Raw genomic sequence first — 69629 nt, 5'->3', positions numbered from 1 at the left:
CCTGAAAGCTGTTGCTGGTCTTCACCGTCCCCCTGCAGCCTATTCACAGGCACAACAGGATCTGGGACCCGGGCTTGCCCAGAGGAGGAACATCTCATGGCTCTCGTCCTCGGCAGGGCCTGTTTCCGAAAAGGCACACGTCCGGCTCCTTGTCCCACACGGAAGGTGGCAGCCCTGAAAGCTGTTGCTGGTCTTCACCGTCCCCCTGCAGCTTATTCACAGGTACAACAGGATCTGGGACCCGGGCTTGCCCAGAGGAGGAACATCTCATGTCTCTCGTCCTCGGCAGAGCCTGATTCCGGAAAGGCAGACGTCCGGCTCCTTGTCCCACACGGAAGGTGGCAGCCCTGAAAGCTGTTGCTGGTCTTCACCATCCCCCTGCAGCCTATTCACAGGCACAACAGGATCTGGGACCCGGGTTGCCCAGAGGAGGAAAATCTCATGGCTCTCGTCCTCAGCAGAACCTGTTTCGGAAACGACACACATCCTGCAACTTGTCAGAAGAGGTTTACAGGTAGGGGTTAGGGTTAGGGTTAGGGTTGGGGTTAGGGTTAGGGTTAGGGGGTTAGGGTTAGGCTTAGGGTTAGGGTTAGGGTCAGGGTTAGGGTTAGGTTTAGGGCCATTAGGGTTAGGGTCCATTAGGGTTAGGGTTAGGGTTAGGGGTTAGGGTTAGGGGTTAGGATTAGGGTTAGGGTTAGGTGTTAGGGTGAGTGTTAGCGTTAGGTGGTTAGGGTTATGGTTAGGGTTTGGGAATAGGGTTAGGGTTAGAGTTAGGAGATAGGGTCCGGGTTAGGGTTACAGTTAGGGTCAGGGTTAGGGTTTAGGGTTAGGGTTAATGTTAAGGGCTTAGGGTTAGGGTTAGGGTTAGGGTCGTTAGGGATGGGCTTAGGGTTAGGGTTAGGGGTTAGGGTTAGGGTTAGGGTCAGGGTTAGTCTCTCGTCCTCGGCAGTGCCTGTTTCCGAAAAGGCACACGTCCGGCTCCTTGTCCCACACGGAAGGTGGCAGCCCTGAAAGATGTTGCTGGTCTTCACCGTCCCCCTGCAGCCTATTCACAGGCACAACAGGATTCAGGACCCGGGCTTGCCCAGAGGAGGAACATCTCATGGCTCTCTTCCTCGGCAGAGCCCGATTCCGAAAAGGCACACGTCCGGCTCCTTGTCCCACACGGAAGGTGGCAGCCCTGAAAGCTGTTGCTGGTCTTCACCGTCCCCCTGCAGCCTATTCACAGGCACAACAGGATCTGGGACCCGGGCTTGCCCAGAGGAGGAACATCTCATGTCTCTCGTCCTCGGCAGAGCCTCTTCCCGAAAAGGCACACGTCCGGCTCCTTGTCCCACACGGAAGGTGGCAGCCCTGAAAGATGTTGCTGGTCTTCACCATCCCCCTGCAGCCTATTCACAGGCACAACAGGATCTGGGACCCGGGCTTGCCCAGAGGAGGAACATCTCATGTCTCTCGTCCTCGGCAGAGCCTGATTCCGGAAAGGCACACGTCCGGCTCCTTGTCCCACACGGAAGGTGGCAGCCCTGAAAGCTGTTGCTGGTCTTCACCGTCCCCCTGCAGCCTATTCACAGGCACAACAGGATCTGGGACCCGGGCACGCCCAGAGGAGGAACATATCATGGCTCTTGTCCTCGGCAGAGCCTCTTCCCGAAAAGGCACACGTCCGGCTCCTTGTCCCACACGGAAGGTGGCAGCCCTGAAAGATGTTGCTGGTCTTCACCGTCCCCCTGCAGCCTATTCACAGGCACAACAGGATCTGGGACCCGGGCTTGCCCAGAGGAGGAACATCTCATGGCTCTCGTCCTCGGCAGGGCCTCTTTTCGAAAAGGCACACGTCCGGCTCCTTGTCCCACACGGAAGGTGGCAGCCCTGAAAGCTGTTGCTGGTCTTCACCGTCCCCCTGCAGCCTATTCACAGGCACAACATGATCTGGGACCCGGGCTTGCCCAGAGGAGGAACATCTCATGGCTCTCGTCCTCGGCAGGGCGTCTTTCCGAAAAGGCACACGTCCGGCTCCTTGTCCCACAGTGAAGGTGGCAGCCCTGAAAGCTGTTGCTGGTCTTCACCGTCCCCCTGCAGCCTATTCACAGGCACAACAGGATCTGGGACCCGGGCTTGCCCAGAGGAGGAACATCTCATGGCTCTCGTCCTCGGCAGAGCCTGATTCCGGAAAGGCACACGTCCGGCTCCTTGTCCCACACGGAAGGTGGCAGGCCGGAAAGATGTTGCTGGTCTTCACCGTCCCCCTGCAGCCTATTCACAGGCACAACAGGATCTGGGACCGGGGCTTGCCCAGAGGAGGAACATCTCATGGCTCTCGTCCTCGGCAGAGCCTGATTCCGGAAAGGCACACGTCCGGCTCCTTGTCCCACACGGAAGGTGGCAGGCCGGAGAGATGTTGCTGGTCTTCACCGTCCCCCTGCAGCCTATTCACAGGCACAACAGGATCTGGGACCGGGGCTTGCCCAGAGGAGGAACATCTCATGGCTCTCGTCCTCGGCAGAGCCTGATTCTGGAAAGGCACACGTCCGGCTCCGTGTCCCACACGGAAGGTGGCAGCCCTGAAAGCTGTTGCTGGTCTTCACCGTCCCCCTGCAGCCTATTCACAGGCACAACAGGATCTGGGACCCGGGCTTGCCCAGAGGAGGAACATCTCATGGCTCTCGTCCTCGGCAGAGCCTGATTCCGGAAAGGCACACGTCCGGCTCCTTGTCCCACACGGAAGTTGGCACCCCTGAAGGATGTTGCTGGTCTTCACCGTCCCCCTGCAGCCTATTCAAAGGCACAACAGTATTCAGGACCCGGGCACGCCCAGAGGAGGAACATATCATGGCTCTTGTCCTCGGCAGAGCCTCTTCCCGAAAAGGCACACGTCCGGCTCCTTGTCCCACACGGAAGGTGGCAGGCTGGAAAGATGTTGCTGGTCTTCACCGTCCCCCTGCAGCCTATTCACAGGCACAACAGGATCTGGGACCGGGGCTTGCCCAGAGGAGGAACATCTCATGGCTCTCGTCCTCGGCAGGGCCTCTTTTCTAAAAGGCACACGTCCGGCTCCGTGTCCCACACGGAAGGTGGCAGGCTGGAAAGATGTTGCTGGTCTTCACCGTCCCCCTGCAGCCTATTCACAGGCACAACAGGATCTGGGACCGGGGCTTGCCCAGAGGAGGAACATCTCATGGCTCTCGTCCTCGGCAGAGCCTGATTCCGGAAAGGCACACGTCCGGCTCCTTGTCCCACACGGAAGGTGGCAGCCCTGAAAGCTGTTGCTGGTCTTCACCGTCCCCCTGCAGCCTATTCACAGGCACAACAGGATCTGGGACCCGGGCTTGCCCAGAGGTGGAACATCTCATGGCTCTCGTCCACGGCAGGGCCTGTTTCCGAAAAGGCACACGTCCGGCTACTTGTCCCACACGGATGTTGGCACCCCTGAAGGATGTTGCTGGTCTTCACCGTCCCCCTGCAGCCTATTCAAAGGCACAACAGTATTCAGGACCCGGGCACGCCCAGAGGAGGAACATATCATGGCTCTTGTCCTCGGCAGAGCCTGATTCCGGAAAGGCACAAGTCCGGCTCCTTGTCCCACACGGAAGTTGGCAGCCCTGAAAGCTGTTGCTGGTCTTCACCGTCCCCCTGCAGCCTATTCACAGGCACAACAGGATCTGGGACCCGGGCTTGCCCAGAGGAGGAACATCTCATGGCTCTCGTCCTCGGCAGGGCCTGTTTCCGAAAAGGCACACGTCCGGCTCCTTGTCCCACACGGAAGGTGGCAGCCCTGAAAGCTGTTGCTGGTCTTCACCGTCCCCCTGCAGCTTATTCACAGGTACAACAGGATCTGGGACCCGGGCTTGCCCAGAGGAGGAACATCTCATGTCTCTCGTCCTCGGCAGAGCCTGATTCCGGAAAGGCAGACGTCCGGCTCCTTGTCCCACACGGAAGGTGGCAGCCCTGAAAGCTGTTGCTGGTCTTCACCATCCCCCTGCAGCCTATTCACAGGCACAACAGGATCTGGGACCCGGGTTGCCCAGAGGAGGAAAATCTCATGGCTCTCGTCCTCAGCAGAACCTGTTTCGGAAACGGCACACATCCTGCAACTTGTCAGAAGAGGTTTACAGTTAGGGGTTAGGGTTAGGGTTAGGGTTGGGGTTAGGGTTAGGGTTAGGGGGTTAGGGTTAGGCTTAGGGTTAGGGTTAGGGTCAGGGTTAGGGTTAGGTTTAGGGCCATTAGGGTTAGGGTCCATTAGGGTTAGGGTTAGGGTTAGGGGTTAGGGTTAGGGGTTAGGATTAGGGTTAGGGTTAGGTGTTAGGGTGAGTGTTAGCGTTAGGTGGTTAGGGTTATGGTTAGGGTTTGGGAATAGGGTTAGGGTTAGAGTTAGGAGATAGGGTCCGGGTTAGGGTTACAGTTAGGGTCAGGGTTAGGGTTTAGGGTTAGGGTTAGTGTTAAGGGCTTAGGGTTAGGGTTAGGGTTAGGGTCGTTAGGGATGGGCTTAGGGTTAGGGTTAGGGGTTAGGGTTAGGGTTAGGGTCAGGGTTAGTCTCTCGTCATCGGCAGGGCCTGTTTCCGAAAAGGCACACGTCCGGCTCCTTGTCCCACACGGAAGGTGGCAGCCCTGAAAGATGTTGCTGGTCTTCACCGTCCCCCTGCAGCCTATTCACAGGCACAACAGGATTCAGGACCCGGGCTTGCCCAGAGGAGGAACATCTCATGGCTCTCTTCCTCGGCAGAGCCCGATTCCGAAAAGGCACACGTCCGGCTCCTTGTCCCACACGGAAGGTGGCAGCCCTGAAAGCTGTTGCTGGTCTTCACCGTCCCCCTGCAGCCTATTCACAGGCACGACAGGATCTGGGACCCGGGCTTGCCCAGAGGAGGAACATCTCATGACTCTCGTCCTCGGCAGAGCCTCTTCCCGAAAAGGCACACGTCCGGCTCCTTGTCCCACACGGAAGGTGGCAGCCCTGAAAGATGTTGCTGGTCTTCACCATCCCCCTGCAGCCTATTCACAGGCACAACAGGATCTGGGACCCGGGCTTGCCCAGAGGAGGAACATCTCATGTCTCTCGTCCTCGGCAGAGCCTGATTCCGGAAAGGCACACGTCCGGCTCCTTGTCCCACACGGAAGGTGGCAGCCCTGAAAGCTGTTGCTGGTCTTCACCGTCCCCCTGCAGCCTATTCACAGGCACAACAGGATCTGGGACCCGGGCACGCCCAGAGGAGGAACATATCATGGCTCTTGTCCTCGGCAGAGCCTCTTCCCGAAAAGGCACACGTCCGGCTCTTTGTCCCACACGGAAGGTGGCAGCCCTGAAAGATGTTGCTGGTCTTCACCGTCCCCCTGCAGCCTATTCACAGGCACAACAGGATCTGGGACCCGGGCTTGCCCAGAGGAGGAACATCTCATGGCTCTCGTCCTCGGCAGGGCCTCTTTTCGAAAAGGCACACGTCCGGCTCCTTGTCCCACACGGAAGGTGGCAGCCCTGAAAGCTGTTGCTGGTCTTCACCGTCCCCCTGCAGCCTATTCACAGGCACAACATGATCTGGGACCCGGGCTTGCCCAGAGGAGGAACATCTCATGGCTCTCGTCCTCGGCAGGGCGTCTTTCCGAAAAGGCACACGTCCGGCTCCTTGTCCCACACGGAAGGTGGCAGCCCTGAAAGCTGTTGCTGGTCTTCACCGTCCCCCTGCAGCCTATTCACAGGCACAACAGGATCTGGGACCCGGGCTTGCCCAGAGGAGGAACATCTCATGGCTCTCGTCCTCGGCAGAGCCTGATTCCGGAAAGGCACACGTCCGGCTCCTTGTCCCACACGGAAGGTGGCAGGCCGGAAAGATGTTGCTGGTCTTCACCGTCCCCCTGCAGCCTATTCACAGGCACAACAGGATCTGGGACCGGGGCTTGCCCAGAGGAGGAACATCTCATGGCTCTCGTCCTCGGCAGAGTCTGATTCCGGAAAGGCACACGTCCGGCTCCTTGTCCCACACGGAAGGTGGCAGCCCTGAAAGCTGTTGCTGGTCTTCACCGTCCCCCTGCAGCCTATTCACAGGCACAACAGGATCTGGGACCCGGGCTTGCCCAGAGGAGGAACATCTCATGGCTCTCGTCCACGGCAGGGCCTGTTTCCGAAAAGGCACACGTCCGGCTACTTGTCCCACACGGATGTTGGCACCCCTGAAGGATGTTGCTGGTCTTCACCGTCCCCCTGCAGCCTATTCAAAGGCACAACAGTATTCAGGACCCGGGCACGCCCAGAGGAGGAACATCTCATGGCTCTTGTCCTCGGCAGAGCCTGATTCCGGAAAGGCACAAGTCCGGCTCCTTGTCCCACACGGAAGTTGGCAGCCCTGAAAGCTGTTGCTGGTCTTCACCGTCCCCCTGCAGCCTATTCACAGGCACAACAGGATCTGGGACCCGGGCTTGCCCAGAGGAGGAACATCTCATGGCTCTCGTCCTCGGCAGGGCCTGTTTCCGAAAAGGCACACGTCCGGCTCCTTGTCCCACACGGAAGGTGGCAGCCCTGAAAGCTGTTGCTGGTCTTCACCGTCCCCCTGCAGCCTATTCACAGGCACAACAGGATTCAGGACCCGGACATGCCCAGAGGAGGAACATCTCATGGCTCTCTTCGTCAGCAGAGCCTGATTCCGAAAAGGCACACGTCCGGCTCCTTGTCCCACAAGGAAGGTGGCAGCCCTGAAAGCTGTTGCTGGTCTTCACCGTTCCCCTGCAGCCTATTCACAGGCACAACAGGATCTGGGACCCGGGCTTGCCCAGAGGAGGAACATCTCATGGCTCTCGTCCTCGGCAGATCCTGTTTCCGAAAATCCACACGTCCGGCTCCTTGTCCCACACGGAAGGTGGCAGCCCTGAAAGCTGTTGCTGGTCTTCACCGTCCCCCTGCAGCTTATTCACAGGTACAACAGGATCTGGGACCCGGGCTTGCCCAGAGGAGGAACATCTCATGTCTCTCGTCCTCGGCAGAGCCTGATTCCGGAAAGGCAGACGTCCGGCTCCTTGTCCCACACGGAAGGTGGCAGCCCTGAAAGCTGTTGCTGGTCTTCACCATCCCCCTGCAGCCTGTTCACAGGCACAACAGGATCTGGGACCCGGGCTTGCCCAGAGGAGGAAAATCTCATGGCTCTCGTCCTCAGCAGAACCTGTTTCGGAAACGGCACACATCCTGCAACTTGTCAGAAGAGGTTTACAGTTAGGGGTTAGGGTTAGGGTTAGGGTTGGGGTTAGGGTTAGGGTTCGGGGGTTAGGGTTAGGCTTAGGGTTAGGGTTAGGGTCAGGGTTAGGGTTAGGTTTAGGGCCATTAGGGTTAGGGTCCATTAGGGTTAGGGTTAGGGTTAGGGGTTAGGGTTAGGGGTTAGGATTAGGGTTAGGGTTAGGTGTTAGGGTGAGTGTTAGCGTTAGGTGGTTAGGGTTATGGTTAGGGTTTGGGTATAGGGTTAGGGTTAGAGTTAGGAGATAGGGTCCGGGTTAGGGTTACAGTTAGGGTCAGGGTTAGGGTTTAGGGTTAGGGTTAGTGTTAAGGGCTTAGGGTTAGGGTTAGGGTTAGGGTCGTTAGGGATGGGCTTAGGGTTAGGGTTAGGGGCTAGGGTTAGGGTTAGTGTCAGGGTTAGTCTCTCGTCCTCGGCAGGGCCTGTTTCCGAAAAGGCACACGTCCGGCTAGTTGTCCCACACGGAAGGTGGCAGCCCTGAAAGATGTTGCTGGTCTTCACCGTCCCCCTGCAGCCTATTCACAGGCACAACAGGATTCAGGACCCGGGCTTGCCCAGAGGAGGAACATCTCATGGCTCTCTTCCTCGGCAGAGCCCGATTCCGAAAAGGCACACGTCCGGCTCCTTGTCCCACAAGGAAGGTGGCAGCCCTGAAAGCTGTTGCTGGTCTTGACCGTTCCCCTGCAGCCTATTCACAGGTACGACAGGATCTGGGACCCGGGCTTGCCCAGAGGAGGAACATCTCATGGCTCTCGTCCTCGGCAGAGCCTGATTCCGGAAAGGCACACGTCCGGCTCCTTGTCCCACACGGAAGGTGGCAGCCCTGAAAGCTGTTGCTGGTCTTCACCGTCCCCCTGCAGCCTATTCACAGGCACAACAGGATCTGGGACCCGGGCTTGCCCAGAGGAGGAACATCTCATGACTCTCGTCCTCGGCAGAGCCTCTTCCCGAAAAGGCACACGTCCGGCTCCTTGTCCCACACGGAAGGTGGCAGCCCTGAAAGATGTTGCTGGTCTTCACCATCCCCCTGCAGCCTATTCACAGGCACAACAGGATCTGGGACCCGGGCTTGCCCAGAGGAGGAACATCTCATGGCTCTCGTCCTCGGCAGGGCGTCTTTCCGAAAAGGCACACGTCCGGCTCCTTGTCCCACACGGAAGGTGGCAGCCCTGAAAGCTGTTGCTGGTCTTCACCGTCCCCCTGCAGCCTATTCACAGGCACAACAGGATCTGGGACCCGGGCTTGCCCAGAGGAGGAACATCTCATGGCTCTCGTCCTCGGCAGAGCCTGATTCCGGAAAGGCACACGTCTGGCTCCTTGTCCCACACGGAAGGTGGCAGGCCGGAAAGATGTTGCTGGTCTTCACCGTCCCCCTGCAGCCTATTCACAGGCACAACAGGATCTGGGACCGGGGCTTGCCCAGAGGAGGAACATCTCATGGCTCTCGTCCTCGGCAGGGCCTCTTTTTGAAAAGGCACACGTCCGGCTCCTTGTCCCACACGGAAGGTGGCAGCCCTGAAAGCTGTTGCTGGTCTTCACCGTCCCCCTGCAGCCTATTCACAGGTACAACAGGATAAAGGACCCGGGCTTGCCCAGAGGAGGAACATCTCATGGCTCTCGTCCTCGGCAGAGTCTGATTCTGGAAAGGCACACGTCCGGCTCCTTGTCCCACACGGAAGGTGGCAGGCCGGAAAGATGTTGCTGGTCTTCACCGTCCCCCTGCAGCCTATTCACAGGCACAACAGGATCTGGTACCGGGGCTTGCCCAGAGGAGGAACATCTCATGGCTCTCGTCCTCGGCAGAGCCTGATTCTGGAAAGGCACACGTCCGGCTCCTTGTCCCTCACGGAAGGTGGCAGGCTGGAAAGATGTTGCTGGTCTTCACCGTCCCCCTGCAGCCTATTCACAGGCACAACAGGATCTGGGACCCGGGCTTGCCCAGAGGAGGAACATCTCATGGCTCTTGTCCTCGGCAGAGCCTGATTTCGGAAAGGCACACGTCCGGCTCCTTGTCCCACACGGAAGGTGGCAGCCCTGAAAGATGTTGCTGTTCTTCACCGTCCCCCTGCAGCCTATTCACAGGCACAACAGGATCTGGGATACGGGCTTGCTCAGAGGAGGAAAATCTCATGGCTCTAGTCCTCAGCAGAACCTGTTTCGGAAACGGCACACATCCTGCAACTTGTCAGAAAAGGTTTGCAGTTAGGGGTTAGGGTTAGGGTTAGGGTTGGGGTTAGGGTTAGGGTTAGTGTTAGGGGTTAGGGTTAGGGTTAGGGGGTTAGGGTTAGGCTTAGGGTTAGGGTTAGGGTCAGGGTTAGGGTTAGGGTTAGGGCCATTAGGGTTAGGGTCCATTAGGGTTAGGGTTAGGGTTAGGGGTTAGGGTTAGGGGTTAGGATTAGTGTTAGGGTTAGGTGTTAGGGTGAGTGTTAGCGTTAGGTGGTTAGGGTTACGGTTAGTGTTAGGGGTTAGGGTTAGGGTTAGAGTTAGGAGATAGGGTCCGGGTTAGGGTTACAGTTAGGGTCAGGGTTAGGGTTTAGGGTTAGGGTTAGTGTTAAGGGCTTAGGGTTAGGGTTAGGGTTAGGGTCGTTAGGAATGGGCTTAGGGTTAGGGTTAGGGCTTAGGGTTAGGGTTAGGGTCAGGGTTAGTCTCTCGTCCTCATCAGAGCCTGTTTCCGAAAAGGCACACGTCCGGCTCCTTGTCCCACACTGAAGGTGGCAGCCCTGAAAGCTGTTGCTGGTCTTCACCGTCCCCCTGCAGCTTTTTCACAGGTACAACAGGATCTGTGACCCGGGCTTGCCCAGAGGAGGAACATCTCATGTCTCTCGTACTCGGCAGAGCCTGATTCCGGAAAGGCACAAGTCCGGCTCCTTGTCCCACACGGAAGGTGGCAGCCCTGAAAGCTGTTGCTGGTCTTCACCGTCCCCCTGCAGCCTATTCACAGGCACAACAGGATCTGGGACCCGGGCTTGCCCAGAGGAGGAACATCTCATGGCTCTCGTCCTCGGCAGAGCCTGATACCGGAAAGGCACACGTCCGGCTCCTTGTCCCACACGGAAGGTGGCAGCCCTGAAAGCTGTTGCTGGTCTTCACCGTCCCCCTGCAGCCTATTCACAGGCACAACAGGATCTGGGACCCGGGCTTGCCCAGAGGAGGAACATCTCATGGCTCTCGTCCTCGGCAGGGCCTCTTTCCTAAAAGGCATACGTCCGGCTCCTTGTCCCACACGGAAGGTGGCAGCCCTGAAAGCTGTTGCTGGTCTTCACCGTCCCCCTGCAGCCTATTCACAGTCACAACAGGATCTGGGACCCGGGCTTGCCCAGAGGAGGAACATCTCATGGCTCTCGTCCTCGGCAGAGTCTGATTCTGGAAAGGCACACGTCCGGCTCCTTGTCCCACACGGAAGGTGGCAGCCCTGAAAGCTGTTGCTGGTCTTCACCGTCCCCCTGCAGCCTATTCACAGGCACAACAGGATCTGGGACCCGGGCTTGCCCAGAGGAGGAACATCTCATGGCTCTCGTCCTCGGCAGGGCTTCTTTTTGAAAAGGCACACGTCCGGCTCCTTGTCCCACACGGAAGGTAGCAGCCCTGAAAGCTGTTGCTGGTCTTCACCGTCCCCCTGCAGCCTATTCACAGGTACAACAGGATAAAGGACCCGGGCTTGCCCAGAGGAGGAACATCTCATGGCTCTCGTCCTCGGCAGAGTCTGATTCTGGAAAGGCACACGTCCGGCTCCTTGTCCCACACGGAAGGTGGCAGGCCGGAAAGATGTTGCTGGTCTTCACCGTCCCCCTGCAGCCTATTCACAGGCACAACAGGATCTGGTACCGGGGCTTGCCCAGAGGAGGAACATCTCATGGCTCTCGTCCTCGGCAGAGTCTGATTCTGGAAAGGCACACGTCCGGCTCCTTGTCCCTCACGGAAGGTGGCAGGCTGGAAAGATGTTGCTGGTCTTCACCGTCCCCCTGCAGCCTATTCACAGGCACAACAGGATCTGGGACCCGGGCTTGCCCAGAGGAGGAACATCTCATGGCTCTTGTCCTCGGCAGAGCCTGATTTCGGAAAGGCACACGTCCGGCTCCTTGTCCCACACGGAAGGTGGCAGCCCTGAAAGATGTTGCTGTTCTTCACCGTCCCCCTGCAGCCTATTCACAGGCACAACAGGATCTGGGATACGGGCTTGCCCAGAGGAGGAAAATCTCATGGCTCTCGTCCTCAGCAGAACCTGTTTCGGAAACGGCACACATCCTGCAACTTGTCAGAAAAGGTTTGCAGTTAGGGGTTAGGGTTAGGGTTAGGGTTGGGGTTAGGGTTAGGGTTAGTGTTAGGGGTTAGGGTTAGGGTTAGGGGGTTAGGGTTAGGCTTAGGCTAAGGGTTAGGGTCAGGGTTAGTGTTAGGGTTAGGGCCATTAGGGTTAGGGTCCATTAGGGTTAGGGTTAGGGTTAGTGGTTAGGGTTAGGGGTTAGGATTAGGGTTAGGGTTAGGTGTTAGGGTGAGTGTTAGCGTTAGGTGGTTAGGGTTACGGTTAGGGTTAGGGGTTAGGGTTAGGGTTAGAGTTAGGAGATAGGGTCCGGGTTAGGGTTACAGTTAGGGTCAGGGTTAGGGTTTAGGGTTAGGGTTAGTGTTAAGGGCTTAGGGTTAGGGTTAGGGTTAGGGTCGTTAGGAATTGGCTTAGGGTTAGGGTTAGGGCTTAGGGTTAGGGTTAGGGTCAGGGTTAGTCTCTCGTCCTCATCAGAGCCTGTTTCCGAAAAGGCACACGTCCGGCTCCTTGTCCCACACTGAAGGTGGCAGCCCTGAAAGTTGTTGCTGGTCTTCACCGTCCCCCTGCAGCCTATTCACAGGTACAACAGGCTTCAGGACCCGGGCTTGCCCAGAGGAGGAACATCTCATTGCTCTTGTCCTCTGCAGAGCCTCTTCCCGAAAAGGCACACGTCCGGCTCCTTGTCCCACACGGAAGGTGGCAGCCCTGAAAGCTGTTGCTGGTCTTCACCGTCCCCCTGCAGCCTATTCACAGGCACAACAGGATCTGGGACCCGGGCTTGCCCAGAGGAGGAACATCTCATGGCTCCCATCCTCGGCAGTGCCTGATTCTGGAAAGGCACACGTCCGGCTCCGTGTCCCACACGGAAGGTGGCAGGCTGGAAAGCTGTTGCTGGTCTTCACCGTCCCCCTGCAGCCTATTCACAGGCACAACAGGATCTGGGACCCGGGCTTGCCCAGAGGAGGAACATCTCATGGCTCTCGTCCTCGGCAGAGCCTGATTCCGGAAAGGCACACGTCCGGCTCCTTGTCCCACACGGAAGGTGGCAGCCCTGAAAGCTGTTGCTGGTCTTCACCGTCCCCCTGCAGCCTATTCACAGGCACAACAGGATCTGGGACCCGGGCTTGCCCAGAGGAGGAACATCTCATGGCTCTCGTCCTCGGCAGGGCCTCTTTCCTAAAAGGCATACGTCCGGCTCCTTGTCCCACACGGAAGGTGGCAGCCCTGAAAGCTGTTGCTGGTCTTCACCGTCCCCCTGCAGCCTATTCACAGGCACAACAGGATCTGGGACCCGGGCTTGCCCAGAGGAGGAACATCTCATGGCTCTCGTCCTCGGCAGGGCCTCTTTCCTAAAAGGCACACGTCCGGCTCCTTGCCCCACACGGAAGGTGGCAGCCCTGAAAGATGTTGCTGTTCTTCACCGTCCCCCTGCAGCCTATTCACAGGCACAACAGGATCTGGGATATGGGCTTGCCCAGAGGAGGAAAATCTCATGGCTCTCGTCCTCAGCAGAACCTGTTTCGGAAACGGCACACATCCTGCAACTTGTCAGAAAAGTTTTACAGTTAGGGGTTAGGGTTAGGTTTAGGGTTGGGGTTTGGGTTAGGGTTAGGGTTAGGGGTTAGGGTTAGGGTTAGGGGGTTAGGGTTAGGCTTAGGGTTAGCGTTAGGGTCAGGGTTAGGGTTAGGGTTAGGGCCATTAGGGTTAGGGTCCATTAGGGTTAGGGTTAGGGTTAGGGGTTAGGGTTAGGGGTTAGGATTAGGGTTAGGGTTAGGTGTTAGGGTGAGTGTTAGCATTAGGTGGTTAGGGTTACGGTTAGGGTTAGGGGTTAGGGTTAGGGTTAGAGTTAGGAGATAGGGTCCGGGTTAGGGTTACAGTTAGGGTCAGGGTTAGGGTTTAGGGTTAGGGTTAGTGTTAAGGGCTTAGGGTTAGGGTTAGGGTTAGGGTCGTTAGGAATTGGCTTAGGGTTAGGGTTAGGGCTTAGGGTTAGGGTTAGGGTCAGGGTTAGTCTCTCGTCCTCATCAGAGCCTGTTTCCGAAAAGGCACACGTCCGGCTCCTTGTCCCACACTGAAGGTGGCAGCCCTGAAAGTTGTTGCTGGTCTTCACCGTCCCCCTGCAGCCTATTCACAGGTACAACAGGCTTCAGGACCCGGGCTTGCCCAGAGGAGGAACATCTCATTGCTCTTGTCCTCTGCAGAGCCTCTTCCCGAAAAGGCACACGTCCGGCTCCTTGTCCCACACGGAAGGTGGCAGCCCTGAAAGCTGTTGCTGGTCTTCACCGTCCCCCTGCAGCCTATTCACAGGCACAACAGGATCTGGGACCCGGGCTTGCCCAGCGTAGGAACATCTCATGGCTCTCGTCCTCGGCAGAGCCTGATTCCGGAAAGGCACACGTCCGGCTCCTTGTCCCACACGGAAGGTGGCAGCCCTGAAAGCTGTTGCTGGTCTTCACCGTCCCCCTGCAGCCTATTCACAGGCACAACAGGATCTGGGACCCGGGCTTGCCCAGAGGAGGAACATCTCATGGCTCTCGTCCTCGGCAGGGCCTCTTTCCTAAAAGGCACACGTCCGGCTCCTTGCCCCACACGGAAGGTGGCAGCCCTGAAAGATGTTGCTGTTCTTCACCGTCCCCCTGCAGCCTATTCACAGGCACAACAGGATCTGGGACCCGGGTTGCCCAGAGGAGGAAAATCTCATGGCTCTCGTCCTCAGCAGAACCTGTTTCGGAAACGGCACACATCCTGCAACTTGTCAGAAAAGTTTTACAGTTAGGGGTTAGGGTTAGGGTTAGAGTTGGGGTTTGGGTTAGGGTTAGGGTTAGGGGTTAGGGTTAGGGTTAGGGGGTTAGGGTTAGGCTTAGGGTTAGCGTTAGGGTCAGGGTTAGGGTTAGGGTTAGGGCCATTAGGGTTAGGGTCCATTAGGGTTAGGGTTAGGGTTAGGGGTTAGGGTTAGGGGTTAGGATTAGGGTTAGGGTTAGGTGTTAGGGTGAGTGTTAGCATTAGGTGGTTGGGGTTACGGTTAGGGTTAGGGGTTAGGGTTAGGGTTAGAGTTAGGAGATAGGGTCAGGGTTAGGGTTACAGTTAGGGTTAGGGTTAGGGTTTAGGGTTAGGGTTAGTGTTAAGGGCTTAGGGTTAGGGTTAGGGTTAGGGTCGTTAGGGATGGGCTTAGGGTTAGGGTTAGGGGTTAGGGTTAGGGTTAGGGTCAGGGTTAGTCTCTCTTCCTCATCAGAGCCTGTTTCCGAAAAGGCACACGTCCGGCTCCTTGTCCCACACGGAAGGTGGCAGCCCTGAAAGCTGTTGCTGGTCTTCACCGTCCCCCTGCAGCCTATTCACAGGCACAACAGGATCTGGGACCCGGGCTTGCCCAGAGGAGGAACATCTCATGGCTCTCGTCCTCGGCAGAGCCTGATTCCGGAAAGGCACACGTCCGGCTCCTTGTCCCACACGGAAGGTGGCAGCCCTGAAAGCTGTTGCTGGTCTTCACCGTCCCCCTGCAGCCTATTCACAGGCACAACAGGATCTGGGACCCGGGCTTGCCCAGAGGAGGAACATCTCATGGCTCTCGTCCTCGGCAGGGCCTCTTTCCTAAAAGGCATACGTCCGGCTCCTTGTCCCACACGGAAGGTGGCAGCCCTGAAAGCTGTTGCTGGTCTTCACCGTCCCCCTGCAGCCTATTCACAGGCACAACAGGATCTGGGACCCGGGCTTGCCCAGAGGAGGAACATCTCATGGCTCTCGTCCTCGGCAGGGCCTCTTTCCTAAAAGGCACACGTCCGGCTCCTTGCCCCACACGGAAGGTGGCAGCCCTGAAAGATGTTGCTGTTCTTCACCGTCCCCCTGCAGCCTATTCACAGGCACAACAGGATCTGGGATATGGGCTTGCCCAGAGGAGGAAAATCTCATGGCTCTCGTCCTCAGCAGAACCTGTTTCGGAAACGGCACACATCCTGCAACTTGTCAGAAAAGTTTTACAGTTAGGGGTTAGGGTTAGGGTTAGGGTTGGGGTTTGGGTTAGGGTTAGGGTTAGGGGTTAGGGTTAGGGTTAGGGGGTTAGGGTTAGGCTTAGGGTTAGCGTTAGGGTCAGGGTTAGGGTTAGGGTTAGGGCCATTAGGGTTAGGGTCCATTAGGGTTAGGGTTAGGGTTAGGGGTTAGGGTTAGGGGTTAGGATTAGGGTTAGGGTTAGGTGTTAGGGTGAGTGTTAGCATTAGGTGGTTAGGGTTACGGTTAGGGTTAGGGGTTAGGGTTAGGGTTAGAGTTAGGAGATAGGGTCAGGGTTAGGGTTACAGTTAGGGTTAGGGTTAGGGTTTAGGGTTAGGGTTAGTGTTAAGGGCTTAGGGTTAGGGTTAGGGTTAGGGTCGTTAGGGATGGGCTTAGGGTTAGGGTTAGGGGTTAGGGTTAGGGTTAGGGTCAGGGTTAGTCTCTCTTCCTCATCAGAGCCTGTTTCCGAAAAGGCACACGTCCGGCTCCTTGTCCCACACGGAAGGTGGCAGCCCTGAAAGCTGTTGCTGGTCTTCACCGTCCCCCTGCAGCCTATTCACAGGTACAACAGGATCTGGAACCCGGGCTTTCCCAGAGGAGGAACATCTCATGTCTCTCGTCCTCGGCAGAGCCTGATTCCGGAAAGGCACAAGTCCGGCTCCTTGTCCCACACGGAAGGTGGCAGCCCTGAAAGCTGTTGCTGGTCTTCACCGTCCCCTTGCAGCCTATTCACAGGCACAACAGGATCTGGGACCCGGGCTTGCCCAGAGGAGGAACATCTCATGGCTCTCGTCCTCGGCAGAGCCTGTTTCCGAAAAGGCACATGTCCGGCTCCTTGTCCCACACAGAATTTGGCACCCCTGAAGGATGTTGCTGGTCTTCACCGTCCCCCTGCAGCCTATTCACAGGCACAACAGTATCTGGGGCCCGGGCTTGCCCAGAGGAGGAACATCTTATGGCTCTCGTCCTCGGCAGAGTCTGATTCTGGAAAGGCACACGTCCGGCTCCTTGTCCCACACGGAAGGTGGCAGCCCTGAAAGCTGTTGCTGGTCTTCACCGTCCCCCTGCAGCCTATTCACAGGCACAACAGGATCTGGGACCCGGGCTTGCCCAGAGGAGGAACATCTCATGGCTCCCATCCTCGGCAGTGCCTGATTCTGGAAAGGCACACGTCCGGCTCCGTGTCCCACACGGAAGGTGGCAGGCTGGAAAGCTGTTGCTGGTCTTCACCGTCCCCCTGCAGCCTATTCACAGGCACAACAGGATCTGGGACCCGGGCTTGCCCAGAGGAGGAATATCTCATGGCTCTCGTCCTCGGCAGAGCCTGATTCCAGAAAGGCACACGTCCGGCTCCTTGCCCCACACGGAAGGTGGCAGCCCTGAAAGATGTTGCTGTTCTTCACCGTCCCCCTGCAGCCTATTCACAGGCACAACAGGATCTGGGATATGGGCTTGCCCAGAAGAGGAACATCTCATGGCTCTCGTCCTCGGCAGAGCCTCTTTCCGAACAGGCACACGTCCGGCTCCTTGTCCCACACGGAAGGTGGCAGCCCTGAAAGATGTTGCTGGTCTTCACCGTCCCCCTGCAGCCTATTCACAGGCACAACAGGATCTGGGATACGGGCTTGCCCATAGGAGGAAAATCTCATGGCTCTCGTCCTCAGCAGAACCTGTTTCGGAAACGGCACACATCCTGCAACTTGTCAGAAAAGGTTTACAGTTAGGGGTTAGGGTTAGGGTTAGGGTAGGGGTTAGGGTTAGGGTTAGGGTTAGGGCCATTAGGGTTAGGGTTAGGGTTAGGGGTTAGGGTTAGGGTTAGGGTTAGGGTCAGGGTTAGGGTTAGGGTTAGGGCCATTAGGGTTAGGGTTAGGGTTAGGGGTTAGGGTTAGGGTTAGGGTTAGGGTACATCAGGGTTAGGGTTAGGGTTAGGGGTTAGGGTTAGGGGTTAGGATTAGGGTTAGGGTTAGGTGTTAGGGTGAGTGTTAGCGTTAGGTGGTTAGGGTTACGGTTAGGGTTAGGAGTTAGGGTTAGGGTTAGAGTTAGGAGATAGGGTCAGGGTTAGGGTTACAGTTAGGGTTAGGGTTAGGGTTTAGGGTTAGGGTTAGTGTTAAGGGCTTAGGGTTAGGGTTAGGGTTAGGGTCGTTAGGGATGGGCTTAGGGTTAGGGTTAGGGGTTAGGGTTAGGGTTAGGGTCAGGGTTAGTCTCTCTTCCTCATCAGAGCCTGTTTCCGAAAAGGCACACGTCCGGCTCCTTGTCCCACACGGAAGGTGGCAGCCCTGAAAGCTGTTGCTGGTCTTCACCATCCCCCTGCAGCCTATTCACAGGTACAACAGGATCTGGAACCCGGGCTTTCCCAGAGGAGGAACATCTCATGTCTCTCGTCCTCGGCAGAGCCTGATTCCGGAAAGGCACAAGTCCGGCTCCTTGTCCCACACCGAAGGTGGCAGCCCTGAAAGCTGTTGCTGGTCTTCACCGTCCCCCTGCAGCCTATTCACAGGCACAACAGGATCTGGGACCCGGGCTTGCCCAGAGGAGGAACATCTCATGGCTCTCGTCCTCGGCAGGGCCTGTTTCCGAAAAGGCACACGTCCGGCTCCTTGTCCCACACAGAATTTGGCACCCCTGAAGGATGTTGCTGGTCTTCACCGTCCCCCTGCAGCCTATTCACAGGCACAACAGGATCTGGGACGTGGGCTTGCCCAGAGGAGGAACATCTCATGGCTCTCGTCCTCGGCAGGGCCTGTTTCCGAAAAGGCACACGTCCGGCTCCTTGTCCCACACGGAAGGTGGCAGCCCTGAAAGATGTTGCTGGTCTTCACCGTCCCCCTGCAGCCTATTCACAGGCACAATAGGATTCAGGACCCGGGCATGCCCAGAGGAGGAACATCTCATGGCTCTCTTCCTCGGCAGAGCCCGATTCCGAAAAGGCACACGTCTGGCTCCTTGTCCCACACGGAAGGTGGCAGCCCTGAAAGCTGTTGCTGGTCTTCACCGTCCCCCTGCAGCCTATTCACAGGTACAACAGGATCTGGGACCCGGGCTTGCCCAGAGGAGGAACATCTCATGGCTCTCGTCCTCGGCAGAGCCTGATTCCGGAAAGGCACACGTCCGGCTCCTTGTCCCACACGGAAGGTGGCAGCCCTGAAAGCTGTTGCTGGTCTTCACCGTCCCCCTGCAGCCTATTCACAGGCACAACAGGATCTGGGACCCGGGCTTGCCCAGAGGAGGAACATCTCATGGCTCTCGTCCTCGGCAGAGCCTCTTCCCGAAAAGGCACACGTCCGGCTCCTTGTCCCACACGGAAGGTGGCAGCCCTGAAAGATGTTGCTGTTCTTCACCGTCCCCCTGCAGCCTATTCACAGGCACAACAGGATCTGGGACACGGGCTTGCCCAGAGGAGGAACATCTCATGGCTCTCGTCCTCGGCAGATCCTGTTTCCGAAAATCCACACGTCCGGCTCCTTGTCCCACAAGGAAGGTGGCAGCCCTGAAAGCTGTTGCTGGTCTTCACCGTCCCCCTGCAGCTTATTCACAGGTACAACAGGAACTCGGACCCGGGCTTGCCCAGAGGAGGAACATCTCATGTCTCTCGTCCTCGGCAGAGCGTGATTCCGGAAAGGCACACGTCCGGCTCCTTGTCCCACACGGAAGTTGGCACCCCTGAAGGATGTTGCTGGTCTTCACCGTCCCCCTGCAGCCTATTCAAAGGCACAACAGTATTCAGGACCCGGGCACGCCCAGAGGAGGAACATATCATGGCTCTTGTCCTCTGCAGAGCCTCTTCCCGAAAAGGCACACGTCCGGCTCCTTGTCCCACACGGAAGGTGGCAGCCCTGAAAGCTGTTGCTGGTCTTCACCGTCCCCCTGCAGCTTTTTCACAGGTACAACAGGATCTGTGACCCGGGCTTGCCCAGAGGAGGAACATCTCATGTCTCTCGTACTCGGCAGAGCCTGATTCCGGAAAGGCACAAGTCCGGCTCCTTGTCCCACACGGAAGGTGGCAGCCCTGAAAGCTGTTGCTGGTCTTCACCGTCCCCCTGCAGCCTATTCACAGGTACAACAGGATTCAGGACCCGGGCTTGCCCAGAGGAGGAACATCTCATTGCTCTTGTCCTCTGCAGAGCCTCTTCCCGAAAAGGCACACGTCCGGCTCCTTGTCCCACACGGAAGGTGGCAGCCCTGAAAGCTGTTGCTGGTCTTCACCGTCCCCCTGCAGCCTATTCACAGGCACAACAGGATCTGGGACCCGGGCTTGCCCAGAGGAGGAACATCTCATGGCTCTCGTCCTCGGCAGAGCCTGATTCCGGAAAGGCACACGTCCGGCTCCTTGTCCCACACGGAAGGTGGCAGCCCTGAAAGCTGTTGCTGGTCTTCACCGTCCCCCTGCAGCCTATTCACAGGCACAACAGGATCTGGGACCCGGGCTTGCCCAGAGGAGGAACATCTCATGGCTCTCGTCCTCGGCAGGGCCTCTTTCCTAAAAGGCATACGTCCGGCTCCTTGTCCCACACGGAAGGTGGCAGCCCTGAAAGCTGTTGCTGGTCTTCACCGTCCCCCTGCAGCCTATTCACAGGCACAACAGGATCTGGGACCGGGGCTTGCCTAGAGGAGGAACATCTCATGGCTCTCGTCCTCGGCAGAGTCTGATTCTGGAAAGGCACACGTCCGGCTCCTTGTCCCACACGGAAGGTGGCAGCCCTGAAAGCTGTTGCTGGTCTTCACCGTCCCCCTGCAGCCTATTCACAGGCACAACAGGATCTGGGACCCGGGCTTGCCCAGAGGAGGAACATCTCATGGCTCCCATCCTCGGCAGTGCCTGATTCTGGAAAGGCACACGTCCGGCTCCGTGTCCCACACGGAAGGTGGCAGGCTGGAAAGCTGTTGCTGGTCTTCACCGTCCCCCTGCAGCCTATTCACAGGCACAACAGGATCTGGGACCCGGGCTTGCCCAGAGGAGGAACATCTCATGGCTCTCGTCCTCGGCAGAGCCTGATTCCAGAAAGGCACACGTCCGGCTCCTTGCCCCACACGGAAGGTGGCAGCCCTGAAAGATGTTGCTGTTCTTCACCGTCCCCCTGCAGCCTATTCACAGGCACAACAGGATCTGGGATATGGGCTTGCCCAGAGGAGGAACATCTCATGGCTCTCGTCCTCGGCAGAGCCTCTTTCCGAACAGGCACACGTCTGGCTCCTTGTCCCACACGGATGGTGGCAGCCCTGAAAGATGTTGCTGGTCTTCACCGTCCCCCTGCAGCCTATTCACAGGCACAACAGGATCTGGGATACGGGCTTGCCCATAGGAGGAAAATCTCATGGCTCTCGTCCTCAGCCGAACCTGTTTCGGAAACGGCACACATCCTGCAACTTGTCAGAAAAGGTTTACAGTTAGGGGTTAGGGTTAGGGTTAGGGTAGGGGTTAGGGTTAGGGTTAGGGTTAGGGCCATTAGGGTTAGGGTTAGGGTTAGGGGTTAGGGTTAGGGTTAGGGTTAGGGTTAGGGTCAGGGTTAGGGTTAGGGTTAGGGCCATTAGGGTTAGGGTTAGGGTTAGGGGTAAGGGTTAGGGTTAGGGTTAGGGTACATCAGGGTTAGGGTTAGGGTTAGGGGTTAGGGTTAGGGGTTAGGATTAGGGTTAGGGTTAGGTGTTAGGGTGAGTGTTAGCGTTAGGTGGTTAGGGTTACGGTTAGGGTTAGGAGTTAGGGTTAGGGTTAGAGTTAGGAGATAGGGTCAGGGTTAGGGTTACAGTTAGGGTTAGGGTTAGGGTTTAGGGTTAGGGTTAGTGTTAAGGGCTTAGGGTTAGGGTTAGGGTCGTTAGGGATGGGCTTAGGGTTAGGGTTAGGGGTTAGGGTTAGGGTTAGGGTCAGGGTTAGTCTCTCTTCCTCATCAGAGCCTGTTTCCGAAAAGGCACAAGTCCGGCTCCTTGTCCCACACGGAAGGTGGCAGCCCTGAAAGCTGTTGCTGGTCTTCACCGTCCCCCTGCAGCCTATTCACAGGTACAACAGGATCTGGAACCCGGGCTTTCCCAGAGGAGGAACATCTCATGTCTCTCGTCCTCGGCAGAGCCTGATTCCGGAAAGGCACAAGTCCGGCTCCTTGTCCCACACCGAAGGTGGCAGCCCTGAAAGCTGTTGCTGGTCTTCACCGTCCCCCTGCAGCCTATTCACAGGCACAACAGGATCTGGGACCCGGGCTTGCCCAGAGGAGGAACATCTCATGGCTCTCGTCCTCGGCAGAGCCTGTTTCCGAAAAGGCACATGTCCGGCTCCTTGTCCCACACAGAATTTGGCACCCCTGAAGGATGTTGCTGGTCTTCACCGTCCCCCTGCAGCCTATTCACAGGCACAACAGGATCTGGGACCCGGGCTTGCCCAGAGGAGGAACATCTCATGGCTCTCGTCCTCGGCAGGGCCTGTTTCCGAAAAGGCACACGTCCGGCTCCTTGTCCCACACGGAAGGTGGCAGCCCTGAAAGATGTTGCTGGTCTTCACCGTCCCCCTGCAGCCTATTCACAGGCACAATAGGATTCAGGACCCGGGCATGCCCAGAGGAGGAACATCTCATGGCTCTCTTCCTCGGCAGAGCCCGATTCCGAAAAGGCACACGTCTGGCTCCTTGTCCCACACGGAAGGTGGCAGCCCTGAAAGCTGTTGCTGGTCTTCACCGTCCCCCTGCAGCCTATTCACAGGTACAACAGGATCTGGGACCCGGGCTTGCCCAGAGGAGGAACATCTCATGGCTCTCGTCCTCGGCAGAGCCTGATTCCGGAAAGGCACACGTCCGGCTCCTTGTCCCACACGGAAGGTGGCAGCCCTGAAAGCTGTTGCTGGTCTTCACCGTCCCCCTGCAGCCTATTCAAAGGCACAATAGTATTCAGGACCCGGGCATGCCCAGAGGAGGAACATATCATGGCTCTTGTCCTCAGCAGAGCCTCTTCCCGAAAAGGCACACGTCCGGCTCCTTGTCCCACACGGAAGGTGGCAGCCCTGAAAGATGTTGCTGGTCTTCACCGTCCCCCTGCAGCCTATTCACAGGCACAACAGTATCTGGGACACGGGCTTGCCCAGAGGAGGAACATCTCATGGCTCTCGTCCTCGGCAGATCCTGTTTCCGAAAATCCACACGTCCGGCTCCTTGTACCACACGGAAGGTGGCAGCCCTGAAAGCTGTTGCTGGTCTTCACCGTCCCCCTGCAGCTTATTCACAGGCACAACAGGATCTGGGACCCGGGCTTGCCCAGAGGAGGAACATCTCATGTCTCTCGTCCTCGGCAGAGCGTGATTCCGGAAAGGCACACGTCCGGCTCCTAGTTCCCACACGGAAGTTGGCACCCCTGAAGGATGTTGCTGGTCTTCACCGTCCCCCTGCAGCCTATTCAAAGGCACAACAGTATTCAGGACCCGGGCACGCCCAGAGGAGGAACATATCATGGCTCTTGTCCTCGGCAGAGCCTCTTCCCGAAAAGGCACACGTCCGGCTCCTTGTCCCACACGGAAGGTGGCAGGCTGGAAAGATGTTGCTGGTCTTCACCGTCCCCCTGCAGCCTATTCACAGGCACAACAGGATCTGGGACCGGGGCTTGCCCAGAGGAGGAACATCTCATGGCTCTCGTCCTCGGCAGGGCCTCTTTTCTAAAAGGCACACGTCCGGCTCCTTGTCCCACACGGAAGGTGGCAGCCCTGAAAGCTGTTGCTGGTCTTCACCGTCCCCCTGCAGCCTATTCACAGGCACAACAGGATCTGGGACCCGGGCTTGCCCAGAGGAGGAACATCTCATGGCTCTCGTCCTCGGCAGAGTCTGATACTGGAAAGGCACACGTCCGGCTCCTTGTCCCACACGGAAGGTGGCAGGCCGGAAAGCTGTTGCTGGTCTTCACCGTCCCCCTGCAGCCTATTCACAGGCACAACAGGATCTGGGACCGGGGCTTGCCCAGAGGAGGAACATCTCATGGCTCTCGTCCTCGGCAGAGCCTGATTCTGGAAAGGCACACGTCCGGCTCCGTGTCCCACACGGAAGGTGGCAGGCTGGAAAGATGTTGCTGGTCTTCACCGTCCCCCTGCAGCCTATTCACAGGCACAACAGGATCTGGGACCGGGGCTTGCCCAGAGGAGGAACATCTCATGGCTCTCGTCCTCGGCAGAGCCTGATTCCGGAAAGGCACACGTCCGGCTCCTTGTCCCACACGGAAGGTGGCAGCCCTGAAAGATGTTGCTGGTCTTCACCGTCCCCCTGCAGCCTATTCACAGGCACAACAGGATCTGGGACCCGGGCTTGCCCAGAGGAGGAACATCTCATGGCTCTCGTCCACGGCAGGGCCTGTTTCCGAAAAGGCACACGTCCGGCTACTTGTCCCACACGGATGTTGGCACCCCTGAAGGATGTTGCTGGTCTTCACCGTCCCCCTGCAGCCTATTCAAAGGCACAACAGTATTCAGGACCCGGGCACGCCCAGAGGAGGAACATATCATGGCTCTTGTCCTCGGCAGAGCCTGATTCCGGAAAGGCACAAGTCCGGCTCCTTGTTCCACACGGAAGTTGGCAGCCCTGAAAGCTGTTGCTGGTCTTCACCGTCCCCCTGCAGCCTATTCACAGGCACAACAGGATCTGGGACCCGGGCTTGCCCAGAGGAGGAACATCTCATGGCTCTCGTCCTCGGCAGGGCCTGTTTCCGAAAAGGCACACGTCCGGCTCCTTGTCCCACACGGAAGGTGGCAGCCCTGAAAGATGTTGCTGGTCTTCACCGTCCCCCTGCAGCCTATTCACAGGCACAACAGGATTCAGGACCCGGACATGCCCAGAGGAGGAACATCTCATAGCTCTCTTCGTCAGCAGAGCCTGATTCCGAAAAGGCACACGTCCGGCTCCTTGTCCCACAAGGAAGGTGGCAGCCCTGAAAGCTGTTGCTGGTCTTCACCGTTCCCCTGCAGCCTATTCACAGGTACGACAGGATCTGGGACCCGGGCTTGCCCAGAGGAGGAACATCTCATGGCTCTCGTCCTCGGCAGAGCCTGATTCCGGAAAGGCACACGTCCGGCTCCTTGTCCCACACGGAAGGTGGCAGCCCTGAAAGCTGTTGCTGGTCTTCACCGTCCCCCTGCAGCCTATTCACAGGCACAACAGGATCTGGGACCCGGGCTTGCCCAGAGGAGGAACATCTCATGGCTCTCGTCCTCGGCAGAGCCTCTTCCCGAAAAGGCACACGTCCGGCTCCTTGTCCCACACGGAAGGTGGCAGCCCTGAAAGATGTTGCTGGTCTTCACCATCCCCCTGCAGCCTATTCACAGGCACAACAGGATCTGGGACACGGGCTTGCCCAGAGGAGGAACATCTCATGGCTCTCGTCCTCGGCAGATCCTGTTTCCGAAAATCCACACGTCCGGCTCCTTGTCCCACACGGAAGGTGGCAGCCCTGAAAGCTGTTGCTGGTCTTCACCGTCCCCCTGCAGCTTATTAACAGGTACAACAGGATCTGGGACCCGGGCTTGCCCAGAGGAGGAACATCTCATGTCTCTCGTCCTCGGCAGAGCCTGATTCCGGAAAGGCACACGTCCGGCTCCTTGTCCCACACGGAAGGTGGCAGCCCTGAAAGCTGTTGCTGGTCTTCACCATCCCCCTGCAGCCTATTCACAGGCACAACAGGATCTGGGACCCGGGTTGCCCAGAGGAGGAAAATCTCATGGCTCTCGTCCTCAGCAGAACCTGTTTCGGAAACGGCACACATCCTGCAACTTGTCAGAAGAGGTTTACAGTTAGGGGTTAGGGTTAGGGTTAGGGTTGGGGTTAGGGTTAGGGTTAGGGGGTTAGGGTTAGGCTTAGGGTTAGGGTTAGGGTCAGGGTTAGGGTTAGGTTTAGGGCCATTAGGGTTAGGGTCCATTAGGGTTAGGGTTAGGGTTAGGGGTTAGGGTTAGGGGTTAGGATTAGGGTTAGGGTTAGGTGTTAGGGTTAGTGTTAGCGTTAGGTGGTTAGGGTTATGGTTAGGGTTTGGGAATAGGGTTAGGGTTAGAGTTAGGAGATAGGGTCCGGGTTAGGGTTACAGTTAGGGTCAGGGTTAGGGTTTAGGGTTAGGGTTAGTGTTAAGGGCTTAGGGTTAGGGTTAGGGTTAGGGTCGTTAGGGATGGGCTTAGGGTTAGGGTTAGGGGTTAGGGTTAGGGTTAGGGTCAGGGTTAGTCTCTCGTCCTCGGCAGGGCCTGTTTCCGAAAAGGCACACGTCCGGCTCCTTGTCCCACACGGAAGGTGGCAGCCCTGAAAGATGTTGCTGGTCTTCACCGTCCCCCTGCAGCCTATTCACAGGCACAACAGGATTCAGGACCCGGGCTTGCCCAGAGGAGGAACATCTCATGGCTCTCTTCCTCGGCAGAGCCCGATTCCGAAAAGGCACACGTCCGGCTCCTTGTCCCACAAGGAAGGTGGCAGCCCTGAAAGCTGTTGCTGGTCTTGACCGTTCCCCTGCAGCCTATTCACAGGTACGACAGGATCTGGGACCCGGGCTTGCCCAGAGGAGGAACATCTCATGGCTCTCGTCCTCGGCAGAGCCTGATTCCGGAAAGGCACACGTCCGGCTCCTTGTCCCACACGGAAGGTGGCAGCCCTGAAAGCTGTTGCTGGTCTTCACCGTCCCCCTGCAGCCTATTCACAGGCACAACAGGATCTGGGACCCGGGCTTGCCCAGAGGAGGAACATCTCATGGCTCTCGTCCTCGGCAGAGCCTGATTCCGGAAAGGCACACGTCCGGCTCCTTGTCCCACACGGAAGGTGGCAGCCCTGAAAGATGTTGCTGGTCTTCACCGTCCCCCTGCAGCCTATTCACAGGCACAACAGGATCTGGGATACGGGCTTGCCCAGAGGAGGAAAATCTCATGGCTCTCGTCCTCAGCAGAACCTGTTTCGGAAACGGCACACATCCTGCAACTTGTCAGAAAAGGTTTGCAGTTAGGGGTTAGGGTTAGGGTTAGGGTTGGGGTTAGGGTTAGGGTTAGTGTTAGGGGTTAGGGTTAGGGTTAGGGGGTTAGGGTTAGGCTTAGGGTTAGGGTTAGGGTCAGGGTTAGGGTTAGGGTTAGGGCCATTAGGGTTAGGGTCCATTAGGGTTAGGGTTAGGGTTAGGGGTTAGGGTTAGGGGTTAGGATTAGGGTTAGGGTTAGGTGTTAGGGTGAGTGTTAGCGTTAGGTGGTTAGGGTTACGGTTAGGGTTAGGGGTTAGGGTTAGGGTTAGAGTTAGGAGATAGGGTCCAGGTTAGGGTTACAGTTAGGGTCAGGGTTAGGGTTTAGGGTTAGGGTTAGTGTTAAGGGCTTAAGGTTAGGGTTAGGGTTAGGGTCGTTAGGAATGGGCTTAGAGTTAGGGTTAGGGCTTAGGGTTAGGGTTAGGGTTAGGGTTAGTCTCTCGTCCTCATCAGAGCCTGTTTCCGAAAAGGCACACGTCCGGCTCCTTGTCCCACACTGAAGGTGGCAGCCCTGAAAGCTGTTGCTGGTCTTCACCGTCCCCCTGCAGCTTTTTCACAGGTACAACAGGATCTGTGACCCGGGCTTGCCCAGAGGAGGAACATCTCATGTCTCTCGTACTCGGCAGAGCCTGATTCCGGAAAGGCACAAGTCCGGCTCCTTGTCCCACACGGAAGGTGGCAGCCCTGAAAGCTTTTGCTGGTCTTCACCGTCCCCCTGCAGCCTATTCACAGGTACAACAGGATTCAGGACCCGGGCTTGCCCAGAGGAGGAACATATCATTGCTCTTGTCCTCTGCAGAGCCTCTTCCCGAAAAGGCACACGTCCGGCTCCTTGTCCCACACGGAAGGTGGCAGCCCTGAAAGCTGTTGCTGGTCTTCACCGTCCCCCTGCAGCCTATTCACAGGCACAACAGGATCTGGGACCCGGGCTTGCCCAGAGGAGGAACATCTCATGGCTCTCGTCCTCGGCAGAGCCTGATTCCGGAAAGGCACACGTCCGGCTCCTTGTCCCACACGGAAGGTGGCAGCCCTGAAAGCTGTTGCTGGTCTTCACCGTCCCCCTGCAGCCTATTCACAGGCACAACAGGATCTGGGACCCGGGCTTGCCCAGAGGAGGAACATCTCATGGCTCTCGTCCTCGGCAGGGGCTCTTTCCTAAAAGGCACACGTCCGGCTCCTTGTCCCACACGGAAGGTGGCAGCCCTGAAAGCTGTTGCTGGTCTTCACCATCCCCCTGCAGCCTATTCACAGGCACAACAGGATCTGGGACCCGGGTTGCCCAGAGGAGGAAAATCTCATGGCTCTCGTCCTCAGCAGAACCTGTTTCGGAAACGGCACACATCCTGCAACTTGTCAGAAGAGGTTTACAGTTAGGGGTTAGGGTTAGGGTTAGGGTTGGGGTTAGGGTTAGGGTTAGGGGGTTAGGGTTAGGCTTAGGGTTAGGGTTAGGGTCAGGGTTAGGGTTAGGTTTAGGGCCATTAGGGTTAGGGTCCATTAGGGTTAGGGTTAGGGTTAGGGGTTAGGGTTAGGGGTTAGGATTAGGGTTAGGGTTAGGTGTTAGGGTTAGTGTTAGCGTTAGGTGGTTAGGGTTATGGTTAGGGTTTGGGAATAGGGTTAGGGTTAGAGTTAGGAGATAGGGTCCGGGTTAGGGTTACAGTTAGGGTCAGGGTTAGGGTTTAGGGTTAGGGTTAGTGTTAAGGGCTTAGGGTTAGGGTTAGGGTTAGGGTCGTTAGGGATGGGCTTAGGGTTAGGGTTAGGGGTTAGGGTTAGGGTTAGGGTCAGGGTTAGTCTCTCGTCCTCGGCAGGGCCTGTTTCCGAAAAGGCACACGTCCGGCTCCTTGTCCCACACGGAAGGTGGCAGCCCTGAAAGATGTTGCTGGTCTTCACCGTCCCCCTGCAGCCTATTCACAGGCACAATAGGATTCAGGACCCGGGCATGCCCAGAGGAGGAACATCTCATGGCTCTCTTCCTCGGCAGAGCCCGATTCCGAAAAGGCACACGTCTGGCTCCTTGTCCCACACGGAAGGTGGCAGCCCTGAAAGCTGTTGCTGGTCTTCACCGTCCCCCTGCAGCCTATTCACAGGTACAACAGGATCTGGGACCCGGGCTTGCCCAGAGGAGGAACATCTCATGGCTCTCGTCCTCGGCAGAGCCTGATTCCGGAAAGGCACACGTCCGGCTCCTTGTCCCACACGGAAGGTGGCAGCCCTGAAAGCTGTTGCTGGTCTTCACCGTCCCCCTGCAGCCTATTCACAGGCACAAAAGGATCTGGGACCCGGGCTTGCCCAGAGGAGGAACATCTCATGGCTCTCGTCCTCGGCAGAGCCTCTTCCCGAAAAGGCACACGTCCGGCTCCTTGTCCCACACGGAAGGTGGCAGCCCTGAAAGATGTTGCTGTTCTTCACCGTCCCCCTGCAGCCTATTCACAGGCACAACAGGATCTGGGACACGGGCTTGCCCAGAGGAGGAACATCTCATGGCTCTCGTCCTCGGCAGATCCTGTTTCCGAAAATCCACACGTCCGGCTCCTTGTCCCACAAGGAAGGTGGCAGCCCTGAAAGCTGTTGCTGGTCTTCACCGTCCCCCTGCAGCTTATTCACAGGTACAACAGGAACTCGGACCCGGGCTTGCCCAGAGGAGGAACATCTCATGTCTCTCGTCCTCGGCAGAGCGTGATTCCGGAAAGGCACACGTCCGGCTCCTTGTCCCACACGGAAGTTGGCACCCCTGAAGGATGTTGCTGGTCTTCACCGTCCCCCTGCAGCCTATTCAAAGGCACAACAGTATTCAGGACCCGGGCACGCCCAGAGGAGGAACATATCATGGCTCTTGTCCTCTGCAGAGCCTCTTCCCGAAAAGGCACACGTCCGGCTCCTTGTCCCACACGGAAGGTGGCAGCCCTGAAAGCTGTTGCTGGTCTTCACCGTCCCCCTGCAGCTTTTTCACAGGTACAACAGGATCTGTGACCCGGGCTTGCCCAGAGGAGGAACATCTCATGTCTCTCGTACTCGGCAGAGCCTGATTCCGGAAAGGCACAAGTCCGGCTCCTTGTCCCATACGGAAGGTGGCAGCCCTGAAAGCTGTTGCTGGTCTTCACCGTCCCCCTGCAGCCTATTCACAGGTACAACAGGATACAGGACCCGGGCTTGCCCAGAGGAGGAACATCTCATTGCTCTTGTCCTCTGCAGAGCCTCTTCCCGAAAAGGCACACGTCCGGCTCCTTGTCCCACACGGAAGGTGGCAGCCCTGAAAGCTGTTGCTGGTCTTCACCGTCCCCCTGCAGCCTATTCACAGGCACAACAGGATCTGGGACCCGGGCTTGCCCAGAGGAGGAACATCTCATGGCTCTCGTCCTCGGCAGAGCCTGATTCCGGAAAGGCACACGTCCGGCTCCTTGTCCCACACGGAAGGTGGCAGCCCTGAAAGCTGTTGCTGGTCTTCACCGTCCCCCTGCAGCCTATTCACAGGCACAACAGGATCTGGGACCCGGGCTTGCCCAGAGGAGGAACATCTCATGGCTCTCGTCCTCGGCAGGGCCTCTTTCCTAAAAGGCATACGTCCGGCTCCTTGTCCCACACGGAAGGTGGCAGCCCTGAAAGCTGTTGCTGTTCTTCACCGTCCCCCTGCAGCCTATTCACAGGCACAACAGGATCTGGGACCGGGGCTTGCCCAGAGGAGGAACATCTCATGGCTCTCGTCCTCGGCAGAGTCTGATTCTGGAAAGGCACACGTCCGGCTCCTTGTCCCACACGGAAGGTGGCAGCCCTGAAAGCTGTTGCTGGTCTTCACCGTCCCCCTGCAGCCTATTCACAGGCACAACAGGATCTGGGACCCGGGCTTGCCCAGAGGAGGAACATCTCATGGCTCCCATCCTCGGCAGTGCCTGATTCTGGAAAGGCACACGTCCGGCTCCGTGTCCCACACGGAAGGTGGCAGGCTGGAAAGCTGTTGCTGGTCTTCACCGTCCCCCTGCAGCCTATTCACAGGCACAACAGGATCTGGGACCCGGGCTTGCCCAGAGGAGGAACATCTCATGGCTCTCGTCCTCGGCAGAGCCTGATTCCAGAAAGGCACACGTCCGGCTCCTTGCCCCACACGGAAGGTGGCAGCCCTGAAAGATGTTGCTGTTCTTCACCGTCCCCCTGCAGCCTATTCACAGGCACAACAGGATCTGGGATATGGGCTTGCCCAGAGGAGGAACATCTCATGGCTCTCGTCCTCGGCAGAGCCTCTTTCCGAACAGGCACACGTCTGGCTCCTTGTCCCACACGGATGGTGGCAGCCCTGAAAGATGTTGCTGGTCTTCACCGTCCCCCTGCAGCCTATTCACAGGCACAACAGGATCTGGGATACGGGCTTGCCCATAGGAGGAAAATCTCATGGCTCTCGTCCTCAGCCGAACCTGTTTCGGAAACGGCACACATCCTGCAACTTGTCAGAAAAGGTTTACAGTTAGGGGTTAGGGTTAGGGTTAGGGTAGGGGTTAGGGTTAGGGTTAGGGTTAGGGCCATTAGGGTTAGGGTTAGGGTTAGGGGTTAGGGTTAGGGTTAGGGTTAGGGTTAGGGTCAGGGTTAGGGTTAGGGTTAGGGCCATTAGGGTTAGGGTTAGGGTTAGGGGTAAGGGTTAGGGTTAGGGTTAGGGTACATCAGGGTTAGGGTTAGGGTTAGGGGTTAGGGTTAGGGGTTAGGATTAGGGTTAGGGTTAGGTGTTAGGGTGAGTGTTAGCCTTAGGTGGTTAGGGTTACGGTTAGGGTTAGGAGTTAGGGTTAGGGTTAGAGTTAGGAGATAGGGTCAGGGTTAGGGTTACAGTTAGGGTTAGGGTTAGGGTTTAGGGTTAGGGTTAGTGTTAAGGGCTTAGGGTTAGGGTTAGGGTCGTTAGGGATGGGCTTAGGGTTAGGGTTAGGGGTTAGGGTTAGGGTTAGGGTCAGGGTTAGTCTCTCTTCCTCATCAGAGCCTGTTTCCGAAAAGGCACAAGTCCGGCTCCTTGTCCCACACGGAAGGTGGCAGCCCTGAAAGCTGTTGCTGGTCTTCACCGTCCCCCTGCAGCCTATTCACAGGTACAACAGGATCTGGAACCCGGGCTTTCCCAGAGGAGGAACATCTCATGTCTCTCGTCCTCGGCAGAGCCTGATTCCGGAAAGGCACAAGTCCGGCTCCTTGTCCCACACCGAAGGTGGCAGCCCTGAAAGCTGTTGCTGGTCTTCACCGTCCCCCTGCAGCCTATTCACAGGCACAACAGGATCTGGGACCCGGGCTTGCCCAGAGGAGGAACATCTCATGGCTCTCGTCCTCGGCAGAGCCTGTTTCCGAAAAGGCACATGTCCGGCTCCTTGTCCCACACAGAATTTGGCACCCCTGAAGGATGTTGCTGGTCTTCACCGTCCCCCTGCAGCCTATTCACAGGCACAACAGGATCTGGGACCCGGGCTTGCCCAGAGGAGGAACATCTCATGGCTCTCGTCCTCGGCAGGGCCTGTTTCCGAAAAGGCACACGTCCGGCTCCTTGTCCCACACGGAAGGTGGCAGCCCTGAAAGATGTTGCTGGTCTTCACCGTCCCCCTGCAGCCTATTCACAGGCACAATAGGATTCAGGACCCGGGCATGCCCAGAGGAGGAACATCTCATGGCTCTCTTCCTCGGCAGAGCCCGATTCCGAAAAGGCACACGTCTGGCTCCTTGTCCCACACGGAAGGTGGCAGCCCTGAAAGCTGTTGCTGGTCTTCACCGTCCCCCTGCAGCCTATTCACAGGTACAACAGGATCTGGGACCCGGGCTTGCCCAGAGGAGGAACATCTCATGGCTCTCGTCCTCGGCAGAGCCTGATTCCGGAAAGGCACACGTCCGGCTCCTTGTCCCACACGGAAGGTGGCAGCCCTGAAAGCTGTTGCTGGTCTTCACCGTCCCCCTGCAGCCTATTCAAAGGCACAATAGTATTCAGGACCCGGGCATGCCCAGAGGAGGAACATATCATGGCTCTTGTCCTCAGCAGAGCCTCTTCCCGAAAAGGCACACGTCCGGCTCCTTGTCCCACACGGAAGGTGGCAGCCCTGAAAGATGTTGCTGGTCTTCACCGTCCCCCTGCAGCCTATTCACAGGCACAACAGGATCTGGGACACGGGCTTGCCCAGAGGAGGAACATCTCATGGCTCTCGTCCTCGGCAGATCCTGTTTCCGAAAATCCACACGTCCGGCTCCTTGTACCACACGGAAGGTGGCAGCCCTGAAAGCTGTTGCTGGTCTTCACCGTCCCCCTGCAGCTTATTCACAGGCACAACAGGATCTGGGACCCGGGCTTGCCCAGAGGAGGAACATCTCATGTCTCTCGTCCTCGGCAGAGCGTGATTCCGGAAAGGCACACGTCCGGCTCCTAGTTCCCACACGGAAGTTGGCACCCCTGAAGGATGTTGCTGGTCTTCACCGTCCCCCTGCAGCCTATTCAAAGGCACAACAGTATTCAGGACCCGGGCACGCCCAGAGGAGGAACATATCATGGCTCTTGTCCTCGGCAGAGCCTCTTCCCGAAAAGGCACACGTCCGGCTCCTTGTCCCACACGGAAGGTGGCAGGCTGGAAAGATGTTGCTGGTCTTCACCGTCCCCCTGCAGCCTATTCACAGGCACAACAGGATCTGGGACCGGGGCTTGCCCAGAGGAGGAACATCTCATGGCTCTCGTCCTCGGCAGGGCCTCTTTTCTAAAAGGCACACGTCCGGCTCCTTGTCCCACACGGAAGGTGGCAGCCCTGAAAGCTGTTGCTGGTCTTCACCGTCCCCCTGCAGCCTATTCACAGGCACAACAGGATCTGGGACCCGGGCTTGCCCAGAGGAGGAACATCTCATGGCTCTCGTCCTCGGCAGAGTCTGATTCTGGAAAGGCACACGTCCGGCTCCTTGTCCCACACGGAAGGTGGCAGGCCGGAAAGCTGTTGCTGGTCTTCACCGTCCCCCTGCAGCCTATTCACAGGCACAACAGGATCTGGGACCGGGGCTTGCCCAGAGGAGGAACATCTCATGGCTCTCGTCCTCGGCAGAGCCTGATTCTGGAAAGGCACACGTCCGGCTCCGTGTCCCACACGGAAGGTGGCAGGCTGGAAAGATGTTGCTGGTCTTCACCGTCCCCCTGCAGCCTATTCACAGGCACAACAGGATCTGGGACCGGGGCTTGCCCAGAGGAGGAACATCTCATGGCTCTCGTCCTCGGCAGAGCCTGATTCCGGAAAGGCACACGTCCGGCTCCTTGTCCCACACGGAAGGTGGCAGCCCTGAAAGATGTTGCTGGTCTTCACCGTCCCCCTGCAGCCTATTCACAGGCACAACAGGATCTGGGACCCGGGCTTGCCCAGAGGAGGAACATCTCATGGCTCTCGTCCACGGCAGGGCCTGTTTCCGAAAAGGCACACGTCCGGCTACTTGTCCCACACGGATGTTGGCACCCCTGAAGGATGTTGCTGGTCTTCACCGTCCCCCTGCAGCCTATTCAAAGGCACAACAGTATTCAGGACCCGGGCACGCCCAGAGGAGGAACATATCATGGCTCTTGTCCTCGGCAGAGCCTGATTCCGGAAAGGCACAAGTCCGGCTCCTTGTTCCACACGGAAGTTGGCAGCCCTGAAAGCTGTTGCTGGTCTTCACCGTCCCCCTGCAGCCTATTCACAGGCACAACAGGATCTGGGACCCGGGCTTGCCCAGAGGAGGAACATCTCATGGCTCTCGTCCTCGGCAGGGCCTGTTTCCGAAAAGGCACACGTCCGGCTCCTTGTCCCACACGGAAGGTGGCAGCCCTGAAAGATGTTGCTGGTCTTCACCGTCCCCCTGCAGCCTATTCACAGGCACAACAGGATTCAGGACCCGGACATGCCCAGAGGAGGAACATCTCATAGCTCTCTTCGTCAGCAGAGCCTGATTCCGAAAAGGCACACGTCCGGCTCCTTGTCCCACAAGGAAGGTGGCAGCCCTGAAAGCTGTTGCTGGTCTTCACCGTTCCCCTGCAGCCTATTCACAGGTACGACAGGATCTGGGACCCGGGCTTGCCCAGAGGAGGAACATCTCATGGCTCTCGTCCTCGGCAGAGCCTGATTCCGGAAAGGCACACGTCCGGCTCCTTGTCCCACACGGAAGGTGGCAGCCCTGAAAGCTGTTGCTGGTCTTCACCGTCCCCCTGCAGCCTATTCACAGGCACAACAGGATCTGGGACCCGGGCTTGCCCAGAGGAGGAACATCTCATGGCTCTCGTCCTCGGCAGAGCCTCTTCCCGAAAAGGCACACGTCCGGCTCCTTGTCCCACACGGAAGGTGGCAGCCCTGAAAGATGTTGCTGGTCTTCACCATCCCCCTGCAGCCTATTCACAGGCACAACAGGATCTGGGACACGGGCTTGCCCAGAGGAGGAACATCTCATGGCTCTCGTCCTCGGCAGATCCTGTTTCCGAAAATCCACACGTCCGGCTCCTTGTCCCACACGGAAGGTGGCAGCCCTGAAAGCTGTTGCTGGTCTTCACCGTCCCCCTGCAGCTTATTCACAGGTACAACAGGATCTGGGACCCGGGCTTGCCCAGAGGAGGAACATCTCATGTCTCTCGTCCTCGGCAGAGCCTGATTCCGGAAAGGCACACGTCCGGCTCCTTGTCCCACACGGAAGGTGGCAGCCCTGAAAGCTGTTGCTGGTCTTCACCATCCCCCTGCAGCCTATTCACAGGCACAACAGGATCTGGGACCCGGGTTGCCCAGAGGAGGAAAATCTCATGGCTCTCGTCCTCAGCAGAACCTGTTTCGGAAACGGCACACATCCTGCAACTTGTCAGAAGAGGTTTACAGTTAGGGGTTAGGGTTAGGGTTAGGGTTGGGGTTAGGGTTAGGGTTAGGGGGTTAGGGTTAGGCTTAGGGTTAGGGTTAGGGTCAGGGTTAGGGTTAGGTTTAGGGCCATTAGGGTTAGGGTCCATTAGGGTTAGGGTTAGGGTTAGGGGTTAGGGTTAGGGGTTAGGATTAGGGTTAGGGTTAGGTGTTAGGGTTAGTGTTAGCGTTAGGTGGTTAGGGTTATGGTTAGGGTTTGGGAATAGGGTTAGGGTTAGAGTTAGGAGATAGGGTCCGGGTTAGGGTTACAGTTAGGGTCAGGGTTAGGGTTTAGGGTTAGGGTTAGTGTTAAGGGCTTAGGGTTAGGGTTAGGGTTAGGGTCGTTAGGGATGGGCTTAGGGTTAGGGTTAGGGGTTAGGGTTAGGGTTAGGGTCAGGGTTAGTCTCTCGTCCTCGGCAGGGCCTGTTTCCGAAAAGGCACACGTCCGGCTCCTTGTCCCACACGGAAGGTGGCAGCCCTGAAAGATGTTGCTGGTCTTCACCGTCCCCCTGCAGCCTATTCACAGGCACAACAGGATTCAGGACCCGGGCTTGCCCAGAGGAGGAACATCTCATGGCTCTCTTCCTCGGCAGAGCCCGATTCCGAAAAGGCACACGTCCGGCTCCTTGTCCCACAAGGAAGGTGGCAGCCCTGAAAGCTGTTGCTGGTCTTGACCGTTCCCCTGCAGCCTATTCACAGGTACGACAGGATCTGGGACCCGGGCTTGCCCAGAGGAGGAACATCTCATGGCTCTCGTCCTCGGCAGAGCCTGATTCCGGAAAGGCACACGTCCGGCTCCTTGTCCCACACGGAAGGTGGCAGCCCTGAAAGCTGTTGCTGGTCTTCACCGTCCCCCTGCAGCCTATTCACAGGCACAACAGGATCTGGGACCCGGGCTTGCCCAGAGGAGGAACATCTCATGGCTCTCGTCCTCGGCAGAGCCTGATTCCGGAAAGGCACACGTCCGGCTCCTTGTCCCACACGGAAGGTGGCAGCCCTGAAAGATGTTGCTGGTCTTCACCGTCCCCCTGCAGCCTATTCACAGGCACAACAGGATCTGGGATACGGGCTTGCCCAGAGGAGGAAAATCTCATGGCTCTCGTCCTCAGCAGAACCTGTTTCGGAAACGGCACACATCCTGCAACTTGTCAGAAAAGGTTTGCAGTTAGGGGTTAGGGTTAGGGTTAGGGTCAGGGTTAGGGTTAGGGTTAGTGTTAGGGGTTAGGGTTAGGGTTAGGGGGTTAGGGTTAGGCTTAGGGTTAGGGTTAGGGTCAGGGTTAGGGTTAGGGTTAGGGCCATTAGGGTTAGGGTCCATTAGGGTTAGGGTTAGGGTTAGGGGTTAGGGTTAGGGGTTAGGATTAGGGTTAGGGTTAGGTGTTAGGGTGAGTGTTAGCGTTAGGTGGTTAGGGTTACGGTTAGGGTTAGGGGTTAGGGTTAGGGTTAGAGTTAGGAGATAGGGTCCAGGTTAGGGTTACAGTTAGGGTCAGGGTTAGGGTTTAGGGTTAGAGTTAGTGTTAAGGGCTTAAGGTTAGGGTTAGGGTTAGGGTCGTTAGGAATGGGCTTAGAGTTAGGGTTAGGGCTTAGGGTTAGGGTTAGGGTCAGGGTTAGTCTCTCGTCCTCATCAGAGCCTGTTTCCGAAAAGGCACACGTCCGGCTCCTTGTCCCACACTGAAGGTGGCAGCCCTGAAAGCTGTTGCTGGTCTTCACCGTCCCCCTGCAGCTTTTTCACAGGTACAACAGGATCTGTGACCCGGGCTTGCCCAGAGGAGGAACATCTCATGTCTCTCGTACTCGGCAGAGCCTGATTCCGGAAAGGCACAAGTCCGGCTCCTTGTCCCACACGGAAGGTGGCAGCCCTGAAAGCTTTTGCTGGTCTTCACCGTCCCCCTGCAGCCTATTCACAGGTACAACAGGATTCAGGACCCGGGCTTGCCCAGAGGAGGAACATATCATTGCTCTTGTCCTCTGCAGAGCCTCTTCCCGAAAAGGCACACGTCCGGCTCCTTGTCCCACACGGAAGGTGGCAGCCCTGAAAGCTGTTGCTGGTCTTCACCGTCCCCCTGCAGCCTATTCACAGGCACAACAGGATCTGGGACCCGGGCTTGCCCAGAGGAGGAACATCTCATGGCTCTCGTCCTCGGCAGAGCCTGATTCCGGAAAGGCACACGTCCGGCTCCTTGTCCCACACGGAAGGTGGCAGCCCTGAAAGCTGTTGCTGGTCTTCACCGTCCCCCTGCAGCCTATTCACAGGCACAACAGGATCTGGGACCCGGGCTTGCCCAGAGGAGGAACATCTCATGGCTCTCGTCCTCGGCAGGGGCTCTTTCCTAAAAGGCACACGTCCGGCTCCTTGTCCCACACGGAAGGTGGCAGCCCTGAAAGCTGTTGCTGGTCTTCACCATCCCCCTGCAGCCTATTCACAGGCACAACAGGATCTGGGACCCGGGTTGCCCAGAGGAGGAAAATCTCATGGCTCTCGTCCTCAGCAGAACCTGTTTCGGAAACGGCACACATCCTGCAACTTGTCAGAAGAGGTTTACAGTTAGGGGTTAGGGTTAGGGTTAGGGTTGGGGTTAGGGTTAGGGTTAGGGGGTTAGGGTTAGGCTTAGGGTTAGGGTTAGGGTCAGGGTTAGGGTTAGGTTTAGGGCCATTAGGGTTAGGGTCCATTAGGGTTAGGGTTAGGGTTAGGGGTTAGGGTTAGGGGTTAGGATTAGGGTTAGGGTTAGGTGTTAGGGTTAGTGTTAGCGTTAGGTGGTTAGGGTTATGGTTAGGGTTTGGGAATAGGGTTAGGGTTAGAGTTAGGAGATAGGGTCCGGGTTAGGGTTACAGTTAGGGTCAGGGTTAGGGTTTAGGGTTAGGGTTAGTGTTAAGGGCTTAGGGTTAGGGTTAGGGTTAGGGTCGTTAGGGATGGGCTTAGGGTTAGGGTTAGGGGTTAGGGTTAGGGTTAGGGTCAGGGTTAGTCTCTCGTCCTCGGCAGGGCCTGTTTCCGAAAAGGCACACGTCTGGCTCCTTGTCCCACACGGAAGGTGGCAGCCCTGAAAGATGTTGCTGGTCTTGACCGTTCCCCTGCAGCCTATTCACAGGTACGACAGGATCTGGGACCCGGGCTTGCCCAGAGGAGGAACATCTCATGGCTCTCGTCCTCGGCAGAGCCTGATTCCGGAAAGGCACACGTCCGGCTCCTTGTCCCACACGGAAGGTGGCAGCCCTGAAAGCTGTTGCTGGTCTTCACCGTCCCCCTGCAGCCTATTCACAGGCACAACAGGATCTGGGACCCGGGCTTGCCCAGAGGAGGAACATCTCATGGCTCTCGTCCTCGGCAGAGCCTGATTCCGGAAAGGCACACGTCCGGCTCCTTGTCCCACACGGAAGGTGGCAGCCCTGAAAGATGTTGCTGGTCTTCACCGTCCCCCTGCAGCCTATTCACAGGCACAACAGGATCTGGGATACGGGCTTGCCCAGAGGAGGAAAATCTCATGGCTCTCGTCCTCAGCAGAACCTGTTTCGGAAACGGCACACATCCTGCAACTTGTCAGAAAAGGTTTGCAGTTAGGGGTTAGGGTTAGGGTTAGGGTTGGGGTTAGGGTTAGGGTTAGTGTTAGGGGTTAGGGTTAGGGTTAGGGGGTTAGGGTTAGGCTTAGGGTTAGGGTTAGGGTCAGGGTTAGGGTTAGGGTTAGGGCCATTAGGGTTAGGGTCCATTAGGGTTAGGGTTAGGGTTAGGGGTTAGGGTTAGGGGTTAGGATTAGGGTTAGGGTTAGGTGTTAGGGTGAGTGTTAGCGTTAGGTGGTTAGGGTTACGGTTAGGGTTAGGGGTTAGGGTTAGGGTTAGAGTTAGGAGATAGGGTCCAGGTTAGGGTTACAGTTAGGGTCAGGGTTAGGGTTTAGGGTTAGAGTTAGTGTTAAGGGCTTAAGGTTAGGGTTAGGGTTAGGGTCGTTAGGAATGGGCTTAGAGTTAGGGTTAGGGCTTAGGGTTAGGGTTAGGGTCAGGGTTAGTCTCTCGTCCTCATCAGAGCCTGTTTCCGAAAAGGCACACGTCCGGCTCCTTGTCCCACACTGAAGGTGGCAGCCCTGAAAGCTGTTGCTGGTCTTCACCGTCCCCCTGCAGCTTTTTCACAGGTACAACAGGATCTGTGACCCGGGCTTGCCCAGAGGAGGAACATCTCATGTCTCTCGTACTCGGCAGAGCCTGATTCCGGAAAGGCACAAGTCCGGCTCCTTGACCCACACGGAAGGTGGCAGCCCTGAAAGCTTTTGCTGGTCTTCACCGTCCCCCTGCAGCCTATTCACAGGTACAACAGGATTCAGGACCCGGGCTTGCCCAGAGGAGGAACATATCATTGCTCTTGTCCTCTGCAGAGCCTCTTCCCGAAAAGGCACACGTCCGGCTCCTTGTCCCACACGGAAGGTGGCAGCCCTGAAAGCTGTTGCTGGTCTTCACCGTCCCCCTGCAGCCTATTCACAGGCACAACAGGATCTGGGACCCGGGCTTGCCCAGAGGAGGAACATCTCATGGCTCTCGTCCTCGGCAGAGCCTGATTCCGGAAAGGCACACGTCCGGCTCCTTGTCCCACACGGAAGGTGGCAGCCCTGAAAGCTGTTGCTGGTCTTCACCGTCCCCCTGCAGCCTATTCACAGGCACAACAGGATCTGGGACCCGGGCTTGCCCAGAGGAGGAACATCTCATGGCTCTCGTCCTCGGCAGGGGCTCTTTCCTAAAAGGCACACGTCCGGCTCCTTGTCCCACACGGAAGGTGGCAGCCCTGAAAGCTGTTGCTGGTCTTCACCATCCCCCTGCAGCCTATTCACAGGCACAACAGGATCTGGGACCCGGGTTGCCCAGAGGAGGAAAATCTCATGGCTCTCGTCCTCAGCAGAACCTGTTTCGGAAACGGCACACATCCTGCAACTTGTCAGAAGAGGTTTACAGTTAGGGGTTAGGGTTAGGGTTAGGGTTGGGGTTAGGGTTAGGGTTAGGGGGTTAGGGTTAGGCTTAGGGTTAGGGTTAGGGTCAGGGTTAGGGTTAGGTTTAGGGCCATTAGGGTTAGGGTCCATTAGGGTTAGGGTTAGGGTTAGGGGTTAGGGTTAGGGGTTAGGATTAGGGTTAGGGTTAGGTGTTAGGGTTAGTGTTAGCGTTAGGTGGTTAGGGTTATGGTTAGGGTTTGGGAATAGGGTTAGGGTTAGAGTTAGGAGATAGGGTCCGGGTTAGGGTTACAGTTAGGGTCAGGGTTAGGGTTTAGGGTTAGGGTTAGTGTTAAGGGCTTAGGGTTAGGGTTAGGGTTAGGGTCGTTAGGGATGGGCTTAGGGTTAGGGTTAGGGGTTAGGGTTAGGGTTAGGGTCAGGGTTAGTCTCTCGTCCTCGGCAGGGCCTGTTTCCGAAAAGGCACACGTCTGGCTCCTTGTCCCACACGGAAGGTGGCAGCCCTGAAAGATGTTGCTGGTCTTCACCGTCCCCCTGCAGCCTATTCACAGGCACAACAGGATTCAGGACCCGGGCTTGCCCAGAGGAGGAACATCTCATGGCTCTCTTCCTCGGCAGAGCCCGATTCCGAAAAGGCACACGTCCGGCTCCTTGTCCCACAAGGAAGGTGGCAGCCCTGAAAGCTGTTGCTGGTCTTGACCGTTCCCCTGCAGCCTATTCACAGGTACGACAGGATCTGGGACCCGGGCTTGCCCAGAGGAGGAACATCTCATGGCTCTCGTCCTCGGCAGAGCCTGATTCCGAGAAGGCACACGTCCGGCTCCTTGTCCCACACGGAAGGTGGCAGCCCTGAAAGCTGTTGCTGGTCTTCACCGTCCCCCTGCAGCCTATTCACAGGCACAACAGGATCTGGGACCCGGGCTTGCCCAGAGGAGGAACATCTCATGGCTCTCGTCCTCGGCAGAGCCTGATTCCGGAAAGGCACACGTCCGGCTCCTTGTCCCACACGGAAGGTGGCAGCCCTGAAAGATGTTGCTGGTCTTCACCGTCCCCCTGCAGCCTATTCACAGGCACAACAGGATCTGGGATACGGGCTTGCCCAGAGGAGGAAAATCTCATGGCTCTCGTCCTCAGCAGAACCTGTTTCGGAAACGGCACACATCCTGCAACTTGTCAGAAAAGGTTTGCAGTTAGGGGTTAGGGTTAGGGTTAGGGTTGGGGTTAGGGTTAGGGTTAGTGTTAGGGGTTAGGGTTAGGGTTAGGGGGTTAGGGTTAGGCTTAGGGTTAGGGTTAGGGTCAGGGTTAGGGTTAGGGTTAGGGCCATTAGGGTTAGGGTCCTTTAGGGTTAGGGTTAGGGTTAGGGGTTAGGGTTAGGGGTTAGGATTAGGGTTAGGGTTAGGTGTTAGGGTGAGTGTTAGCGTTAGGTGGTTAGGGTTACGGTTAGGGTTAGGGGTTAGGGTTAGGGTTAGATTTAGGAGATAGGGTCCAGGTTAGGGTTACAGTTAGGGTCAGGGTTAGGGTTTAGGGTTAGGGTTAGTGTTAAGGGCTTAAGGTTAGGGTTAGGGTTAGGGTCGTTAGGAATGGGCTTAGAGTTAGGGTTAGGGCTTAGGGTTAGGGTTAGGGTCAGGGTTAGTCTCTCGTCCTCATCAGAGCCTGTTTCCGAAAAGGCACACGTCCGGCTCCTTGTCCCACACTGAAGGTGGCAGCCCTGAAAGCTGTTGCTGGTCTTCACCGTCCCCCTGCAGCTTTTTCACAGGTACAACAGGATCTGTGACCCGGGCTTGCCCAGAGGAGGAACATCTCATGTCTCTCGTACTCGGCAGAGCCTGATTCCGGAAAGGCACAAGTCCGGCTCCTTGTCCCACACGGAAGGTGGCAGCCCTGAAAGCTTTTGCTGGTCTTCACCGTCCCCCTGCAGCCTATTCACAGGTACAACAGGATTCAGGACCCGGGCTTGCCCAGAGGAGGAACATATCATTGCTCTTGTCCTCTGCAGAGCCTCTTCCCGAAAAGGCACACGTCCGGCTCCTTGTCCCACACGGAAGGTGGCAGCCGTGAAAGCTGTTGCTGGTCTTCACCGTCCCCCTGCAGCCTATTCACAGGCACAACAGGATCTGGGACCCGGGCTTGCCCAGAGGAGGAACATCTCATGGCTCTCGTCCTCGGCAGGGGCTCTTTCCTAAAAGGCACACGTCCGGCTCCTTGTCCCACACGGAAGGTGGCAGCCCTGAAAGCTGTTGCTGGTCTTCACCATCCCCCTGCAGCCTATTCACAGGCACAACAGGATCTGGGACCCGGGTTGCCCAGAGGAGGAAAATCTCATGGCTCTCGTCCTCAGCAGAACCTGTTTCGGAAACGGCACACATCCTGCAACTTGTCAGAAGAGGTTTACAGTTAGGGGTTAGGGTTAGGGTTAGGGTTGGGGTTAGGGTTAGGGTTAGGGGGTTAGGGTTAGGCTTAGGGTTAGGGTTAGGGTCAGGGTTAGGGTTAGGTTTAGGGCCATTAGGGTTAGGGTCCATTAGGGTTAGGGTTAGGGTTAGGGGTTAGGGTTAGGGGTTAGGATTAGGGTTAGGGTTAGGTGTTAGGGTTAGTGTTAGGGTTAGGTGGTTAGGGTTATGGTTAGGGTTTGGGAATAGGGTTAGGGTTAGAGTTAGGAGATAGGGTCCGGGTTAGGGTTACAGTTAGGGTCAGGGTTAGGGTTTAGGGTTAGGGTTAGTGTTAAGGGCTTAGGGTTAGGGTTAGGGTTAGGGTCGTTAGGGATGGGCTTAGGGTTAGGGTTAGGGGTTAGGGTTAGGGTTAGGGTCAGGGTTAGTCTCTCGTCCTCGGCAGGGCCTGTTTCCGAAAAGGCACACGTCCGGCTCCTTGTCCCACACGGAAGGTGGCAGCCCTGAAAGATGTTGCTGGTCTTCACCGTCCCCCTGCAGCCTATTCACAGGCACAACAGGATTCAGGACCCGGGCTTGCCCAGAGGAGGAACATCTCATGGCTCTCTTCCTCGGCAGAGCCCGATTCCGAAAAGGCACACGTCCGGCTCCTTGTCCCACAAGGAAGGTGGCAGCCCTGAAAGCTGTTGCTGGTCTTGACCGTTCCCCTGCAGCCTATTCACAGGTACGACAGGATCTGGGACCCGGGCTTGCCCAGAGGAGGAACATCTCATGGCTCTCGTCCTCGGCAGAGCCTGATTCCGAGAAGGCACACGTCCGGCTCCTTGTCCCACACGGAAGGTGGCAGCCCTGAAAGCTGTTGCTGGTCTTCACCGTCCCCCTGCAGCCTATTCACAGGCACAACAGGATCTGGGACCCGGGCTTGCCCAGAGGAGGAACATCTCATGGCTCTCGTCCTCGGCAGAGCCTGATTCCGGAAAGGCACACGTCCGGCTCCTTGTCCCACACGGAAGGTGGCAGCCCTGAAAGATGTTGCTGGTCTTCACCGTCCCCCTGCAGCCTATTCACAGGCACAACAGGATCTGGGATACGGGCTTGCCCAGAGGAGGAAAATCTCATGGCTCTCGTCCTCAGCAGAACCTGTTTCGGAAACGGCACACATCCTGCAACTTGTCAGAAAAGGTTTGCAGTTAGGGGTTAGGGTTAGGGTTAGGGTTGGGGTTAGGGTTAGGGTTAGTGTTAGGGGTTAGGGTTAGGGTTAGGGGGTTAGGGTTAGGCTTAGGGTTAGGGTTAGGGTCAGGGTTAGGGTTAGGGTTAGGGCCATTAGGGTTAGGGTCCATTAGGGTTAGGGTTAGGGTTAGGGGTTAGGGTTAGGGGTTAGGATTAGGGTTAGGGTTAGGTGTTAGGGTGAGTGTTAGCGTTAGGTGGTTAGGGTTACGGTTAGGGTTAGGGGTTAGGGTTAGGGTTAGATTTAGGAGATAGGGTCCAGGTTAGGGTTACAGTTAGGGTCAGGGTTAGGGTTTAGGGTTAGGGTTAGTGTTAAGGGCTTAAGGTTAGGGTTAGGGTTAGCGTCGTTAGGAATGGGCTTAGAGTTAGGGTTAGGGCTTAGGGTTAGGGTTAGGGTCAGGGTTAGTCTCTCGTCCTCATCAGAGCCTGTTTCCGAAAAGGCACACGTCCGGCTCCTTGTCCCACACTGAAGGTGGCAGCCCTGAAAGCTGTTGCTGGTCTTCACCGTCCCCCTGCAGCTTTTTCACAGGTACAACAGGATCTGTGACCCGGGCTTGCCCAGAGGAGGAACATCTCATGTCTCTCGTACTCGGCAGAGCCTGATTCCGGAAAGGCACAAGTCCGGCTCCTTGTCCCACACGGAAGGTGGCAGCCCTGAAAGCTTTTGCTGGTCTTCACCGTCCCCCTGCAGCCTATTCACAGGTACAACAGGATTCAGGACCCGGGCTTGCCCAGAGGAGGAACATATCATTGCTCTTGTCCTCTGCAGAGCCTCTTCCCGAAAAGGCACACGTCCGGCTCCTTGTCCCACACGGAAGGTGGCAGCCCTGAAAGCTGTTGCTGGTCTTCACCGTCCCCCTGCAGCCTATTCACAGGCACAACAGGATCTGGGACCCGGGCTTGCCCAGAGGAGGAACATCTCATGGCTCTCGTCCTCGGCAGAGCCTGATTCCGGAAAGGCACACGTCCGGCTCCTTGTCCCACACGGAAGGTGGCAGGCTGGAAAGCTGTTGCTGGTCTTCACCGTCCCCCTGCAGCCTATTCACAGGCACAACAGGATCTGGGACCCGGGCTTGCCCAGAGGAGGAACATCTCATGGCTCCCATCCTCGGCAGTGCCTGATTCTGGAAAGGCACACGTCCGGCTCCGTGTCCCACACGGAAGGTGGCAGCCCTGAAAGCTGTTGCTGGTCTTCACCGTCCCCCTGCAGCCTATTCACAGGCACAACAGGATCTGGGACCCGGGCTTGCCCAGAGGAGGAACATCTCATGGCTCTCGTCCTCGGCAGAGCCTGATTCCAGAAAGGCACACGTCCGGCTCCTTGCCCCACACGGAAGGTGGCAGCCCTGAAAGATGTTGCTGTTCTTCACCGTCCCCCTGCAGCCTATTCACAGGCACAACAGGATCTGGGATATGGGCTTGCCCAGAGGAGGAAAATCTCATGGCTCTCGTCCTCAGCAGAACCTGTTTCGGAAACGGCACACATCCTGCAACTTGTCAGAAAAGTTTTACAGTTAGGGGTTAAGGTTAGGGTTAGGGTTGGGGTTTGGGTTAGGGTTAGGGTTAGGGGTTAGGGTTAGGGTTAGGGGGTTAGGGTTAGGCTTAGGGTTAGCGTTAGGGTCAGGGTTAGGGTTAGGGTTAGGGCCATTAGGGTTAGGGTCCATTAGGGTTAGGGTTAGGGTTAGGGGTTAGGGTTAGGGGTTAGGATTAGGGTTAGGGTTAGGTGTTAGGGTGAGTGTTAGCATTAGGTGGTTAGGGTTACGGTTAGGGTTAGGGGTTAGGGTTAGGGTTAGAGTTAGGAGATAGGGTCAGGGTTAGGGTTACAGTTAGGGTTAGGGTTAGGGTTTAGGGTTAGGGTTAGTGTTAAGGGCTTAGGGTTAGGGTTAGGGTTAGGGTCGTTAGGGATGGGCTTAGGGTTAGGGTTAGGGGTTAGGGTTAGGGTTAGGGTCAGGGTTAGTCTCTCTTCCTCATCAGAGCCTGTTTCCGAAAAGGCACACGTCCGGCTCCTTGTCCCACACGGAAGGTGGCAGCCCTGAAAGCTGTTGCTGGTCTTCACCGTCCCCCTGCAGCCTATTCACAGGTACAACAGGATCTGGAACCCGGGCTTTCCCAGAGGAGGAACATCTCATGTCTCTCGTCCTCGGCAGAGCCTGATTCCGGAAAGGCACAAGTCCGGCTCCTTGTCCCACACGGAAGGTGGCAGCCCTGAAAGCTGTTGCTGGTCTTCACCGTCCCCTTGCAGCCTATTCACAGGCACAACAGGATCTGGGACCCGGGCTTGCCCAGACGAGGAACATCTCATGGCTCTCGTCCTCGGCAGGGCCTGCTTCCGAAAAGGCACATGTCCGGCTCCTTGTCCCACACAGAATTTGGCACCCCTGAAGGATGTTGCTGGTCTTCACCGTCCCCCTGCAGCCTATTCACAGGCACAACAGGATCTGGGACCCGGGCTTGCCCAGAGGAGGAACATCTCATGGCTCTCGTCCTCGGCAGAGTCTGATTCTGGAAAGGCACACGTCCGGCTCCTTGTCCCACACGGAAGGTGGCAGCCCTGAAAGCTGTTGCTGGTCTTCACCGTCCCCCTGCAGCCTATTCACAGGCACAACAGGATCTGGGACCCGGGCTTGCCCAGAGGAGGAACATCTCATGGCTCCCATCCTCGGCAGTGCCTGATTCTGGAAAGGCACACGTCCGGCTCCGTGTCCCACACGGAAGGTGGCAGGCTGGAAAGCTGTTGCTGGTCTTCACCGTCCCCCTGCAGCCTATTCACAGGCACAACAGGATCTGGGACCCGGGCTTGCCCAGAGGAGGAACATCTCATGGCTCTCGTCCTCGGCAGAGCCTGATTCCAGAAAGGCACACGTCCGGCTCCTTGTCCCACACGGAAGGTGGCAGACCTGAAAGATGTTGCTGTTCTTCACCGTCCCCCTGCAGCCTATTCACAGGCACAACAGGATCTGGGATATGGGCTTGCCCAGAGGAGGAACATCTCATGGCTCTCGTCCTCGGCAGAGCCTCTTTCCGAACAGGCACACGTCCGGCTCCTTGTCCCACACGGCAGGTGGCAGCCCTGAAAGATCTTGCTGGTCTTCACTGTCCCCCTGCAGCCTATTCAAAGGCACAACAGTATTCAGGACCCGGGCACGCCCAGAGGAGGAACATATCATGGCTCTTGTCCTCGGCAGAGCCTCTTCCCGAAAAGGCACACGTCCGGCTCCTTGTCCCACACGGAAGGTGGCAGCCCTGAAAGATGTTGCTGGTCTTCACCGTCCCCCTGCAGCCTATTCACAGGCACAACAGGATCTGGGATACGGGCTTGCCCATAGGAGGAAAATCTCATGGCTCTCGTCCTCAGCAGAACCTGTTTCGGAAACGGCACACATCCTGCAACTTGTCAGAAAAGGTTTACAGTTAGGGGTTAGGGTTAGGGTTAGGGTAGGGGTTAGGGTTAGGGTTAGGGTTAGGGTTAGGGCCATTAGGGTTAGGGTTAGGGTTAGGGGTTAGGGTTAGGGTTAGGGTTAGGGTTAGGGTCAGGGTTAGGGTTAGGGTTAGGGCCATTAGGGTTAGGGTTAGGGTTAGGGGTTAGGGTTAGGGTTAGGGTTAGGGTACATCAGGGTTAGGGTTAGGGTTAGGGGTTAGGGTTAGGGGTTAGGATTAGGGTTAGGGTTAGGTTTTAGGGTGAGTGTTAGCGTTAGGTGGTTAGGGTTACGGTTAGGGTTAGGAGTTAGGGTTAGGGTTAGAGTTAGGAGATAGGGTCAGGGTTAGGGTTACAGTTAGGGTTAGGGTTAGGGTTTAGGGTTAGAGTTAGTGTTAAGGGCTTAGGGTTAGGGTTAGGGTTAGGGTCGTTAGGGATGGGCTTAGGGTTAGGGTTAGGGGTTAGGGTTAGGGTTAGGGTCAGGGTTAGTCTCTCTTCCTCATCAGAGCCTGTTTCCGAAAAGGCACACGTCCGGCTCCTTGTCCCACACGGAAGGTGGCAGCCCTGAAAGCTGTTGCTGGTCTTCACCGTCCCCCTGCAGCCTATTCACAGGTACAACAGGATCTGGAACCCGGGCTTTCCCAGAGGAGGAACATCTCATGTCTCTCGTCCTCGGCAGAGCCTGATTCCGGAAAGGCACAAGTCCGGCTCCTTGTCCCACACGGAAGGTGGCAGCCCTGAAAGCTGTTGCTGGTCTTCACCGTCCCCCTGCAGCCTATTCACAGGCACAACAGGATCTGGGACCCGGGCTTGCCCAGAGGAGGAACATCTCATGGCTCTCGTCCTCGGCAGGGCCTGTTTCCGAAAAGGCACATGTCCGGCTCCTTGTCCCACACAGAATTTGGCACCCCTGAAGGATGTTGCTGGTCTTCACCGTCCCCCTGCAGCCTATTCACAGGCACAACAGGATCTGGGACCCGGGCTTGCCCAGAGGAGGAACATCTCATGGCTCTCGTCCTCGGCAGAGCCTGATTCCGGAAAGGCACACGTCCGGCTCCTTGTCCCACACGGAAGGTGGCAGGCCGGAAAGATGTTGCTGGTCTTCACCGTCCCCCTGCAGCCTATTCACAGGCACAACAGGATTCAGGACCCGGGCTTGCCCAGAGGAGGAACATCTCATGGCTCTCGTCCTCGGCAGAGCCTGATTCCGGAAAGGCACACGTCCGGCTCCTTGTCCCACACGGAAGGTGGCAGCCCTGAAAGCTGTTGCTGGTCTTCACCGTCCCCCTTCAGCCTATTCACAGGCACAACAGGATCTGGGACCCGGGCTTGCCCAGAGGAGGAACATCTCATGGCTCTCTTCCTCGGCAGAGCCCGATTCCGAAAAGGCACATGTCCGGCTCCTTGTCCCACACGGAAGGTGGCAGCCCTGAAAGATGTTGCTGGTCTTCACCGTCCCCCTGCAGCCTATTCACAGGTACAACAGGATCTGGGACGCGGGCTTGCCCAGAGGAGGAACATCTCATGGCTCTCGTCCTCGGCAGAGCCCAATTCCGAACAGGCACACGTCCGGCTCCTTGTCCCACACGGAAGGTGGCAGCCCTGAAAGATCTTGCTGGTCTTCACTGTTCCCCTGCAGCCTATTCAAAGGCACAACAGTATTCAGGACCCGGGCACGCCCAGAGGAGGAACATATCATGGCTCTTGTCCTCGGCAGAGCCTCTTCCCGAAAAGGCACACGTCCGGCTCCTTGTCCCACACGGAAGGTGGCAGCCCTGAAAGATGTTGCTGGTCTTCACCGTCCCCCTGCAGCCTATTCACAGGCACAACAGGATCTGGGATACGGGCTTGCCCATAGGAGGAAAATCTCATGGCTCTCGTCCTCAGCAGAACCTGTTTCAGAAACGGCACACATCCTGCAACTTGTCAGAAAAGGTTTACAGTTAGGGGTTAGGGTTAGGGTTAGGGTAGGGGTTAGGGTTATGGTTAGGGTTAGGGTTAGGGCCATTAGGGTTAGGGTTAGGGTTAGGGGTTAGGGTTAGGGTTAGGGTTAGGATCAGGGTTAGGGTTAGGGTTAGGGCCATTAGGGTTAGGGTTAGGGTTAGGGGTTAGGGTTAGGGTTAGGGTTAGGGTACATCAGGGTTAGGGTTAGGGTTAGGGGTTAGGGTTAGGGGTTAGGATTAGGGTTAGGGTTAGGTGTTAGGGTGAGTGTTAGCGTTAGGTGGTTAGGGTTACGGTTAGGGTTAGGGGTTAGGGTTAGGGTTAGAGTTAGGAGATAGGGTCAGGGTTAGGGTTACAGTTAGGGTTAGGGTTAGGGTTTAGGGTTAGGGTTAGTGTTAAGGGCTTAGGGTTAGGGTTAGGGTTAGGGTCGTTAGGGATGGGCTTAGGGTTAGGGTTAGGGGTTAGGGTTAGGGTTAGGGTCAGGGTTAGTCTCTCTTCCTCATCAGAGCCTGTTTCCGAAAAGGAACACGTCCGGCTCCTTGTCCCACACGGAAGGTGGCAGCCCTGAAAGATGTTGCTGGTCTTCACCGTCCCCCTGCAGCCTATTCACAGGTACAACAGGATCTGGAACCCGGGCTTTCCCAGAGGAGGAACATCTCATGTCTCTCGTCCTCGGCAGAGCCTGATTCCGGAAAGGCACAAGTCCGGCTCCTTGTCCCACACGGAAGGTGGCAGCCCTGAAAGCTGTTGCTGGTCTTCACCGTCCCCCTGCAGCCTATTCACAGGCACAACAGGATCTGGGACCCGGGCTTGCCCAGAGGAGGAACATCTCATGGCTCTCGTCCTCGGCAGGGCCTGTTTCCGAAAAGGCACATGTCCGGCTCCTTGTCCCACACAGAATTTGGCAACCCTGAAGGATGTTGCTGGTCTTCACCGTCCCCCTGCAGCCTATTCACAGGCACAACAGGATTCAGGACCCGGGCTTGCCCAGAGGAGGAACATCTCATGGCTCTCGTCCTCGGCAGAGCCTGATTCCGAAAAGGCACACGTCCGGCTCCTTGTCCCACACGGAAGGTGGCAGCCCTGAAAGCTGTTGCTGGTCTTCACCGTCCCCCTGCAGCCTATTCACAGGCACAACAGGATCTGGGACCCGGGCTTGCCCAGAGGAGGAACATCTCATGGCTCTCGTCCTCGGCAGAGCCTGATTCCGGAAAGGCACACGTCCGGCTCCTTGTCCCACACGGAAGGTGGCAGCCCTGAAAGCTGTTGCTGGTCTTCACCGTCCCCCTGCAGCCTATTCACAGGCACAACAGGATCTGGGACCCGGGCTTGCCCAGAGGAGGAACATCTCATGGCTCCCATCCTCGGCAGTGCCTGATTCTGGAAAGGCACACGTCCGGCTCCGTGTCCCACACGGAAGGTGGCAGGCTGGAAAGCTGTTGCTGGTCTTCACCGTCCCCCTGCAGCCTATTCACAGTCACAACAGGATCTGGGACCCGGGCTTGCCCAGAGGAGGAACATCTCATGGCTCTCGTCCTCGGCAGAGCCTGATTCCAGAAAGGCACACGTCCGGCTCCTTGTCCCACACGGAAGGTGGCAGACCTGAAAGATGTTGCTGTTCTTCACCGTCCCCCTGCAGCCTATTCACAGGCACAACAGGATCTGGGATATGGGCTTGCCCAGAGGAGGAACATCTCATGGCTCTCGTCCTCGGCAGAGCCTCTTTCCGAACAGGCACACGTCCGGCTCCTTGTCCCACACGGCAGGTGGCAGCCCTGAAAGATCTTGCTGGTCTTCACTGTCCCCCTGCAGCCTATTCAAAGGCACAACAGTATTCAGGACCCGGGCACGCCCAGAGGAGGAACATATCATGGCTCTTGTCCTCGGCAGAGCCTCTTCCCGAAAAGGCACACGTCCGGCTCCTTGTCCCACACGGAAGGTGGCAGCCCTGAAAGATGTTGCTGGTCTTCACCGTCCCCCTGCAGCCTATTCACAGGCACAACAGGATCTGGGATACGGGCTTGCCCATAGGAGGAAAATCTCATGGCTCTCGTCCTCAGCAGAACCTGTTTCGGAAACGGCACACATCCTGCAACTTGTCAGAAAAGGTTTACAGTTAGGGGTTAGGGTTAGGGTTAGGGTAGGGGTTAGGGTTAGGGTTAGGGTTAGGGTTAGGGCCATTAGGGTTAGGGTTAGGGTTAGGGGTTAGGGTTAGGGTTAGGGTTAGGGTTAGGGTCAGGGTTAGGGTTAGGGTTAGGGCCATTAGGGTTAGGGTTAGGGTTAGGGGTTAGGGTTAGGGTTAGGGTTAGGGTACATCAGGGTTAGGGTTAGGGTTAGGGGTTAGGGTTAGGGGTTAGGATTAGGGTTAGGGTTAGGTTTTAGGGTGAGTGTTAGCGTTAGGTGGTTAGGGTTACGGTTAGGGTTAGGAGTTAGGGTTAGGGTTAGAGTTAGGAGATAGGGTCAGGGTTAGGGTTACAGTTAGGGTTAGGGTTAGGGTTTAGGGTTAGGGTTAGTGTTAAGGGCTTAGGGTTAGGGTTAGGGTTAGGGTCGTTAGGGATGGGCTTAGGGTTAGGGTTAGGGGTTAGGGTTAGGGTTAGGGTCAGGGTTAGTCTCTCTTCCTCATCAGAGCCTGTTTCCGAAAAGGAACACGTCCGGCTCCTTGTCCCACACGGAAGGTGGCAGCCCTGAAAGATGTTGCTGGTCTTCACCGTCCCCCTGCAGCCTATTCACAGGTACAACAGGATCTGGAACCCGGGCTTTCCCAGAGGAGGAACATCTCATGTCTCTCGTCCTCGGCAGAGCCTGATTCCGGAAAGGCACAAGTCCGGCTCCTTGTCCCACACGGAAGGTGGCAGCCCTGAAAGCTGTTGCTGGTCTTCACCGTCCCCCTGCAGCCTATTCACAGGCACAACAGGATCTGGGACCCGGGCTTGCCCAGAGGAGGAACATCTCATGGCTCTCGTCCTCGGCAGGGCCTGTTTCCGAAAAGGCACATGTCCGGCTCCTTGTCCCACACAGAATTTGGCAACCCTGAAGGATGTTGCTGGTCTTCACCGTCCCCCTGCAGCCTATTCACAGGCACAACAGGATTCAGGACCCGGGCTTGCCCAGAGGAGGAACATCTCATGGCTCTCGTCCTCGGCAGAGCCTGATTCCGGAAAGGCACACGTCCGGCTCCTTGTCCCACACGGAAGGTGGCAGCCCTGAAAGCTGTTGCTGGTCTTCACCGTCCCCCTGCAGCCTATTCACAGGCACAACAGGATCTGGGACCCGGGCTTGCCCAGAGGAGGAACATCTCATGGCTCTCGTCCTCGGCAGAGCCTGATTCCGGAAAGGCACACGTCCGGCTCCTTGTCCCACACGGAAGGTGGCAGCCCTGAAAGCTGTTGCTGGTCTTCACCGTCCCCCTGCAGCCTATTCACAGGCACAACAGGATCTGGGACCCGGGCTTGCCCAGAGGAGGAACATCTCATGGCTCCCATCCTCGGCAGTGCCTGATTCTGGAAAGGCACACGTCCGGCTCCGTGTCCCACACGGAAGGTGGCAGGCTGGAAAGCTGTTGCTGGTCTTCACCGTCCCCCTGCAGCCTATTCACAGTCACAACAGGATCTGGGACCCGGGCTTGCCCAGAGGAGGAACATCTCATGGCTCTCGTCCTCGGCAGAGCCTGATTCCAGAAAGGCACACGTCCGGCTCCTTGTCCCACACGGAAGGTGGCAGACCTGAAAGATGTTGCTGTTCTTCACCGTCCCCCTGCAGCCTATTCACAGGCACAACAGGATCTGGGATATGGGCTTGCCCAGAGGAGGAACATCTCATGGCTCTCGTCCTCGGCAGAGCCTCTTTCCGAACAGGCACACGTCCAGCTCCTTGTCCCACACGGCAGGTGGCAGCCCTGAAAGATCTTGCTGGTCTTCACTGTCCCCCTGCAGCCTATTCAAAGGCACAACAGTATTCAGGACCCGGGCACGCCCAGAGGAGGAACATATCATGGCTCTTGTCCTCGGCAGAGCCTCTTCCCGAAAAGGCACACGTCCGGCTCCTTGTCCCACACGGAAGGTGGCAGCCCTGAAAGATGTTGCTGGTCTTCACCGTCCCCCTGCAGCCTATTCACAGGCACAACAGGATCTGGGATACGGGCTTGCCCATAGGAGGAAAATCTCATGGCTCTCGTCCTCAGCAGAACCTGTTTCGGAAACGGCACACATCCTGCAACTTGTCAGAAAAGGTTTACAGTTAGGGGTTAGGGTTAGGGTTAGGGTAGGGGTTAGGGTTAGGGTTAGGGTTAGGGTTAGGGCCATTAGGGTTAGGGTTAGGGTTAGGGGTTAGGGTTAGGGTTAGGGTTAGGATCAGGGTTAGGGTTAGGGTTAGGGCCATTAGGGTTAGGGTTAGGGTTAGGGGTTAGGGTTAGGGTTAGGGTTAGGGTACATCAGGGTTAGGGTTAGGGTTAGGGGTTAGGGTTAGGGGTTAGGATTAGGGTTAGGGTTAGGTGTTAGGGTGAGTGTTAGCGTTAGGTGGTTAGGGTTACGGTTAGGGTTAGGGGTTAGGGTTAGGGTTAGAGTTAGGAGATAGGGTCAGGGTTAGGGTTACAGTTAGGGTTAGGGTTAGGGTTTAGGGTTAGGGTTAGTGTTAAGGGCTTAGGGTTAGGGTTAGGGTTAGGGTCGTTAGGGATGGGCTTAGGGTTAGGGTTAGGGGTTAGGGTTAGGGTTAGGGTTAGGGTTAGTCTCTCTTCCTCATCAGAGCCTGTTTCCGAAAAGGAACACGTCCGGCTCCTTGTCCCACACGGAAGGTGGCAGCCCTGAAAGATGTTGCTGGTCTTCACCGTCCCCCTGCAGCCTATTCACAGGTACAACAGGATCTGGAACCCGGGCTTTCCCAGAGGAGGAACATCTCATGTCTCTCGTCCTCGGCAGAGCCTGATTCCGGAAAGGCACAAGTCCGGCTCCTTGTCCCACACGGAAGGTGGCAGCCCTGAAAGCTGTTGCTGGTCTTCACCGTCCCCCTGCAGCCTATTCACAGGCACAACAGGATCTGGGACCCGGGCTTGCCCAGAGGAGGAACATCTCATGGCTCTCGTCCTCGGCAGGGCCTGTTTCCGAAAAGGCACATGTCCGGCTCCTTGTCCCACACAGAATTTGGCAACCCTGAAGGATGTTGCTGGTCTTCACCGTCCCCCTGCAGCCTATTCACAGGCACAACAGGATTCAGGACCCGGGCTTGCCCAGAGGAGGAACATCTCATGGCTCTCGTCCTCGGCAGAGCCTGATTCCGGAAAGGCACACGTCCGGCTCCTTGTCCCACACGGAAGGTGGCAGCCCTGAAAGCTGTTGCTGGTCTTCACCGTCCCCCTGCAGCCTATTCACAGGCACAACAGGATCTGGGACCCGGGCTTGCCCAGAGGAGGAACATCTCATGGCTCTCGTCCTCGGCAGAGCCTGATTCCGGAAAGGCACACGTCCGGCTCCTTGTCCCACACGGAAGGTGGCAGCCCTGAAAGCTGTTGCTGGTCTTCACCGTCCCCCTGCAGCCTATTCACAGGCACAACAGGATCTGGGACCCGGGCTTGCCCAGAGGAGGAACATCTCATGGCTCCCATCCTCGGCAGTGCCTGATTCTGGAAAGGCACACGTCCGGCTCCGTGTCCCACACGGAAGGTGGCAGGCTGGAAAGCTGTTGCTGGTCTTCACCGTCCCCCTGCAGCCTATTCACAGGCACAACAGGATCTGGGACCCGGGCTTGCCCAGAGGAGGAACATCTCATGGCTCTCGTCCTCGGCAGAGCCTGATTCCAGAAAGGCACACGTCCGGCTCCTTGTCCCACACGGAAGGTGGCAGACCTGAAAGATGTTGCTGTTCTTCACCGTCCCCCTGCAGCCTATTCACAGGCACAACAGGATCTGGGATATGGGCTTGCCCAGAGGAGGAACATCTCATGGCTCTCGTCCTCGGCAGAGCCTCTTTCCGAACAGGCACACGTCCGGCTCCTTGTCCCACACGGCAGGTGGCAGCCCTGAAAGATCTTGCTGGTCTTCACTGTCCCCCTGCAGCCTATTCAAAGGCACAACAGTATTCAGGACCCGGGCACGCCCAGAGGAGGAACATATCATGGCTCTTGTCCTCGGCAGAGCCTCTTCCCGAAAAGGCACACGTCCGGCTCCTTGTCCCACACAGAAGGTGGCAGCCCTGAAAGATGTTGCTGGTCTTCACCGTCCCCCTGCAGCCTATTCACAGGCACAACAGGATCTGGGATACGGGCTTGCCCATAGGAGGAAAATCTCATGGCTCTCGTCCTCAGCAGAACCTGTTTCGGAAACGGCACACATCCTGCAACTTGTCAGAAAAGGTTTACAGTTAGGGGTTAGGGTTAGGGTTAGGGTAGGGGTTAGGGTTAGGGTTAGGGTTAGGGTTAGGGCCATTAGGGTTAGGGTTAGGGTTAGGGGTTAGGGTTAGGGTTAGGGTTAGGGTTAGGGTCAGGGTTAGGGTTAGGGTTAGGGCCATTAGGGTTAGGGTTAGGGTTAGGGGTTAGGGTTAGGGTTAGGGTTAGGGTACATCAGGGTTAGGGTTAGGGTTAGGGGTTAGGGTTAGGGGTTAGGATTAGGGTTAGGGTTAGGTTTTAGGGTGAGTGTTAGCGTTAGGTGGTTAGGGTTACGGTTAGGGTTAGGAGTTAGGGTTAGGGTTAGAGTTAGGAGATAGGGTCAGGGTTAGGGTTACAGTTAGGGTTAGGGTTAGGGTTTAGGGTTAGGGTTAGTGTTAAGGGCTTAGGGTTAGGGTTAGGGTTAGGGTCGTTAGGGATGGGCTTAGGGTTAGGGTTAGGGGTTAGGGTTAGGGTTAGGGTCAGGGTTAGTCTCTCTTCCTCATCAGAGCCTGTTTCCGAAAAGGCACACGTCCGGCTCCTTGTCCCACACGGAAGGTGGCAGCCCTGAAAGCTGTTGCTGGTCTTCACCGTCCCCCTGCAGCCTATTCACAGGTACAACAGGATCTGGAACCCGGGCTTTCCCAGAGGAGGAACATCTCTTGTCTCTCGTCCTCGGCAGAGCCTGATTCCGGAAAGGCACAAGTCCGGCTCCTTGTCCCACACGGAAGGTGGCAGCCCTGAAAGCTGTTGCTGGTCTTCACCGTCCCCCTGCAGCCTATTCACAGGCACAACAGGATCTGGGACCCGGGCTTGCCCAGAGGAGGAACATCTCATGGCTCTCGTCCTCGGCAGGGCCTGTTTCCGAAAAGGCACATGTCCGGCTCCTTGTCCCACACAGAATTTGGCACCCCTGAAGGATGTTGCTGGTCTTCACCGTCCCCCTGCAGCCTATTCACAGGTACAACAGGATCTGGGACGCGGGCTTGCCCAGAGGAGGAACATCTCATGGCTCTCGTCCTCGGCAGAGCCCGATTCCGAACAGGCACACGTCCGGCTCCTTGTCCCACACGGAAGGTGGCAGCCCTGAAAGATCTTGCTGGTCTTCACTGTTCCCCTGCAGCCTATTCAAAGGCACAACAGTATTCAGGACCCGGGCACGCCCAGAGGAGGAACATATCATGGCTCTTGTCCTCGGCAGAGCCTCTTCCCGAAAAGGCACACGTCCGGCTCCTTGTCCCACACGGAAGGTGGCAGCCCTGAAAGATGTTGCTGGTCTTCACCGTCCCCCTGCAGCCTATTCACAGGCACAACAGGATCTGGGATACGGGCTTGCCCATAGGAGGAAAATCTCATGGCTCTCGTCCTCAGCAGAACCTGTTTCAGAAACGGCACACATCCTGCAACTTGTCAGAAAAGGTTTACAGTTAGGGGTTAGGGTTAGGGTTAGGGTAGGGGTTAGGGTTAGGGTTAGGGTTAGGGTTAGGGCCATTAGGGTTAGGGTTAGGGTTAGGGGTTAGGGTTAGGGTTAGGGTTAGGATCAGGGTTAGGGTTAGGGTTAGGGCCATTAGGGTTAGGGTTAGGTTTAGGGGTTAGGGTTAGGGTTAGGGTTAGGGTACATCAGGGTTAGGGTTAGGGTTAGGGGTTAGGGTTAGGGGTTAGGATTAGGGTTAGGGTTAGGTGTTAGGGTGAGTGTTAGCGTTAGGTGGTTAGGGTTACGGTTAGGGTTAGGGGTTAGGGTTAGGGTTAGAGTTAGGAGATAGGGTCAGGGTTAGGGTTACAGTTAGGGTTAGGGTTAGGGTTTAGGGTTAGGGTTAGTGTTAAGGGCTTAGGGTTAGGGTTAGGGTTAGGGTCGTTAGGGATGGGCTTAGGGTTAGGGTTAGGGGTTAGGGTTAGGGTTAGGGTCAGGGTTAGTCTCTCTTCCTCATCAGAGCCTGTTTCCGAAAAGGAACACGTCCGGCTCCTTGTCCCACACGGAAGGTGGCAGCCCTGAAAGATGTTGCTGGTCTTCACCGTCCCCCTGCAGCCTATTCACAGGTACAACAGGATCTGGAACCCGGGCTTTCCCAGAGGAGGAACATCTCATGTCTCTCGTCCTCGGCAGAGCCTGATTCCGGAAAGGCACAAGTCCGGCTCCTTGTCCCACACGGAAGGTGGCAGCCCTGAAAGCTGTTGCTGGTCTTCACCGTCCCCCTGCAGCCTATTCACAGGCACAACAGGATCTGGGACCCGGGCTTGCCCAGAGGAGGAACATCTCATGGCTCTCGTCCTCGGCAGGGCCTGTTTCCGAAAAGGCACATGTCCGGCTCCTTGTCCCACACAGAATTTGGCAACCCTGAAGGATGTTGCTGGTCTTCACCGTCCCCCTGCAGCCTATTCACAGGCACAACAGGATTCAGGACCCGGGCTTGCCCAGAGGAGGAACATCTCATGGCTCTCGTCCTCGGCAGAGCCTGATTCCGGAAAGGCACACGTCCGGCTCCTTGTCCCACACGGAAGGTGGCAGCCCTGAAAGCTGTTGCTGGTCTTCACCGTCCCCCTGCAGCCTATTCACAGGCACAACAGGATCTGGGACCCGGGCTTGCCCAGATGAGGAACATCTCATGGCTCTCGTCCTCGGCAGAGCCTGATTCCGGAAAGGCACACGTCCGGCTCCTTGTCCCACACGGAAGGTGGCAGCCCTGAAAGCTGTTGCTGGTCTTCACCGTCCCCCTGCAGCCTATTCACAGGCACAACAGGATCTGGGACCCGGGCTTGCCCAGAGGAGGAACATCTCATGGCTCCCATCCTCGGCAGTGCCTGATTCTGGAAAGGCACACGTCCGGCTCCGTGTCCCACACGGAAGGTGGCAGGCTGGAAAGCTGTTGCTGGTCTTCACCGTCCCCCTGCAGCCTATTCACAGGCACAACAGGATCTGGGACCCGGGCTTGCCCAGAGGAGGAACATCTCATGGCTCTCGTCCTCGGCAGAGCCTGATTCCAGAAAGGCACACGTCCGGCTCCTTGCCCCACACGGAAGGTGGCAGCCCTGAAAGATGTTGCTGTTCTTCACCGTCCCCCTGCAGCCTATTCACAGGCACAACAGGATCTGGGATATGGGCTTGCCCAGAGGAGGAACATCTCATGGCTCTCGTCCTCGGCAGAGCCTCTTCCCGAACAGGCACACGTCCGGCTCCTTGTCCCACACGGAAGGTGGCAGCCCTGAAAGATCTTGCTGGTCTTCACTGTCCCCCTGCAGCCTATTCAAAGGCACAACAGTATTCAGGACCCGGGCACGCCCAGAGGAGGAACATATCATGGCTCTTGTCCTCGGCAGAGCCTCTTCCCGAAAAGGCACACGTCCGGCTCCTTGTCCCACACGGAAGGTGGCAGCCCTGAAAGCTGTTGCTGGTCTTCACCGTCCCCCTGCAGCCTATTCACAGGCACAACAGGATCTGGGATAAGGGCTTGCCCATAGGAGGAAAATCTCATGGCTCTCGTCCTCAGCAGAACCTGTTTCGGAAACGGCACACATCCTGCAACTTGTCAGAAAAGGTTTACAGTTAGGGGTTAGGGTTAGGGTTAGGGTAGGGGTTAGGGTTAGGGTTAGGGTTAGGGTTAGGGCCATTAGGGTTAGGGTTAGGGTTAGGGGTTAGGGTTAGGGTTAGGGTTAGGGTTAGGGTCAGGGTTAGGGTTAGGGTTAGGGCCATTAGGGTTAGGGTTAGGGTTAGGGGTTAGGGTTAGGGTTAGGGTTAGGGTACATCAGGGTTAGGGTTAGGGTTAGGGGTTAGGGTTAGGGGTTAGGATTAGGGTTAGGGTTAGGTGTTAGGGTGAGTGTTAGCGTTAGGTGGTTAGGGTTACGGTTAGGGTTAGGGGTTAGGGTTAGGGTTAGAGTTAGGAGATAGGGTCAGGGTTAGGGTTACAGTTAGGGTTAGGATTAGGGTTTAGGGTTAGGGTTAGTGTTAAGGGCTTAGGGTTAGGGTTAGGGTTAGGGTCGTTAGGGATGGGCTTAGGGTTAGGGTTAGGGGTTCGGGTTAGGGTTAGGGTCAGGGTTACTCTCTCTTCCTCATCAGAGCCTGTTTCCGAAAAGGCACACGTCCGGCTCCTTGTCCCACACGGAAGGTGGCAGCCCTGAAAGCTGTTGCTGGTCTTCACCGTCCCCCTGCAGCCTATTCACAGGTACAACAGGATCTGGAACCCGGGCTTTCCCAGAGGAGGAACATCTCATGTCTCTCGTCCTCGGCAGAGCCTGATTCCGGAAAGGCACAAGTCCGGCTCCTTGTCCCACACGGAAGGTGGCAGCCCTGAAAGCTGTTGCTGGTCTTCACCGTCCCCCTGCAGCCTATTCACAGGCACAACAGGATCTGGGACCCGGGCTTGCCCAGAGGAGGAACATCTCATGGCTCTCGTCCTCGGCAGGGCCTGTTTCCGAAAAGGCACATGTCCGGCTCCTTGTCCCACACAGAATTTGGCACCCCTGAAGGATGTTGCTGGTCTTCACCGTCCCCCTGCAGCCTATTCACAGGCACAACAGGATCTGGGACCCGGGCTTGCCCAGAGGAGGAACATCTCATGGCTCTCGTCCTCGGCAGAGCCTGATTCCGGAAAGGCACACGTCCGGCTCCTTGTCCCACACGGAAGGTGGCAGCCCTTAAAGCTGTTGCTGGTCTTCACCGTCCCCCTGCAGCCTATTCACAGGCACAACAGGATTCAGGACCCGGGCTTGCCCAGAGGAGGAACATCTCATGGCTCTCTTCCTCGGCAGAGCCCGATTCCGAAAAGGCACACGTCCGGCTCCTTGTCCCACACGGAAGGTGGCAGCCCTGAAAGATGTTGCTGGTCTTCACCGTCCCCCTGCAGCCTATTCACAGGTACAACAGGATCTGGGACGCGGGCTTGCCCAGAGGAGGAACATCTCATGGCTCTCGTCCTCGGCAGAGCCCGATTCCGAACAGGCACACGTCCGGCTCCTTGTCCCACACGGAAGGTGGCAGCCCTGAAAGATCTTGCTGGTCTTCACTGTTCCCCTGCAGCCTATTCAAAGGCACAACAGTATTCAGGACCCGGGCACGCCCAGAGGAGGAACATATCATGGCTCTTGTCCTCGGCAGAGCCTCTTCCCGAAAAGGCACACGTCCGGCTCCTTGTCCCACACGGAAGGTGGCAGCCCTGAAAGATGTTGCTGGTCTTCACCGTCCCCCTGCAGCCTATTCACAGGCACAACAGGATCTGGGATACGGGCTTGCCCATAGGAGGAAAATCTCATGGCTCTCGTCCTCAGCAGAACCTGTTTCAGAAACGGCACACATCCTGCAACTTGTCAGAAAAGGTTTACAGTTAGGGGTTAGGGTTAGGGTTAGGGTAGGGGTTAGGGTTAGGGTTAGGGTTAGGGTTAGGGCCATTAGGGTTAGGGTTAGGGTTAGGGGTTAGGGTTAGGGTTAGGGTTAGGATCAGGGTTAGGGTTAGGGTTAGGGCCATTAGGGTTAGGGTTAGGGTTAGGGGTTAGGGTTAGGGTTAGGGTTAGGGTACATCAGGGTTAGGGTTAGGGTTAGGGGTTAGGGTTAGGGGTTAGGATTAGGGTTAGGGTTAGGTGTTAGGGTGAGTGTTAGCGTTAGGTGGTTAGGGTTACGGTTAGGGTTAGGGGTTAGGGTTAGGGTTAGAGTTAGGAGATAGGGTCAGGGTTAGGGTTACAGTTAGGGTTAGGGTTAGGGTTTAGGGTTAGGGTTAGTGTTAAGGGCTTAGGGTTAGGGTTAGGGTTAGGGTCGTTAGGGATGGGCTTAGGGTTAGGGTTAGGGGTTAGGGTTAGGGTTAGGGTCAGGGTTAGTCTCTCTTCCTCATCAGAGCCTGTTTCCGAAAAGGCACACGTCCGGCTCCTTGTCCCACACGGAAGGTGGCAGCCCTGAAAGCTGTTGCTGGTCTTCACCGTCCCCCTGCAGCCTATTCACAGGTACAACAGGATCTGGAACCCGGGCTTTCCCAGAGGAGGAACATCTCATGTCTCTCGTCCTCGGCAGAGCCTGATTCCGGAAAGGCACACGTCCGGCTCCTTGTCCCACACGGAAGGTGGCAGCCCTGAAAGCTTTTGCTGGTCTTCACCGTCCCCCTGCAGCCTATTCACAGGCACAACAGGATCTGGGACCCGGGCTTGCCCAGAGGAGGAACATCTCATGGCTCTCGTCCTCGGCAGGGCCTGTTTCCGAAAAGGCACATGTCCGGCTCCTTGTCCCACACAGAATTTGGCAACCCTGAAGGATGTTGCTGGTCTACACCGTCCCCCTGCAGCCTATTCACAGGCACAACAGGATCTGGGACCCGGGCTTGCCCAGAGGAGGAACATCTCATGGCTCTCGTCCTCGGCAGAGCCTGATTCCGGAAAGGCACACGTCCGGCTCCTTGTCCCACACGGAAGGTGGCAGCCCTTAAAGCTGTTGCTGGTCTTCACCGTCCCCCTGCAGCCTATTCACAGGCACAACAGGATTCAGGACCCGGGCTTGCCCAGAGGAGGAACATCTCATGGCTCTCGTCCTCGGCAGAGCCTGATTCCGGAAAGGCACACGTCCGGCTCCTTGTCCCACACGGAAGGTGGCAGCCCTGAAAGCTGATGCTGGTCTTCACCGTCCCCCTGCAGCCTATTAACAGGCACAACAGGATCTGGGACCCGGGCTTGCCCAGAGGAGGAACATCTCATGGCTCTCTTCCTCGGCAGAGCCCGATTCCGAAAAGGCACACGTCCGGCTCCTTGTCCCACACGGAAGTTGGCAGCCCTGAAAGATGTTGCTGTTCTTCACCGTCCCCCTGCAGCCTATTCACAGGCACAACAGGATCTGCGATATGGGCTTGCCCAGAGGAGGAACATCTCATGGCTCTCGTCCTCGGCAGAGCCTCTTTCCGAACAGGCACACGTCCGGCTCCTTGTCCCACACGGAAGGTGGCAGCCCTGAAAGATCTTGCTGGTCTTCACTGTCCCCCTGCAGCCTATTCAAAGGCACAACAGTATTCAGGACCCGGGCACGCCCAGAGGAGGAACATATCATGGCTCTTGTCCTCGGCAGAGCCTCTTCCCGAAAAGGCACACGCCCGGCTCCTTGTCCCACACGGAAGGTGGCAGCCCTGAAAGATGTTGCTGGTCTTCACCGTCCCCCTGCAGCCTATTCACAGGCACAACAGGATCTGGGATACGGGCTTGCCCATAGGAGGAAAATCTCATGGCTCTCGTCCTCAGCAGAACCTGTTTCGGAAACGGCACACATCCTGCAACTTGTCAGAAAAGGTTTACAGTTAGGGGTTAGGGTTAGGGTTAGGGTAGGGGTTAGGGTTAGGGTTAGGGTTAGGGCCATTAGGGTTAGGGTTAGGGTTAGGGGTTAGGGTTAGGGTTAGGGTTAGGGTCAGGGTTAGGGTTAGGGCCATTAGGGTTAGGGTTAGGGTTAGGGGTTAGGGTTAGGGTTAGGGTTAGGGTACATCAGGGTTAGGGTTAGGGTTAGGGGTTAGGGTTAGGGGTTAGGATTAGGGTTAGGGTTAGGTGTTAGGGTGAGTGTTAGCGTTAGGTGGTTAGGGTTACGGTTAGGGTTAGGAGTTAGGGTTAGGGTTAGAGTTAGGAGATAGGGTCAGGGTTAGGGTTACAGTTAGGGTTAGGGTTAGGGTTTAGAGTTAGGGTTAGTGTTAAGGGCTTAGGGTTAGGGTTAGGGTTAGGGTCGTTAGGGATGGGCTTAGGGTTAGGGTTAGGGGTTAGGGTTAGGGTTAGGGTCAGGGTTAGTCTCTCTTCCTCATCAGAGCCTGTTTCCGAAAAGGCACACGTCCGGCTCCTTGTCCCACACGGAAGGTGGCAGCCCTGAAAGCTGTTGCTGGTCTTCACCGTCCCCCTGCAGCCTATTCACAGGTACAACAGGATCTGGAACCCGGGCTTTCCCAGAGGAGGAACATCTCATGTCTCTCGTCCTCGGCAGAGCCTGATTCCGGAAAGGCACAATTCCGGCTCCTTGTCCCACACGGAAGGTGGCAGCCCTGAAAGCTGTTGCTGGTCTTCACCGTCCCCCTGCAGCCTATTCACAGGCACAACAGGATCTGGGTCCCGGGCTTGCCCAGAGGAGGAACATCTCATGGCTCTCGTCCTCGGCAGGGCCTGTTTCCGAAAAGGCACATGTCCGGCTCCTTGTCCCACACAGAATTTGGCACCCCTGAAGGATGTTGCTGGTCTTCACCGTCCCCCTGCAGCCTATTCACAGGCACAACAGGATCTGGGACCCGGGCTTGCCCAGAGGAGGAACATCTCATGGCTCTCGTCCTCGGCAGAGCCTGATTCCGGAAAGGCACACGTCCGGCTCCTTGTCCCACACGGAAGGTGGCAGGCCGGAAAGCTGTTGCTGGTCTTCACCGTCCCCCTGCAGCCTATTCACAGGCACAACAGGATCTGGGACCGGGGCTTGCCCAGAGGAGGAACATCTCATGGCTCTCGTCCTCGGCAGAGCCTGATTCCGGAAAGGCACACGTCCGGCTCCTTTTCCCACACGGAAGGTGGCAGGCCGGAGAGATGTTGCTGGTCTTCACCGTCCCCCTGCAGCCTATTCACAGGCACAACAGGATCTGGGACCGGGGCTTGCCCAGAGGAGGAACATCTCATGGCTCTCGTCCTCGGCAGAGCCTGATTCTGGAAAGGCACACGTCCGGCTCCGTGTCCCACACGGAAGGTGGCAGGCTGGAAAGATGTTGCTGGTCTTCACCGTCCCCCTGAAACCTATTCACAGGCACAACAGGATCTGGGACCCGGGCTTGCCCAGAGGAGGAACATATCATGGCTCTCGTCCTCGGCAGAGTCTGATTCTGGAAAGGCACACGTCCGGCTCCTTGTCCCACACGGAAGGTGGCAGGCCGGAAAGCTGTTGCTGGTCTTCACCGTCCCCCTGCAGCCTATTCACAGGCACAACAGGATCTGGGACCGGGGCTTGCCCAGAGGAGGAACATCTCATGGCTCTCGTCCTCGGCAGAGCCTGATTCCGGAAAGGCACACGTCCGGCTCCTTGTCCCACACGGAAGGTGGCAGGCTGGAAAGATGTTGCTGGTCTTCACCGTCCCCCTGCAGCCTATTCACAGGCACAACAGGATCTGGGACCGGGGCTTGCCCAGAGGAGGAACATCTCATGGCTCTCGTCCTCGGCAGAGCCTGATTCCGGAAAGGCACACGTCCGGCTCCTTGTCCCACACGGAAGGTGGCAGCCCTGAAAGCTGTTGCTGGTCTTCACCGTCCCCCTGCAGCCTATTCACAGGCACAACAGGATCTGGGACCCGGGCTTGCCCAGAGGAGGAACATCTCATGGCTTTCGTCCACGGCAGGGCCTGTTTCCGAAAAGGCACACGTCCGGCTACTTGTCCCACACGGATGTTGGCACACCTGAAGGATGTTGCTGGTCTTCACCGTCCCCCTGCAGCCTATTCACAGGCACAACAGGATTCAGGACCCGGACATGCCCAGAGGAGGAACATCTCATGGCTCTCTTCGTCAGCAGAGCCTGATTCCGAAAAGGCACACGTCCGGCTCCTTGTCCCACAAGGAAGGTGGCAGCCCTGAAAGCTGTTGCTGGTCTTCACCGTTCCCCTGCAGCCTATTCACAGGTACGACAGGATCTGGGACCCGGGCTTGCCCAGAGGAGGAACATCTCATGGCTCTCGTCCTCGGCAGAGCCTGATTCCGGAAAGGCACATGTCCGGCTCCTTGTCCCACACGGAAGGTGGCAGCCCTGAAAGCTGTTGCTGGTCTTCACCGTCCCCCTGCAGCCTATTCACAGGCACAACAGGATCTGGGACCCGGGCTTGCCCAGAGGAGGAACATCTCATGGCTCTCGTCCTCGGCAGATCCTGTTTCCGAAAATCCACACGTCCGGCTCCTTGTCCCATACGGAAGGTGGCAGCCCTGAAAGCTGTTGCTGGTCTTCACCGTCCCCCTGCAGCCTATTCACAGGCACAACAGGATCTGGGACCCGGGCTTGCCCAGAGGAGGAACATCTCATGTCTCTCGTCCTCGGCAGATCCTGTTTCCGAAAATCCACACGTCCGGCTCCTTGTCCCACACGGAAGGTGGCAGCCCTGAAAGCTGTGGCTGGTCTTCACCATCCCCCTGCAGCCTATTCACAGGCACAACAGGATCTGGGACCCGGGTTGCCCAGAGGAGGAAAATCTCATGGCTCTCGTCCTCAGCAGAACCTGTTTCGGAAACGGCACACATCCTGCAACTTGTCAGAAGAGGTTTACAGTTAGGGGTTAGGGTTAGGGTTAGGGTTGGGGTTAGGGTTAGGGTTAGGGGTTTAGGGTTAGGCTTAGGGTTAGGGTTAGGGTCAGGGTTAGGGTTAGGTTTAGGGCCATTAGGGTTAGGGTCCATTAGGGTTAGGGTTAGGGTTAGGGGTTAGGGTTAGGGGTTAGGATTAGGGTTAGGGTTAGGTGTTAGGGTGAGTGTTAGCATTAGGTGGTTAGGGTTATGGTTAGGGTTTGGGAATAGGGTTAGGGTTAGAGTTAGGAGATAGGGTCCGGGTTAGGGTTACAGTTTGGGTCAGGGTTAGGGTTTAGGGTTAGGGTTAGTGTTAAGGGCTTAGGGTTAGGGTTAGGGTTAGGGTCGTTAGGGATGGGCTTAGGGTTAGGGTTAGGGGTTAGGGTTAGGGTTAGGGTCAGGGTTAGTCTCTCGTCCTCGGCAGGGCCTGTTTCCGAAAAGGCACACGTCCGGCTCCTTGTCCCACAAGGAAGGTGGCAGCCCTGAAAGCTGTTGCTGGTCTTGACCGTTCCCCTGCAGCCTATTCACAGGTACGACAGGATCTGGGACCCGGGCTTGCCCAGAGGAGGAACATCTCATGGCTCTCGTCCTCGGCAGAGCCTGATTCCGGAAAGGCACACGTCCGGCTCCTTGTCCCACACGGAAGGTGGCAGCCCTGAAAGCTGTTGCTGGTCTTCACCGTCCCCCTGCAGCCTATTCACAGGCACAACAGGATCTGGGACCCGGGCTTGCCCAGAGGAGGAACATCTCATGGCTCTCGTCCTCGGCAGGGCGTCTTTCCGAAAAGGCACACGTCCGGCTCCTTGTCCCACACGGAAGGTGGCAGCCCTGAAAGCTGTTGCTGGTCTTCACCGTCCCCCTGCAGCCTATTCACAGGCACAACAGGATCTGGGACCCGGGCTTGCCCAGAGGAGGAACATCTCATGGCTCTCGTCCTCGGCAGAGCCTGATTCCGGAAAGGCACACGTCCGGCTCCTTGTCCCACACGGAAGGTGGCAGGCCGGAAAGATGTTGCTGGTCTTCACCGTCCCCCTGCAGCCTATTCACAGGCACAACAGGATCTGGGACCGGGGCTTGCCCAGAGGAGGAACATCTCATGGCTCTCGTCCTCGGCAGAGCCTGATTCCGGAAAGGCACACGTCCGGCTCCTTTTCCCACACGGAAGGTGGCAGGCCGGAGAGATGTTGCTGGTCTTCACCGTCCCCCTGCAGCCTATTCACAGGCACAACAGGATCTGGGACCGGGGCTTGCCCAGAGGAGGAACATCTCATGGCTCTCGTTCTCGGCAGAGCCTGATTCTGGAAAGGCACACGTCCGGCTCCGTGTCCCACACGGAAGGTGGCAGGCTGGAAAGATGTTGCTGGTCTTCACCGTCCCCCTGAAACCTATTCACAGGCACAACAGGATCTGGGACCCGGGCTTGCCCAGAGGAGGAACATATCATGGCTCTCGTCCTCGGCAGAGCCTGATTCCGGAAGGCACACGTCCGGCTCCTTGTCCCACACGGAAGGTGGCAGCCCTGAAAGCTGTTGCTGGTCTTCACCGTCCCCCTGCAGCCTATTCACAGGTACGACAGGATCTGGGACCCGGGCTTGCCCAGAGGAGGAACATCTCATGGCTCTCGTCCTCGGCAGAGCCTGATTCCGGAAAGGCACACGTCCGGCTCCTTGTCCCACACGGAAGGTGGCAGCCCTGAAAGCTGTTGCTGGTCTTCACCGTCCCCCTGCAGCCTATTCACAGGCACAACAGGATCTGGGACCCGGGCTTGCCCAGAGGAGGAACATCTCATGGCTCTCGTCCTCGGCAGAGCCTCTTCCCGAAAAGGCACACGTCCGGCTCCTTGTCCCACACGGAAGGTGGCAGGCCGGAAAGATGTTGCTGGTCTTCACCGTCCCCCTGCAGCCTATTCACAGGCACAACAGGATCTGGGACCCGGGCTTGCCCAGAGGAGGAACATCTCATGGCTCTCGTACTCGGCAGGGCCTCTTTTCGAAAAGGCACACGTCCGGCTCCTTGTCCCACACGGAAGGTGGCAGCCCTGAAAGCTTTTGCTGGTCTTCACCGTCCCCCTGCAGCCTATTCACAGGCACAACAGGATCTGGGACCCGGGCTTGCCCAGAGGAGGAACATCTCATGGCTCTCGTCCTCAGCAGAACCTGTTTCGGAAACGGCACACATCCTGCAACTGGTCAGAAAAGGTTTGCAGTTAGGGGTTAGGGTTAGGGTTAGGGTTGGGGTTAGGGTTAGGGTTAGTGTTAGGGGTTAGGGTTAGGGTTAGGGGGTAAGGGTTAGGCTTAGGGTTAGGGTTAGGGTCAGGGTTAGGGTTAGGGTTAGGGCCATTAGGGTTAGGGTCCATTAGGGTTAGGGTTAGGGTTAGGGGTTAGGGTTAGGGGTTAGGATTAGGGTTAGGGTTAGGTGTTAGGGTGAGTGTTAGCGTTAGGTGGTTAGGGTTACGGTTAGGGTTAGGGGTTAGGGTTAGGGTTAGAGTTAGGAGATAGGGTCCGGGTTAGGGTTACAGTTAGGGTCAGGGTTAGGGTTTAGGGTTAGGGTTAGTGTTAAGGGCTTAGGGTTAGGGTTAGGGTTAGGGTCGTTAGGAATGGGCTTAGGGTTAGGGTTAGGGCTTAGGGTTAGGGTTAGGGTCAGGGTTAGTCTCTCGTCCTCATCAGAGCCTGTTTCCGAAAAGGCACACGTCCGGCTCCTTGTCCTACACTGAAGGTGGCAGCCCTGAAAGCTGTTGCTGGTCTTCACCGTCCCCCTGCAGCCTATTCACAGGTACAACAGGATCTCGGACCCGGGCTTGCCCAGAGGAGGAACATCTCATGGCTCTCGTCCTCGGCAGAGCCTGATTCCGGAAAGGCACACGTCCGGCTCCTTGTCCCACACGGAAGGTGGCAGCCCTGAAAGATGTTGCTGTTCTTCACCGTCCCCCTGCAGCCTATTCACAGGCACAACAGGATCTGGGATACGGGCTTGCCCAGAGGAGGAAAATCTCATGGCTCTCATCCTCAGCAGAACCTGTTTCGGAAACGGCACACATCCTGCAACTTGTCAGAAAAGGTTTGCAGTTAGGGGTTAGGGTTAGGGTTAGGGTTGGGGTTAGGGTTAGGGTTAGTGTTAGGGGTTAGGGTTAGGGTTAGGGGGTTAGGGTTAGGCTTAGGGTTAGGGTTAGGGTCAGGGTTAGGGTTAGGGTTAGGGCCATTAGGGTTAGGGTCCATTAGGGTTAGGGTTAGGGTTAGGGGTTAGGGTTAGGGGTTAGGATTACGGTTAGGGTTAGGTGTTAGGGTGAGTGTTAGCGTTAGGTGGTTAGGGTTACGGTTAGGGTTAGGGGTTAGGGTTAGGGTTAGAGTTAGGAGATAGGGTCCGGGTTAGGGTTACAGTTAGGGTCAGGGTTAGGGTTTAGGGTTAGGGTTAGTGTTAAGGGCTTAGGGTTAGGGTTAGGGTTAGGGTCGTTAGGAATGGGCTTAGGGTTAGGGTTAGGGCTTAGGGTTAGGGTTAGGGTCAGGGTTAGTCTCTCGTCCTCATCAGAGCCTGTTTCCGAAAAGGCACACGTCCGGCTCCTTGTCCCACACTGAAGGTGGCAGCCCTGAAAGCTGTTGCTGGTCTTCACCGTCCCCCTGCAGCTTTTTCACAGGTACAACAGGATCTGTGACCCGGGCTTGCCCAGAGGAGGAACATCTCATGTCTCTCGTACTCGGCAGAGCCTGATTCCGGAAAGGCACAAGTCCGGCTCCTTGTCCCACACGGAAGGTGGCAGCCCTGAAAGCTGTTGCTGGTCTTCACCGTCCCCCTGCAGCCTATTCACAGGTACAACAGGATTCAGGACCCGGGCTTGCCCAGAGGAGGAACATCTCATTGCTCTTGTCCTCTGCAGAGCCTCTTCCCGAAAAGGCACACGTCCGGCTCCTTGTCCCACACGGAAGGTGGCAGCCCTGAAAGATGTTGCTGGTCTTCACCGTCC

The sequence above is a fragment of the Accipiter gentilis genome, unplaced genomic scaffold (genome assembly GCF_929443795.1).
Source record: "Accipiter gentilis unplaced genomic scaffold, bAccGen1.1, whole genome shotgun sequence".
In the NCBI taxonomy this organism is placed as follows: Eukaryota; Metazoa; Chordata; class Aves; order Accipitriformes; family Accipitridae; genus Astur; species Astur gentilis.
This window is presented reverse-complemented; position numbering follows the sequence as displayed.